This window comes from Staurois parvus, unplaced genomic scaffold, assembly GCF_062004578.1.
Source record: "Staurois parvus isolate SC_StPar_1 unplaced genomic scaffold, SC_StPar_1.0 ptg001062l, whole genome shotgun sequence".
NCBI classification, from domain to species: domain Eukaryota; kingdom Metazoa; phylum Chordata; class Amphibia; order Anura; family Ranidae; genus Staurois; species Staurois parvus.
In genome coordinates, this window is record NW_028318858.1 from 2,475,080 (window position 1) to 2,547,168 (window position 72,089).

General features: G+C 44.4%; 1 protein-coding gene across 1 annotated transcript; it reads right to left on the reverse strand.

The window, feature by feature from the left end:
* Window positions 1-2,676: 2,676 nt before the first annotated feature.
* On the reverse strand, window positions 2,677-49,870 carry LRP12 (LDL receptor related protein 12). Its single transcript, XM_089658349.1, has 6 exons — window positions 49,783-49,870; window positions 28,403-28,538; window positions 21,746-21,948; window positions 19,041-20,133; window positions 13,132-13,264; window positions 2,677-9,624 (listed from the first exon to the last, which is right to left on the reverse strand). Exons 1-6 carry the CDS (start codon window positions 49,868-49,870, stop codon window positions 8,776-8,778), a joined length of 2,502 nt encoding a protein of 833 aa, XP_089514475.1. The 3' UTR covers window positions 2,677-8,775.
* Window positions 49,871-72,089: the final 22,219 nt, after the last annotated feature.

Genomic DNA, 72,089 nt, shown 5'->3' on the forward strand with positions numbered 1-72,089 from the left:
AAAAATGAACACAGCGCTGAGTTTCTTTGTATGTTTTATAGCTGCCTGGAATTCATCTTTTAATGATTATAGATGTAAAGGCTTACACAGTACACATCACCTTATTGACCTATATTTTGCTTGAGTCCAACTCTGCAGCTTCTAGTCTGCTGCCCTTGTAACTGCTTGACCCTGCCATCTGGCCCTGCTTGACCCTATCAGTCACCAGTTCTCTGCTCTGCCCCTCCAGTCCTCACTGGAGCGCAAGGCTGTGGAGGTGGAAGAAGCGGCTGGCTTAGGCTCTCAGTGGTGTACCGAGAGGCTGAGCCAGCTGCTGGTCAGGCATCTGGGTGGATTCCAACATTAAAGCCAGGATCTCTCCAGAGTCTGGACCTGCTAACTGATGTCAGCCAACACAGACTTTAGCCCGCTGTCAGCTGAACACAGGTTACAGGAGTACAGAACTAAGTGATCTACAGGAGAGGTAGGGCCAAAAGAGCTTTGGCCCCACCTCTCCTTTAAGGTACAGTCAAATTCTGACAAAATAAGCAGTGCTATAAAAAAACAACAAAAAAAAAAACCAAAACAAAAACCAAAAAAAAAAAACACAGGAGGTAAGGACACAGTAGACATACATCTCAAATTACAGTAAATACAGTAACCTTTAGCTTCAGCACTTGTTAGACAGCAAGTCTTTCACCCATTGCCCCCACTGGTCCATTAAACAGTCAAAAAAAAAAGACATGGGAGATTGCCTTTGCTGACCTTTCCTTCTAGAACAATTGCTTGGTTGTCATGCTGACCCTCTGGCTTGGATACCTAAAGTCACTGACCCTAAACAAGTATGCAAATACAGACTTGACTTGACTGCCAACTTGTTCCAGGTCAGTAAATAGGAAAGTACTAAAGCATGAGGCTGGGGTAGTTTACAGGAACAAGAGACTGGCTGTGACTACATGGTCAGTGCACCAAGATGGAGTGGTTTGACTGCAGGCTTCGTTTTATGAAATGAAAGTTTTCGGTTCACTAACAAAATTCACAAAAGAACATAATCGGTATCTTTCATAAGAACTGGATATTTATCTCCTGAAAGTCTCCATGTCAGCACTACTCAACCCTGAGCTCATAGGGCCTCACAATTTTTGCTAGACAGAAGCTAGCGATAGTTTAAACAAAATACTCGTGTGGGGCACTTATCAAGCAAATTAGCAACACAATTAGTCACAAATCAGGCTGTATCTCCTTCAGCAAAGTCCCTGTGACAGGTTTAAAGTCCTGTGCTTCTGTGTTCCTAGGCAGCCAAGTGCAACAGTTGAAAAGTTCCAACACAGATTTATTACTGAAGATGAGACAGATTTCCACTTTAAACAGATGCAGAACTAGTAAGTGGTCAGGGTCAGGTTTAATGCAGTCACAAGTGCAAACTTTGAAGCAGCCAAAAGGAGGACTTTTTTTGTGAAGAATTTATGACTCAGGATGTAACCTTGCAATAAATCCATCTCACTGTTCCTGTTTAGCATAATGAGGGATACATTGCTCCCTGCAAAAACTACACTCAGCCATCAGTCTTCTTCCAAGCTGGATGAGAGCTAGCGTCATTCAACCTACCTTCTGGAAGCTCCGGCTGCCATGGACATACCTCCTGGAATTGCTTCACCACTTCAGCTTAGGGACTGAGTACAACAGTACAAAGAGAGGAGCTGACATCTTTGCAGTAGTGGAGTGTCACGGTCTCCCCCTCGCTCTCCTTCATCCTCCCCACTCCCTTCCCCTTACAGGTCCCTATGTCCAGCACAAGCCTACATCAAAGGCTGTGCCAGAAGTCAGAGATCTGCCCCCTGCGGTGCGGTTCACACCTCTCCTTGGCTGGACTGTCCATAATTTTAAAGGTTGCCTTGATTGAAAAGAGGTTGAGAAACAGGGCTTTAAATGTATAAACAAAGATGGCTGCTGACTGACTGGTAAGGGTAATACCACAGTGCTCTTTTTCTTTTTAAAATGTAACTAAAAGGCAAAACTTTTTTAAGTTGTGGATAGAGTGGGATTAGAATACCTGTCAGGTTTTTATTGCTGTCTGTTTGCCTGTTAGGAAGATTTACACTTTCTATTTTTCCTATTTACCATTTATGTTAAACATCAGAACAGTAAGAGGGGAAATCTTCAAATGGGGACACTAGTAATTAGTGGTGCACCGAAAAAAAAAATTCTGGTGCCGAAACCAAAAATACAAAATGCACTTGGCCAAAAACCGAAACGCAGTTTTTAAAAATGAATATATATTTTTTGGAAAAAAATACACTTTGGTTAAAAAAAAATAAACAATATCCCAATTTTTTTGTAAAATATGAAAGAGGATGTTACGGTGAGTAAATAGAAACCCAACATGTCAAGCTTTAAAACTGCGCACGCTTGTGAAATGGCATGAAACTGTGGTACTTAAAAAATCTCCATGGGTGATGCTATAAAAATTACAGAGGAGGTCTAGTGCTTTAATTTAGAATTATTGCTCTTGCTCTGACGTTCATGGCGATACCTCACGTGTGTGGTTTGAACAGCATTTACATATGTGGGCATAGCCTACGTATGCTTTCACCACTACGTGCGAACATGGGGGGACAGGGGGCACGTTAAACTTTTAAAAAAACATTTATTTAATGTTTTTTGTTTTTTTTATGCACAGTCCCGTAAAAAAAAAAAAAAAAAAAAGGTTTTAATCACTTTTATTCTCACCACAAGAAAGCATGCATCCCTTGTGATAGAAATACCTGTAATTAGTGACAGGTCCTCTTTATGGAGAGATATGGGGTCAAGAAGACCCCCACATCTCTCCTCTGCAATGTAAAGCATTGGATCAATAAAAAGCATTGATCTAGTGCTTTAAAAAAAAATTTTTTAAAGAAAGGGCCGGAACCGAAAGTGATATTCCAGTCCTCCAAGGGCATAGAGATGAGTGGATGCCATCTTTCCTTCACACATCTCTATGCCCAACGCCTGGATCGTTCAATGGTTTCTCAGGTAAGGCTGAGAACTACCGAGCGGCAGCGGTAAGCGGGGTTTTTTCGGCACCTGTATTGGTGATTTTTTTTTCATTTCGTCCAACGGCCGAAAGGGGTGTTTTCAGCCGAAACGTTTTGGCCACTGACATTTGGGTATATCCGTACCAATAATGTTGACACCCAGGGATTCTCTCATTTTGAAGGGATTTCTTCTCACCTCCTTTTGGCTACAGGACAGGAAATTAAGGGAAATCTCCCCAATGAGACAATATATGGCAAAACAAAAAAGCAGACAAGGGTTATAACCCCCCCAACTCTATCCAAAATGAAAAAAAAAAAACAAGTTTTGCCTTTAGTTACACTTTACAAGCCATTAAGGGCCTTTGTTTATGGACTACAGAGGATATAAATACCAGACAACATAGGTCTAGACCACGGTAAATGAGAATACCGATGCACTGGAGAGCTGCAGGCTACCACAACCAGCTTTGCAATGTGTCCTGCATGGTTGACATACAGGGGTTGGACAAAAATATGGAAACACTACATGATACTGGGTGTGAAAAATCACAACGTTTTGCATTGAAAGCATAAGTGATGGAACATTCTTTTGCTAGCCAACAGGTGAAAAGCCTCACTTTCGTCATTCACTGCGTACACGGTTAGTAATACGGAGTCATGTCAGAGCTTACTGAGTTTCAAAGAAGGCAAATCATTGCTGCTGCTTAGCTGGTGCCGCTGTGATGAAGTTGCCAATTTATCTGTGCGGTTGAGAGGGACAGGATCAAAGGTTATGGTGGCCTATATAGTTTCGGGGAAAACATCTGATAAGCATAAGTGCGGTCATCATGGTCAACTGACTGAAAGAATCAAAAGGAAATTGCGCAGAATTGTGACCTGGAATAAGAAAATAACTGCTGCACAAGTGACTGCAGAGCTCAATCTCAGTCTTCCACAGTCCGTGTTCACAAAAACTGTCCAGAGGGAACTCCATAAGCAAAACATTCACAGGCGAGCTGCAACTGCAAAATCACTAGTGACTGATATTAATGCTCAGAAGAGGAGAGAGTTGTCCAACACCCATAAATCGTGGACTATCGATCAATGGAAGACTGTAATATGGTCAGATGAATAGAGCTTCACACTGTTTCCAACCACCAGACCTGTTTATGTGTAGAAAACACCGTCCCAATCCTCCGACCAGGACAGTCTTGTGCCAACGGAAAAGCATGGTGGCAATGCAATCATGGTTTTGGCAGCCATGTCTTGGTATTCTGCAGGCCCCATCATCACCTTGAAAAGTAGAGCCAGTGCCAGTTACGATGTACAAATTTTGGCCGACCATGTGCACCCCATTGTGCGATCATTGTTTCCTGAAGATAGCGCCATTTACCAAGACGATGATGCTCCGATTCACACAGCTGGTGTCAAATCGTGGTTTGGTGAGCATGCAAAGTCTTGCATCTTCCCTCGTGCCGCAGTTGCCAGACCTCAATATCATAGAGCCACTATGGTCAATTTTGGAGGAGAACAAGGTTCGGGCTTGTTTTCTGCCTTCGGCATCTCTACGAGAACTGGAATGAGTTTTGCATGAAGAGTGCTATCAGATTCCATTACCTATCATCCAAGACTTATATTTGACAACTCCCAGGGGAATTCAGCCCGTCTTTGGTCCAACACCATATTAGGTAACAATTCTTTTACCTGGTGTCTCCATAGTTTTGTCCTACCCCTGTAACTCCTACATATGGGGTTTGCAAGCTAATGAAGAGAAATATGTAAAACCACTGTAAAGCAAGCCATAGATGAGGCAATTTTCTTTTCTGCAACCACGGGTTACTTCATTTCCCCTCAACACAGTCAGTGTTGATGGGGGAATCCCTCCTGCAGTGCTACTGTGTTCTGCCCTGTAGGGAGCATTCCCTGCCAGCAGAACACAATAATCACTGCAAGCGGCTATAGCCGCCAGCAGTAATGACATACAAAAAAAATCAACATGCTGGTTGTACTGAAGTCAATGGACGGATCAGCTTCAGTACAACCTGCCTGTCCATAGATGGATCGAATCTCAGTCAGTCCCTGCTGAACCAGCCGAGATTTGATCCATCTATGGCGGGCTTAAGGCTCTTCACAAGTAAGCTTTATCGCTTATCCAATCTCTTCCTGACAAATTGCATGGTGTTGCCAGATTTAACCTCCTTTATTTAAAAGCAGGAATAAACACCAATACCAATGCTGCTTGTGATGCAAGTTTAACCCCTTTAGTTCCACTTTAACATAAACAGCCCTACAGGAAGTCCATGTAGTACCAGGACCCATGGAGCAGTCCATTTGGGATTGAACTATGCTATTCAAATATTTCAATACAAACTAATTAATGACTAAGCCAAATGTCCCATCTGCACAACATCTACCATAATGAAGTAAAGCCATAGTGGCCCTTTACACAATAGAGAAATGGTACTAAAACACCAACTCAGGGAAACTGGCAGGTTAGCGAATGATATCAGCATGATGATCTGCTGCTGATGAAATGACATGATATTCTTTTCCTAACAGACCCGTTCATGCTAAGCTGATGCGTTTGGATCGCTGCAAAAACAATTCGTCATCTGAAGCAGATCTTTCATGATTTTCTTCTTGCCCGAAGAGAAGGCTGGTATGAACGTGAATGTTTGAACTCATGGTGATATGAAAAATGATCAAAGAGTAATTACATTTTCAGCTTATCTAATTTTTTTGGTATCCCAAGTTTACAGATGATTTTTACCCTGCTGAAAATACTAGCTGCCTGGCAGTCATCATCTAACTGACCTGAACAAGTTTGCAGCTACTGAGATCCAAACTCTTTACCTGCATAATTATTTACGGACACACCTGACATCATTAGATGAACATGAAAAGCCAGGCAATTTGCATTTTCAGAAGGCAATCAGCAAAGATAGTATTTCTCCCATGTCAGGCTTTCTACATCACCAATTTAAAACTGTGCAGCATAAAGTCTGCAATTCTCTGTCACAGCTTGAATAGTACACCTCTATACTTTAAAGCCATCACCCAAATGTGATTCAGAGGGTGGAAGCTGTGTGTAAATGATACGTACCTCTACAGGGCCCACGTGAAGAAACAGCAATGTAACTCCTAAAGTCTGTTCATGGCACATACTACTTCCCTTCTTGGTACCAGAGGAAGAGGCCCACACCAAACTGTACAAAACAGCAAGTGGAGGAGATTGCCAGAAGAACACAACGGCGCGGGAACTTCACATTGAGACCGCAGAAGCAGGCCTAATTTACACAAACTGCCCCATTACTCTCCACAATAAATTTCCACATCTTAGGTCGAGGTCTTCTATAAACAGACACGAGCCCACCAGGACATGTGGCCTCTCCCAGTTAAAGGGTAAGTCAATGCAGAAAAAAAAATACAAATTGTAATTAAAGGCTAAAGAATAAAAATAAAGAAATTTACATAAATGTTACATCCTCATACAAAAAATATAACATAATACTCAGCAAATGGAATAAGAATAAAACACGGGGTCCCATACATAAATGTTTGAGGCAAGGAATGTTCTTGTTGCTCCTCCCGATTATTAAGCCAGGGCAGTATGGGTAAGACTGATACGTTGATATGAGAAACAAGTACATTTCTTCCTGAAGACACTTTTAGAAGACCCGTCGTTTTATCCTAGGGTTTTCCTGAATCGGATTCAAGAGAACTCTTGTACTGACCAATGGTTTTGGAAAGGAACTTGCTCATGGAGCCACTAATGTGCACTGGCAGAAATTGTGTGTTTATTGGATACAAGTGCAGTCTGCTCATTCCCTGGGAACCAGCAACTTTGCTATCCTGTCTATGTCTTCTTAGAGGGTTTTCTGAAATATACTGGGCCTGAGAATGAGTTCTACATCTTCTGAAAAGTGTGCAGTTTTAATGTACCCACCTAATAAAATATAGAATTAACGTTCACAATAAGTGCCAATACAGTGGCTCAAGTGAACCACACACCTCCTAATCTGCCCACATATACTTAGAAGATTCATTGTTAAAGTGAACTGCTCCAGTACACAAGGACTCATACACACAGGCGTACAATTTACTGTGTGCAGATCTGTCATTTCTACAGATTTGAACACCGCAGTATTATATGCTCTGTTTTGTCCATAGCCTTTAACTGCGTCAACCAAAACTAGAAAAATCTGCATTCACAGCCCTGCGCTTGGACCGTATTTTGCTCTGTATGCACGAAACACGCTTCTGCTAATGTTCACATGCATACAGCGTACTGGACCCTGTCAGGACCCATTGCCACGGGCAGACATGTAAACAGCAGGCGCCACCGACTACACACCAATTACATGTCATCCCTGCAGTGGCAGAGCATGCATACAATGCTCAGAATCACTGAGGTCATTCTACACATGTACCAACATACAAATAACTCATTCAGAACCAGTTCACACTATAACATGGTGCGGGAAACTCTCATTCTGTGCGTGTTTCCCGTGCTGCGCTCAAAACGCACTGCAGTTGCGATCTGCAATAGTTGTGATCTGTCAATAATAAGTTAGCGAAACTCCAAAATGCAGGTCGCAAACGCAGTGCATTTGCCCACACCGGATTGCATGGTACAGAAGTACCATGTGATGCGGTTGCGGTGAGTTTCCAAAAGTAATGCATGCACTACTTTTGGTGTGTTATGATTTCAGCCCATTCAAAATGAATGGTCTGAATTGCACCGCACAGAACTGCATGTGAATCACACACAACTCACAGCACATTCTGGTGTGAACCAGCCCTTAGCAGCGACATTAGAATAGTGTGTAATCAGGGGTGCTGCTGCTGCTGAATCTATGCTATTGTTTACATATTAGCCCTGAATGCATCATTCATGCAATGGCACCGCATGTGCAGCATGTACACATGTCAGCTTATACAGACATATATATGGTGTATGTCCGTATCAGTTCAGAAAGCTTTTAAAGCCCTAAGTAATCCCTGCAGCAGTTTCCCTGGATCCTGGGCCACTGTCACAAGACATTCTCAGCGCTCAGTTGGTGTTGAGAACTGGCTATTGCTCTATAACTAAAACAGGTGACTTTATTGGTTGGAACGCACAAGAAGGTGCAGGCCCTTGATACCATGATGAAGTGCCCAAGCTGGCATGTTACTGTGGCCTTAGGTCAAGCCAATATTGACACGAAAGGTGCACGCTGGCACTGCCAGGTGCCCATAATGCACTGATGCAGCCCATTTAATACCTTATTGTACTGACAAGTTTAGGTTAATGTTGCAAATCATGTTTTGGTAACTGGGTTTCAAATACTATGCTATCCTCCGCAGATTGGCAAATTCAGCAAGTGCATATTTGGGAGAAGTGTCTGTCCGGAAATAATAAAATCAAACTGAATATGAATCAATTCCTTCATCTCCAGTAATGATATCATTACAGCACAAGGTGCTGAGGTTACCAGCTCCCAGGAAATAGATGAAAATGAGAAAATGTTTGCCTGCACTGTTTGCAGATGATGAGCCCACTTAACACAACCAATCATTTTGTAGCATACACTATATACGAATTGTACACCGTGCCAAGAACTCACGGACCATCCACCTATATTTCTGCGGACAAAACATTTCACTGTAATAACCAGAAGTGCCATGAAGCAGAACTCGTGCCTGTGGTAGCTCACTGCCGCCTGAACTTACCAGGCCCTCATTTGTTTCTGTGAAGTACAAAACAGTGACTAGATATTGCTCCGAACATACATCGACCGATGCTTTGTGCGCACGCTGCCTAGCAGAGAAGCAATGCCTCATCATCGCTTGCTTCGTTCTTGAGCACGGCTTCCAAGCAGGTGTCTGGAATCTGAGCAGTGTGCACAATTCCACAGCACTCACAAGGGCCGTCGCGGCCGCATGGCCTGGCCCCTTGAGGTGGTGGGCTGTGCTGTGCAAGTCCTTGCCCCTGCTCAGAAGCAAGATCGAGTAAAGGTCTAGTGCAGTCATTAAGATCAAAGTCTAAGGAAGGGATTAACATCTCTACATCATCGTCATCATCCCGCCCTACGCTGCTGCTGTCGAGCTGCCTCAGGGGGCTTTGGTTCTGGCCTGCAGAGCTTGACCTCCCAAGAGTAATTCGTACCCAACGTAAACCTTGAGTCATTCGGCTAAGTGCACTGCTGAGCTGCTGGCGAGCTGGACTGACAACCGCTGGTTCTGGCACACGTGTGTTCTGTCGGCTATCTGCTGAGCTGCTGCTGCTGGAGGTTGGGGTCGTGGAGCTTCCACCTCCGTTCACTGAAGCCTCTACGGCGGAGGCAGGAGGAGTTTTCTGTGGCAATGGAGCAGCAACACCACCGACTGCTCCTTGTGAATCCCTTCTGTCATGGTCTCCATCGTTGTCATCAGACTCCACAGAGAAGAGTCCTCTGTGTGTGCCACCCCGATCATCTCTGCTGCTGCCACGGCTTGAAGAACTGTCCCCATCAGCTGAAGCCAAGGCAAGGGATCTGGAGCTGCGTGACCGCATGAAGTTGTAAATTCTGTTCCAGATGCTGCTGGATCGCCTGGTGATTGGGAGTCTGATTGATGTGAAGCCTAGCTGAGATCGGACTGCTAGTCTTAAATTTTCCAAAACAGAGGCCTGTGAAACAAGAAAGGGAAAATGGTAAAGTTTTTTTGTTAAAAAATCAACAATACAATATAGCCAATATAAAAATCACCATTTAAAGCTGAGCTCCAAACAAACGGCTAAACACACAGATAAAATACAAATACAGATGTTTTGCTTACCAATCATTTGTAATTTCTGTCAATCCAATGCTTAAGATTTACACAGCTCTGTCTAGCAGGACAGGAGACCCGATTTTTTGCTGCTGAAGTAAAACTTACAGGTCTTTTCCCTCCCCCCAAACTGCAACTGGACAGTGAAGGGAAAGGCAGGGGACCACTGAGATCATCTCTGTCATTCTGCTCTCCTATTGCCATGTAACTTGTTAGCTCTACAGAGACTACAGGAGGCTGGTACCAGATCACATTGAAGAATAAGTACATTTAAAATTTTATTCTCACTGCACAAATACGGCAATGCTGAAGCTGATGGAAATGCGGCGCATACACAGTAGTGACATTTATTTATTTTATTTCAGGTACTTATATTGCGCTGTCAATTTACGCAGTGCTTTACATACATATATTGTACATTCACATCAGTCCCTAACCCTCAAGGAGCGTATAATCTAAAGTCCCTAACTCACATTCATACATACATATACTAGGGCCAATTTAGACAGGAGCCAATTAACTTACCAGCATTTCTTTGGAGTGTGGGAGGAAACCCACACAGTCACAGAGAGAACATGCAAACTCCAGGCAGGTGGTGCTGGGGTTGGGATTCGAACCAGAGACCCTAGTACTGCCAGGCGGAAGCGCTAACCATTTAGCCACTGTGCTGCCCATAAACTCGGCCCAGCCAGTGACAGTGGCTGGCGATCAAGACACGGAAACCAGCTGCCTGAAGAGGTCAACGGCCAGAGAAGAGAGCTGGGGATGTCGTATTGCTGAATTCAAGGTGACTATTTCCACTTTAACTGATAAAAGCCTAATAAGCCCACAGGCCATCTGAACACATCTACAAATAAATCCAGCTCTCACTATTCCCAATGCTAGGAGTGATGAGACACTGAACTTGAAGTTCTTAGTATTGAGCACTTTTTAGCTTCTATTCCAGTGGGGGAAAACATCTGTTGAAAACACTGATTCTAACCGATCATCAAGGATCTGCTATACTGTAAATCAGAGTTGATATGCGATAAGCGGTATGTGGATACAGAGGTTTTAAAGCCTAATATAATGCAGAGGTCACAGTAACCACCCATGTGCCACCCTACCTCTCACACTGAAGCTTAAGCAGATCCAGCTGTAGTCTTTTTCACATGTTTAGCTATTTCAGTGTTAACCAGTTGCCGACTGTTCGCAGTTCATACTACTGAAGGCAGCCGGTAGCTACATTCTATGCAATGTACCTGTATGTTGCTTAGCACATGCACACTTGCGCGCAGCATGCCCGCTCCCATGACCTCTGTGTCCCCAGGACACAGCAGATTGCGGTTGCTGGTACCTTTGATCGGATCATGTGATCACAATGCAATCACAATGTCAACAAAGCCGTTGTGAATTAATTCCATTCCTATAGTGAGTTGCGATTGGCACACAGCTGTCACATGGTACACGGGCCAATCACAGTACCATGTGATAGCTGTGGGCCATTCACAGATCACAACAGTAAAATCACAGCAGTCATGAATGTAACCCATGCATGACAGTTCAAAACAATGAGGTTACAGTGAACTTCGCTGACAGCAATAAAAAAAAATTAAGCTATCAGTACATCAGGACTGATCAGTTTTCAAATATATATACCATAGTTTGCAGACACTATAACTTTCGCACAAACCGGTTAACATACACCTTTTGGGATTTTTTTTTTTTTTACCAAAGACATAAAGCGGAATACATTTTGGCCTACATTTATGAAGAATTTAGATTTTTTTGTTTTTTTTTCATTGGATATGTTTTATAACAAAGAAAATAAGTTTTTGTTTTTTTTTTCAAAATTTTGTCTTTTTTCGTTTATACAATAAAAATAAAATAACCCAGTGGTGATCAAATACCACCAGCATAGCACTACTATCCAAACGTTGTGAGTGAAACCTAAAAAATAAACACTTGGCTCTCTCCCTGCTCTTAACCTGAGGGTGGAGTTGGATTGAACCTCAAACAATAAATTATCACTTGAATTATGGAGACAGTACTTACCTTATGATACACCTGTGCACAGATTATGCACAATAATATTTACATACTCTAAACAAACAGCAAAGACACCTTAGCTATTCATTCACCTCTGTAGCTATAGGCATTGTGGAAAATTCACAACAAAGGCACTGAAATCACAGCTTTATTTTTTATGGCAACATAAACTTGCCAGGCCACTTATGTAAAATACAGCAGGTGCTGTTATGTCAGTCTAAGCACTGCTTTCTTAAAGCATACAATTTGTAGCAGGTAAACAACTGCTCTGCTTTTAGAAAGCACGTTGGTTTGGGAATATTAGGCAGTCTGTTCTTGGTGTGTGGCAGACAAAGGGTTAAAGTCTCTGCCACCACCCAGACTGGAATGAATGGATCCTGTACTATTAACCACTTTCTATCCGGCCCAAGTATATAAACAGCCGGACGGGAGCAGTGCAGGGGCGGGTGGCTGTTTACAAACGTCCTCCCTGCTTGTGCGTGCAATCTGGGAGCGTGCAGCACCGCGATCACAGCGGAACACTGATTGTTGTAATGGACCTCTGTGCGAGGTCCCGATCATGTGATCACTGATTGGCCAATCAGTTATCACATGAAGAGTAGTAAGCAAGATGTCACTTCTGACATCATTGCTTACTACCTGTGAAATCTGTGAATGATCACAGAGGTCACCTGGTACAAGGCTATTCACAACAGCCTTGTACCATGTGACAATTTGTGACTAATCACAGCTCACACAGTATTTCTCAATGGCTGCAAGAATGCAGCCAGAGAGGGAAAATGATTGCTTTTACAGCCTTTATGGGTGTAAAAGCAATCAGTGTTAAAAAAAAAAAAAAAATCTTCATCACCCCCCACAAGTAGTACAGTGTCTCACTATGGTGACACTGTACTGCTAGGGTAACAGTATGTGCAAAAAACAAAACAAAACAAATAATAAGATAAAAAAAATACAATAAAAATGTAAAAAACATTTTTTAGAAAAATTATAATTTTTGGTTATAAACTAATTTGGGCTATTTTTTTTTTACTAAAAAGATAATTGAATAAATTTTGGCCAAGATTTATGAAGAAAGATTATTTAAATTTTTGGACTTTTTCATTTATATAGCAAAATAAAAAAAATAAAAAATCCCAGTGGTGAATAAATTCCACCAAAACAACGTTTTATCTTTCTCAAAAAAATGCTAAAAAATTCACATGGGTACAGTGTTGCATGACCGCGCAATTGTCATTCAAAATGTGAGAGCGCTGAAAGCTGAAAATTGGCCTGGACTGGAAGGGGGTAAAACTGTCTGGACGTGAAGTGGTTAAAAAAAGAGTTTTCAGAAGACATTTACCTGGTTTGGAGAACATACAGGGAAGTCCTCTACAGGTGGAATTAAACCCTGAGCAATCAATTGTCCATAAGAAGGAGGAGCTTCTCGTCTCAGCAAATCAGCTTCTACCCGGGACAGTTGTGTCTCAAAGGACCTTAAAAGAAGAAAAAAAAAAAAAAAGAAGGATTTAGGCATTGACAAGGTCAGAATACAGTCTAACCTATAAACAGAACTACATTGCACAATGCCTCCTAGACTGATCTTCAGCATGGGCTACACAACATCACTTTAACCGCTTCCCCTCTGCCCTACAGAAAAAGTACTGCTACAGGGCGGAACAGGTGTGCAAAATCACGTGATTCACATTTCCGGGTAGGGGGCGCATGTGCTGCCCTAGCCGCACCACCATTGGTGGCTACAGATGTCAATCACCGGGTCCCGTCCAGGGATTCCCCGCTGGCACCTGACGATCGTGAGTAACACTGACAGGGGAGAGACCTGTGTGTAAACACAGGTCTCTCTCCTGCCAGCAATAACATGCTGCTGTGTATTTCTATGCACAGCAGATAAATACACAGCAGCACCTTTCCCTAATTAAACACATACAGCACATGACCTAAAACAGCACAGTTAACCCTTTGATCACCCCAGATGTTAACTCCTTCCTGCCCAGTGTCATTAGTACAGTGTCAGTGCTTTTTATTAGCATTGATCACTGTATTACTGTCACTGGGGATGTCAGTGGCAGTTAGTCAGTTCCCCTCCAGTGTCAGAATGCCCATCACAGTCCTGCTATAAGTCGCTGATCGCTGCCATTACTAGTATAAGAAATTAAACATTCTAGTATCTATACCGCCATTTTTAGACGCTATAAGTTTCACGTAAACCAATTAATTTACATGTATTGTTTTTTTTTTTTTTTTCTTTTAGCAAAGACGTAGCAGAATAAATATTGGCCTAAATTTGATTTTTTAATTTTTTTTCCTGGATAGGTTTTATAGCACAGTCAAAAATAGTGTTTTTTTTTCTCAAAATTGTCGGTCTTTTTATGATTATAGCGCAAAAAATAAAACCGCACAGGTGATCAAATACCACCAAAAGAAAACTAATTTATTTGGGGGGGGGGGGTGGGGGGAGGGGAGGAGGATATAAGTTTAGTTTAATTTAAGAAATCAGTTAAAGTAATGCAGCACCGTATCGCAAAAAATGGCTTGTTCAGGAAGGGGGGTAAAATCCTCTGGAAGACAAGTGGTTAATGCAGAATTGGCTGCTCATATACCTCCATCATGATCACAGAAGTATCACACCACAGCCTGTGCTACTGAGGTTGGCAGCTCTGCCCACCGCCTACATTGCCTTCACTGTAACACATGGTCTTGTAAAGAAATTTGCCTTCAAACGTTTATCAACTTCCAATGGAATTCCACACAACATCTCTCCTGTTTCCATCTCAGAAACGTCATACCCTTCACTTTATGAGGGGACCTAATCTGTGCCGTCTCACCACCCTTGTTTTTATGTATGGGCAATAAGCAACATATATACAGAAAGAACCTCCATAACAGAGATGCTGACAGCAATAAAACCTGAACAAGGGTCTAACCTCTGGTTACTTTTATCCAAAACCTACCAGCCTTGAAAGTCACAACAAAAAGCTTCCTTTGCATTCCCCGAGTCACATCCTCCTACATTTGTGTCTCACCTGCTCCCCCTCCACAAGCACTGCAGCTCACAGTGGGAGGCTTTCAGTAGCAGAAGCAGTGCCGCCAATCCAGAAAGTAGTGGGCAAGACTAGGTGTGGTCAAATGCTGACTGACAAGCTGTAGGCCTGCCAATCTGTAGTAACATTTACAACCATGTTCCCCGCAAGATTTTTCATCCCACTGTAGTGCCAGCAAGCACAGCCAACATGAATGCCAGCTCTGAATTCAGGAGCATCATCACAGGACATTGTCTGGAGGTGGACATCACATATAAACAAAGGATCGGCCCTGGCTAACAGTTTGCGTTAAAAACAGAGTGATGTTTGCACACATTTGCAAATACATGCGTAAGCCACAGTCCCGCGTCAAGGGTCCTCTGTACACTGTGGACCTAACATTTTTACATTGTCTAATTTGGATGATGGGACACACTGGATGCCCTTGATTTCATTTTGGTATAGCTGGGTATCACATGCATCCCTGTACCTTTAAGGAGGGATGGGCTCCTCCAGGCACACCTGCCCATAACCTATCCATTTATACATGTGCTCCTACTATGGAGGCTTTGGAAATTTTAGTTAGGTCCACAATATACAGAGGACCCTTAACACGGGACTGTGGCTTGCGCATGTATTTTCAAATGTGTGCAAACAAAACCCTCTGTTTTTAACACAAACTGTTAGATAGGGCCAAATTGGTTGTTTTGCAGGCTGGCTGGTAAGTGTTGCTGGGAAATCCTTTGTTTGTTTGCACTGTTCATTGCCCTTCCATGTGTACCTTACTGCTAAGGCTGGTTAGCCCTCATGCACACTTGACGTTTTTACAGCTGCTGTTTTTGGCTTTTATTATTACTATTATACAGGATTTATATAGCGCCAAGTTTGCTCAGCGCTTTACAATATAAAGGGAGACAATACAGCAACAATACAGTGCAATATAATATGGTTAGAAGGGCCCTGCTCCTTGGAGCTTACACGATCTAAGAGGGCTTTTGACGTTTTTTTCCTACAGCCAGTAAACCCCCCAGCATGTTATCCTATGTGTCCATGCACACAGACTGTAATCAACGGTTTTTGGCTGGAAAAAAACCCAGGACTAGTGGGTTTCTACAGGAGTCTTTTAGCTGTAAAAACGATTTAGAAAAACGCGGTAAAACGCCGCAAAACAATGCTGACTGCTAAAAAAAACTCACCTTTTTTAACGTGACTTTACACAGCTAATGTTACCAGCATTATCAAAACGTCCCGTGTGCATGAGGACTTATAGGTTGGGACGGTTGCCATTTTTTGTATGGAGGTGGACATCACTAGCAGGATCAAAAGGCATCTGTGTGACCTTGAATATGTGGGTAAAGCGCAGGATTGCTGAAGTGAAGTTTTCTTCTAAAGTACAACTATGGGCAAAATAACAAAAATGGTGCGGTGGGCAGGTATGCAAAACACCTACAAGACGTTATTTCTTTTAAAGGGGCCATACTAGTTTCTGAGTCCTAGGGAGTGCATTGTCCACAGTACACCATTATATCTATTGATATTTTAGTTGAATAGCTTAATGAAAAGGCAGAAATTTCCCTGTGTTTTTATTCAAGTTATATCACCTTTATTTAAAGAGATATTAAAGCTTTTTTTTTTTCAATTAAAGTAAATATGTTATACTTACCTGCTCGTTTTGCACAGATCAGCCTCGATCCTCCTCTTCTTGGGTCCCCCACTGGTCCTCCTGGATCCTACCCCTGCCCAGTACCCCCCATGAAAAACTGCTTTCCATGCTCATGCAGGCTTGGTCTTGAGCCTCCCGGTCTGTGTCTATTGGCATAAAACAGTAGTGCTTAGCTTCGCCCCTTGCTCCCTCGTCACTGGATGTGATTGCCATTGGCTCCTGCTGCTATCAATCAGCTCAGTGAGGAGGGAGAGAGCCGGGAGAGGCACAGCTTTCAAGCACAGTGATGGATCGCCATGGGCTCAGGTAAGTATAAGGGGGGTGAGGAGGTAGCCAATCAGCTGCTAACTTCAGATTGTTCAATTAAGCTTTGACAATAAAACCTGGAAGCGGATTGTGATTGTGTAGTAATTTTGTCACAACGTGGGCAGTGTAGATTTAGATGGGCTGGTAGCTTTACATGGACTTTACAATAGGGAGAACAAATTAAAGTCCTGCTCCAACTGCCATTTTTAAGCAGCTACATTTTTAACCATGCAAATGAATTCTTAAGTGGGGAAAATAATTATTTGGTCCCCTACAGATTTTGTAAGTTTGCCCACTATTTTGCTAACTGAACTGCAACTCAATTTAGAACATTTGTATCGTGTTTTTTCTGGATTTTTGGTTGATATTCTGTCTCTATCATTCAAAATACACCTATGATGAAAATGATAGACCCTTCATTTCTTTCAAAGTTGGCAAACTTACAAAATCTGCAGGGGATCAAATACTTATTTTCCCCACTGTATATACAGGTGAAACTCGAAAAATTTGAATATCGTGCAAAAGTTCATTTATTTCAATAATGCAACTTAAAAGGTGAAACTAATACATGAGATAGACTCATTACATGCAAAGCAAGATAGTTCAAGCCGTGATTTGTCATAATTGTGATGATTATGGCTTACAGCTCATGAAAACCCCAAATCCACAATCTCAGAAAATTAGAATATTGTGAAAAGGTGCAATATTCTCGGCTCAAAGTGTCCCACTCTAATCAGCTAATTAAGCCATAACACCTGCAAAGGGTTCCTGAGCCTTTAAATGGTCTCTCCAAGGTTTCACCTTTTAAACCTTTTAAGTTGCATTACTGAAATAAATGAACTTTTGCACGATATTCTAATTTTTCGAGTTTCACCTGTACGTAGGTGTTATAGGGTTTGTTGCAACCCCTTTAAGGGTTTGTTTACAATGGTGATAGCCCTTACAACCCCTCTGAAAACTGATTTGTGGTGGATCGCCTTTAAGAGGGAGGCAGCTGGGTGGCAATATGTCACCTACTTGCTACCAGTTTACCCTGAATAGCCCACACTACCAAGCTAAAACGCAAAGGCAGTTGCTGCAGTCCCATTCATTTGAACGCGTTGCAATTGGCTGGAGAACACAAAAGAGAGTGTATGATTTTTGCAGAGACTGAAGCAATGCATTGTTTCCAATGGAATGCTTATTACCCTCTACAGCCGCTATGTTAACTTAAGGGGGCATTAAACACACAGTTCAACTGCCCTTTTTTAACCCCCCCAAATATGTATGAATGAGCTCTAAGGCGCCATGTACACTGAACGATGGAAAACGTAGGTTAAAAAACATCTGTTTAGCCATCTTTGCATACCGCGTTTATGAGCGTTTGCATTTCGAAGCATTTTTTTAAAGATAACCTCAGAGAACCTTGCAAAATGCACTGAAAAACAGTAAAAAAGTTAACTATTTCAGACATTTTGAGAGAAAGAGAGCAGAAGCAGAGAGCGGTATTTGTTGAGATTAGCGGTCTTTTTTTTTTTTTCTTGTGGTGTTTGGATGTGTTCCAGCTCATTTCTGTGCAGAAATTATTGCAGCAGTGTCTAACATACTTTTTTTCATGCAAAACCTCAAAGTATGGTGTGCTAGGTCCATTTGAGTACGCTTTGCATGCATTTTTCAGGATGAAAAAAGGCTCTGGACAGTATCTGCAAATGGAAGAGTTTAAAACATTTTTTCAAACGCAAAAACCTATAAATGTGGTTAGTCGCGTTTACAAGCGTTTTTGCATTTAAAATGCTGATAAAATCTACTGCTGAATGCAAGTTTTCTGTGTTCAAAAAAATGACTGTAAACTCAACTGCCTGTAAACGACGATGTATACATGGACACATAGGAAAACATTAGGGTGAGTTCAGAGGCTGCTGAAAAAAAAGAAAATGCAGAACAGCTCCTAAATGTGATTTTATCAGCTGCAGTGCACATGAGCCCTAACTGTCACTTTTGCTGGACAGCTTGGTCTTCATGTAAATGCTCATTTACTGAACACCATCAATACAGGTATTAAGCACATAAAATTAGAAATAGAATACATTATTTTTCACTTTATCGGTCTAAAAGGCAGATATCACCCCACTTCTATTCATGCTCATTAGCCAATTTTTGCATGATGTTCTAATTCTCTGGTGGCTATCAGCATCACCATACAAAAATGAAACAACTGTATTTAAGTGGAAGCGCTCTTTAGTCAATCAGCAATCAGAGGAGATGCAAACTATTTTCACATACCTGCGCTCAAACATTCGCAGAGAGTACAGCTTACAAGTACATCCCAGTGCAATGACTAGCAGTAGCCCACATATAAGACTCCCAATGACTGCTGCAGTTATCACCCGCGTGGGCACAATCACTGGACAATTCTCCTCATCGCTGCCATCCCCACAGTCGTCCTGCGAATCGCACACCCAGCTCTCAAATACGCAGCGGTTATTTTTGCAGTGAAAATTCCCTGGCTGGCAAAAGAAGCAGTTCTTCTCATCAGACCCATTGGGGCAGTGGTTCTGGTAATTGCACCGGTCAGAGCGAGGGTAGCAGACACCATTTCTGGAGCATGGGAATTCATCCTTTTGGCACATGGTGCAGTTCAGTTCATCTCTTCCGTTTGGGCAGTGCCAGTAGCCATCACAGCGCTGCTGTTCAGTATAACAGCCCCAGTTCCCGCCGCAGGGAATTTCCCAGGGCAAGCAGAAGCCATCAACTTGGTAGGTTGCATTAAATCCTCTAGCTGCACTGACCTTATCAGCACAAAAATGCACCCGTATCTGTCCAGAGGAAGAAACCACCGTAAGAGGAGCGTGGGAATCGAAAGCAGTCAAAACTCGCAAAAGTTTACGAGAATTTTCCTCCAGTCCATCGTAGATTTTTACATAGTCCCCATAACCAGTGCCATCCAGTTTAAAGTCTGTAAATCGCAATATAACCTTGCGCCGGTCTCCGGTATCAATGAGCCACGTGCAGTTGCTGCCGGGAGGATAAAAGTCAGGATAGTTGGGGGAGCTAAATGCCCCATAGAAGTATTTCAGTGACTGTCCACAGGTGGGAACATCGCAGTCAATCTCATCCCCCAGATCCAAGCAGTCGATGTTCCCGTCACATTTCAAAGAGTTTGGCAGGCAGGTGTAGGCTTTGGTGACACGAGACATGCACTGGAACTGGCTGGCAGCACAAGGCTGAAAGGATACTTCAGTGGGGTGACTGAACTTGGGGCACAGCTTTTCATCAGAATTGTCACCACAATCGTCCAGGTGGTTGCATTTCAATGATTCCGAAATGCACTTTCCACTGTCGCAGCGGAACCGATTCCGTTCACATTTTTTCTTCCCTTTAAAACAGAAAAAAAACACTATTCCAACACTGTACAGTGATAATGGGACATACATGTTAAAGTCGAACGTAAAGTGATATTAAACTCACAACAGTAAAATCAGTCTGTATATGTAGTAAAGCATGCTTGTTATACTGTGGAATCTAAGGGGTTAATCCTTTGCATTGTGTAAAAAGACTGTGTGATCCTGACTTCTCTGATCCCCCCCTTCTTCCAGTGTCTCTCTCATCTCCTGATAAGACTTTTTATGTGGAGTCAATCTGCACATACCTCAGTTTGGTTGCTAGAGAGGTTTTATTTTCTTAGGAAAGTGCATGTGATCAGCACAGGACCAATCAGCAAGGTCACAGACAGAGGCCAGGAGTCCTGCATCCTCCTAGAGCAGAAAGAAAACTCCTCCTACAAGCTTTAACATGTGCTCTGCTGGACACTGATAGAAGTCACAAGAATGCTCTAACTACTGATGAGAAAAGTTATTTAGCATTTTTTATTTATTAAAATAATTGCACTTCCATGTTCTGTGTACTGTGGGAGACCAGATATAGTGAATGCAGGGTCTGGGGTTTAGTAACATTAAGTCTGCAAATACTTATCTCCACTCCAGCGATAGGATGTCCGTGAGCTCTCCCTGTCTTCTTATAGGTGCAGGGTCTTTGGCTGGCAGGAAAATGATGCAACATCCATGTGCACGCACATGGGAGTTTGTTCATTCCAGCACCCAGTTGTGCATGCACAGTTCAGTGTACATTTTTGAGTGGATTGTTGACATGCAGTTAAAGTTGTTTGAATGAGGCCTAAAAACTGCATGCTGTGTCTTGTCTTCAATAACACAATTATACTAAATTGTACACCCGTGCAAAGGGCTGTGTTCTCCTGCACAGGCGTTCCATGCAGGCAAACATAGCCCATTCAGGTCAATTGAGACAGAGTGGTTGCATGGACACATCTGCTGTAATAATCCGGCACCCATGCGGGTCTCCAAAAGCAGACAGTGAGTTCGGGGTATGAACTCACAGGTATCAAACTGGGATCACCATCTGTGTCTGTGCAACAGCTGCATCCCAACTGACATGAATAGGACTGCCAATATGTGGATGCAAGGCACATCTGTGCATCCTATGCAGGCAATGACTGCCCTTCACATGGGTGTATGCTTTAGCATGCCTGTGTTAGTGACCTTCATTATACTTTAAAGCTGGTCTTAGATGGATCTATCTGATTTATCTATGGGCAGCCTGATTGTACCCAAATCGTTTCATCAACTGACTTTGGATGGTCAGATTTTTAGCATTCGATTACTGCCCGTGGCTATAGCCGCTAGCTGTAATTGTATTCTGCCGGCTGGGAGAGCTCCATGTGCCTGCAGAATACAACAGCGCTGTGGGAGGCATTCCCCCCATCCACAATGACTGTGTTGATGGGGGAATCGAGCAACAGGTGGAAGGAAAGAATATCGATTAATCTATGGCTTGCCTAAGAAATGCAAGAAGCCCAACTGAAAAATGTAAGTATGTGTACTTTACAGGTTTTATCCAACTACAGACTACTGATCATAAAGACTTTCTATAGTCATAGCCACAACTCTCAACTGTCACAATGTTACCTCCACCTGCAATATAGGATAGCCGGAATCCTTTTCTGGAAATGCGTTCATCAGCGTGGAATTTGATCCAAACGTGGTCTTGTACAGATGTGTATGGCGCTGGAATTGTAGAGCCACATGCCCTTGGTCCATCAGAGTTTGCAGACGGCCCTATGGACAACCAGTCAAAGTTGCAAGTGCCTGATCCCTGAAGATCAAATTCCTGAAAACTGGAATATGAAGAACAAAAAACGTAAAGTCGGTAAAGGGGCCAATTCTCAATGTACACATTAAAGGTAACTGTAGACCCCTTGTGCCAAGTTCCCCAGGCTACTTGTACATGTCTTTGAAAAGGTTACACTATAAAAAAAAAAAAAAAAGCATAAATTACCCCCCAAAATTTTTGGCTGGCAAACTTACAGTTCTTTTAAACAAATTACATAATATGTTCCTGTGCCAGGCAGTGGTCTCTACGGGGCAGCAGGGACATGGTTCTCATTGTGCTGTAAATCAGATCCACCTACATAAGCAAGAGTTCTGAGGCAGCTACAAATCTCTCTCCCTGATTGTCATGTGGCCTCCTGCAGTACAAGTCTACTAAGCCAGGGCTTGACAAATCCCAGGCGCCAGGTCATAATGGCGGCCAGAAATGGCATCTTGGTGCCTGGGTTTTTGTCAACCCATTCACTGTTCCTTCCTGGGTGTAGAAAAAGATCCTTGACACAGTCTTGATACTCCCATATGGATGATGTTCCCTGTCGATGATGTTCCCCTATTGAGTGCACCTGCCCGAGGATGGCTTCCAGCCCGCACACGTTATTCAGGACAGCGAGAAGCCGTGTCCCGGAGGCAGGCAGATTAACTCCATGGTGCTCCCTGTGTCCGCGCTGTGACATGCTGAGCCAGCACTCCTTTAAAAAAGTTTACAGTGTGCTGTGAGGTGGATGAGGGGAAACAAGTCCTCCCGGCCAGGTCTGAGCTCTTCTAGCTCCATGTGTGTTATGTCTGTTGGAACAGCAGAATTCGCACTGTGAGCCAGTCTGGCCTAGGAGGACACCCATAATGGAGAAGTCATTATGGGATAAGGCAGATGGATACATTTTAGAAAAGTCCTTTGATAAAGCCCTGTATCCAATTACTGCTATTTATTTACAGCTGGGCTCTAGTATTTCATGGTGACCGGAAACCCACCAGAGGAATGAGTGGAGTCACCATGGAGGATACACATGAATGCAGGAAGTGGCTGCAAAGAAGCAGAAGATCAGCAGCACTGAGATACTTCTTTCATCCTTTTTTGTATTTTATTTAAAGTGTCACTGAGGCTTTATTTAGATGTGAATTTGTGAGTGGTGAAAATGTGCAGTAGAGCCATGTTTTTGCCACCCACCAATGGTCACCCTTTATCTGCAATAGGCAGCAGATGAGGGCGATTTACATGCCACAGTCACAATGAAATCGGCATAATAAGGAGTTTCTCCCATAACAGGTTTTTATTGTCATCCTTTACGACCAGCCTACAACACTGACATAACGTTGGGATTATTGGCTGGCAGCTCTGCTGTAAATTAGGAAGAGCAAATTACTTGCCTTGCCCTGAACACTGACTCCAGTGGCTCCTAACTTTTTTTTAGATTCAAAGCAAAATTTGTCAAGCCCTGTAACAAGTCACTTGTGTGCAGCTACATTGGATAACATAGAAGGCGACTGAAGCCATCAAATCTGTATATTGCTCCAAATGCTGCAAAAAGTCATTTATTCAGAGCCAACATTCTGAAGATGGTTCATTTGTTTAGCTTCCCTTTGACCACTTCAATACCGGGCACTTTCACCCCCTTCCTGCACAGGCCAGTTTTCAGCTTTCAGTGCTGTCGCACTTTGAATGACAATTGCGCGCTCATGCAAGACGTTCATCATTTTTATCAAACAAATAGAGCTTTCTTTTGGTGGGGAGTAATTACCACTGGGGTTTTTTATTTTTTGCTAAATAAATTTTAAAAAAGGAACCACAAATTTTGCCAAAAAATTTCTTCTTTGTGTCTATTTTTGCAAATAAATAATCTTTCTTCGCAAATTTAGGCCAAACTGTAGTCTGCTACATTTCTTTGGTGAAAGCAACCCAAATCAGTGTATTATTTATTCTGTCGAAAAGTTATAGAGTCCACAAACTACGGTATACATATTTGAATTTTGAATGGCCCATCTAATTTTGAGGACTGAAAATTCCAGGACAAATATCCCCCAAATGACCCCTTTTTGGAAAGTAGACAGACCTAGGTATTTAGTAAAAAGCATGGCGAGTTTTTTTAAGTTGTAATATTTTCGTCACAATTTTTTGGAAAATGGAATAAAAAAATATATATATTTTTTTTTTACATACTGTCACCAGTGCAGTACTGCATCATCATAGCCATCAAGTAATTTATTGTGTACAATTGTCATGTGATCTGCTGTGATTGGCAGCAGTCAGTACACTGATTGGTCAGCTATGGTGTTTGGTAAAACATGGGGGCATGTACAAGGTACATTCCAGAAGAATGTCATAGGATGATGTCCACCCAGAACAGTGAATGTAATGCATGGCTGTCATTTGTCTATAGGTCAAACAGGGGCTGGTAAAACATGCCGTTGCTGGGAGTCGCCATCTTTGTTTTTGATGTCAGCAGTCCCAGACAGAACGGTCTCAAATTAGCCTGCTTTTTGCTTTTATCTGAGGCTCACTGAGCAGCTTCTCATTTATCCGATGACAGAGCAGAGAGACGAATAGCAGGAGCTCATATACTGCAGAGCAGTGAATATTGCCAGCAGTGACACTTCCTCTACCGCACATATTACAAACAGCTCCTTCTCTGTTCCAACTGCCACTTCTGTTTAATTACTTTATATGTGCACAGATGCTTCTCTGCCACTGGGAAAGACCTGAATGGTAAAACACAGGACTACACATCCAAAATGCAGCACTTTTCACTGTGTAACACAGGGCAATGTGTTGGTGGGAACGAGCTCGGCAGGAAACAAATATATTTTTCTAAAACCAATTCACTTTCCCTGCTTTACAACCCCAATTCCAAAAAAGGCCTGGACACTGTAAAATCTACATGAATGCAATAATTTGCAAATCTCATAAACCCATATTATATTTACAATAGAGAATAAAAAAAACATAACATATCAGTTTAAACTATAAAAATGTACCATTTTAGGGACAAAAAGGGTAATTTTGAAATTGATGGCAGTAACACGTTTCAAAAAAGTTGGGACAAGGCCAGGTTTACCACGGTGTAGCATCTCCTCTTCTTTTAATAACATTCTGTATATGTCTGGGAACTGAGACCAACTAAGTTTTGAGAGAGGAATGTTGTCCCACTCTTGCCTGATATTGGATTCTAAATTGCTTCTTTGTCGTATTTTTACCTTTCGAGATACGCAAAATATTTTCAATTAGTGAAAGATCTGGACTGCAGGTAGGCCAGTTAAGCACCAAGGCTAATATAATATGAAGCCATGTTGTTGGGAAAATTGCAGTATGTGGTTTAGTGTTGTCTTGCTGAAATATACAAGGTCTTCCCTGAAAAACATTGCCTGGATCAGAGTATATGCTGCTCTAAAATCTGAATATATCTTTCAGCATTGATGGTGCCTTTGTAGATATGCAAGCTGCCCATTTCATATACACCAATGCACCCTATACCATCAGAGATGCAGGCTTTTGAACTGAGCACTGATAACAAGCCGGAAGGTCCCTTTCCTCTTTAGTCCGGAGGATACGGAGCCCGTGGTTGCCAAAAAGAATGTCAAATTTCAATTCGTCTGACCAGAGATCAATTTTCTACTTTGCAACAGACCATTTTAAATGAGCTTTGTCCCAGAGAAGATGGCAATGTTTCTGGATAATGTTCAGATATGGCTTCTTCCTTGCATGATACAGCTTTAGCTTGCATTTTTCATGGCACAGCAAACTGTGTCTGTCTGTCTGAGGGCCCAAAGATCACAGGCATCAAACATTGCATTTCAGCCTTGTCCCTTACGCACAGAGATTACACCAGATTCTGTGAATATTTAATACTGTGTACTGTAGATAACAGGGTGAATTTGATTCAAATCAAGTGGATTTAAATCACGATTTAGATCACTAGTGAAAAGGCTCCACGTAAATTATAATTTTGAAAGAGTAACGGTCATCTATGTCCTGCAGCGGCTCCTCTGACCTGCTGTTGGCTCACTGACAATCCCATTCACTTTAATGGGATGGCTGGTGATGCGGCAGTGACACAACAAAGTGAGGTACGTGGCGGAAGCAGGTGAGTGGATGCCCGCTAACAGGAGCTTCCATGATGGATCTAAAATGACAGGTGCTCTTTAAATGTAAGGAATCCGGCTCATTCTTGCTGGCAGTTACAATCTTTAATAATTGCAAACCAAATGAATAAGCGGTCAGGTTAGTAAACCAGCGATATCAGAACAGATTTTAAGTTAAGCACAAACAGATGGAGAATGACTGAGGCTCTGAGGAAGAGGAAAGTCCTTGAAATGCGTCAGCCTATTGGATGTCTACACTCCCTATTGCGGGCTGTTACACAACGCGGTGTTGACCCAGTTGTTCTTTATGATGTGCCTTGACTTTATTGTCGTTTGTGAGAACAACACCTACTTTATTCCTTATTAAACATTTTTTATGGTAATGCACTAGGCCTGTGCGCCCTCTGTTTGTTTTTTCTTCATTCAGTATATTTGGATTTCCCCGGTCTATTGAGGGCAGCAAGGTGTGCATGTTCCAGGACATTCTTACTGTGGTTGTAGCCTGCATCGAGTCCATCCCCAAGCGCAGGAGCATTTGTGTTTGCTGGTTCAATGTGCCCTGATACTCACAGGGTCGTCATCTTCACAGCCCTTTTGAAGGAATTTGTGTCCTGGAAGCTAAATTCAAAGTCTATATAATAACAGGATCAATGACCACGAGTGTCTGCAGCCAGTTTTGGAGGGACACGTCTCAGTCACTTGTGAGATCTCTGGTATCTGGTCCCTGTGCGCCCTTTTCACACTCCAAGACTACCAAGACCTTGAACATAAATGCTGACCACTAGTTAACCGCTTAAGGACAACCCTATAGCAGATATACTGCTACAGGGCGGCACCTGTGCGCAGAATCGCGTATATATACACGTCATTTTGCATTTTCCGCCCTACCCGCGCCGCCATTCGTGGCCGCGGATGCCAATCACTGGGTCCCGTCCGGTAATTACCTGCCGGCGCCAATGATTACAGAGCATCTCCGACGGGGAGGAAGATTGTTTTGTTTACAATCTTCCTCCCGGTCAGCTCTAGCAAACTGCTCGGGTTGGCTGTGCACAGTACAGCCATCCTGATCAGTGTGCTTACAATGAAGTACCACCCCCTCCTCCCCAATCAAACACTCCCATCACACAGTTAACCCTTTGATCGGCCCTCACATTAACCCCTTCCTGCCCAGTGCCATTAGTACAGTGTCAGTGCTTTTTTTTTTTTTTTAGCACTGATCACTGTATTGGTGTCACTGACATCAAGTTAGTGCCCCCCAGTGTCAGAATGTCTGTCGCAGTCCCGCTAAAAGTTGCTGATTGCCGCCATTACTAGTAGGAAAAAAAAAAAAATCCCATTATCTATACCGTCATTTATAAACGCTATAACTTTCATGTAAACCAATTAATTTACACGTATTGGGATTTTTTTTTTCAGCAAAAGATGTTTTTTTTACTGGACATGTTTAATAGCAAGAAGTCCAAAATATTTTTTTCTCAAAGTTGTCGGTCTTTTTTTTGCTTATAGCACAAAAAATAAAAGAACCGCACAGGTGATCAAATACCACCAAAAGAAAGCTCTATTCCTGGGAAAAAAGGGCGTAAATTTAATTTGGGAGCGGCGTTGCATGACCGTGCAATTGTCAGTTAAAGTAAAGCAGGGCCATAATGCAAAAAATGACCTGGTCAGGAAGGGGGGGAAATGCTCAGGAGGGCAAGTGGTTAAAAGGCAATATAACCTTACAATTTCCTTAAATAAAATGTTTTCTGTAGGTTTGGGTGTTCAGTGGGCAAACCGAAAATTGTATTATTTTATCCTTGTGCACAATTCAGGCATACACTCTGAATTTCTCCATCTTTAATAGTTATTTAATCCCTATCTATTTTGCTAGCAGAATATTCATCCAACCACATCACACATTTGATACTAGGCCAATTTCAACCTGAAAAAATAGTGGAATGGTGTTCACTCCTACAATCTAGAAAGTAAAAAGGGAACAGGGATTTGTAGAATGTAACGTATGCCTCCCATGTGTTAACAGACCAAAGCTGGCCATTAGTTGGATCAAAATTCAGCCTATTCTGCAGGAACCGGCTAAATTTAAATCCATTTATGGCTGTTTCCACTTGACAGAGGTCGATAGAATGGTTAACTTCTGTCCAACAGGACTATTGGGAAACTTTCCTTGAAGCAGAGGCTGCAGCCAATCTCAGCAGGAGCGCTGACAAGTGATCCCCTCTGTCAGACTACAATAGCACAGCGGGGAGGATTCCTTTATCCACCTCACTAGCTTGTGTGGATGGGGGATTTTTTATTTTTTTTTTACTTGCTCCTCCAACTGATTGAAAGAAACAAATTATCAATGGCCAGCCTTAGTCTCTCTGTAGGGTCAGTAAAGGCAATACATACCTAATGGTGATTATTTCTCCAGGGTTGGCATGAATGCACCAACTACAATTGACTCTTGAAGGATATTCTAGAGGCCAGCCAGGACTAGTGATGACTCCGCTTGGTTGTCTGATCTGTTCGGGAATCCCTGCACAAGCTGCAACAATAAAGACAAAAAGTAAATAAATGTCATCTTTAAACTTTATATTAAATAAATAAAAAGGAAAAGTTCTATAAAAACAATACAATCTAGCCTGAGCTTACAAAACGCTAAAAGAATCTCTTCCCATCCCCATGTGACAGCTACTCAGGCAATCAGCGCTGCACTGCGTAACTAAATGGAGGCTCTAGTGAAACAGTGAAGTGGCGAGCGAGTGACCAGATATGATTATTGCACCACATCCCTTAAAATTGCAAATAATCAATAGAGAAGATGGGGCTTTCAGGGTGCATAGACATGAATACCACACATTAAAAAAGTTATATAATTTTTATTTCGTATTTTGGTAAAACAAGAAAGGAAAAGATACAAAAACAAAAAAACAATTCAATCCTAAGAATACCAACTGAGATTCAGACTTGGTTAAGTAAATGTAGTATACTCCCTACATGTTTCGCCCTCACGGGCTTCTTCAGGGGAAATTTGAGTAAATTTCTACCGCCAAGGCAGTCTAAAAGTATATATATATATAAAAAAAAAAAAAAACTGTTCAATTACTAAACAACTTTAATATATCCAATACAGGGTATTTAATCAAATATATATACATATATATGGGATTCAATGGCTCACCCTGGATGTGAAAGCTCAGAGCTAGAAGAAAAAGACCTAAAAAATCTTAATTGGCCTACAAGTCCAAAACAGTTGTAGAGGATATAATGGGCATCAGATATCATCTAGGCACAATGGGATGAACAAAAAAGATTACTTAAATTTAATTTTATTTTTATTTTAAATGGAGGATCTAGACCTGGATGAGGTGACAGTCCCATCCAGACCACCATGGTGGTGCCACTGGTGTCTCTCCCGCTTGGCTGCCCTGTAAATCTCCACGCAGGATTCCTACAGGACCTGAAATGTTGCTACTTTTAAACACTGCTGTGAAGGGGGAGGGGGTTACATGAAGAAGGGGGAGGGGTGGGATGAGAAGTAGGGGTTGAGGACACTGTTGTGAAGGGGGAGGGGGTGACATGAAGGAGGGAGAGGAGTGGGATGAGAAGTAGGGGTTGAGGACACTGCTGTGAAGGGGAAGGGGTGACATGAAGAAGGGGGAGGGGTGGGATGAGAAGCAGGGGTTGAGGACACTGCTGTGAAGGGGGAGGGAGGACATGAAGGAGGGGGAAGGGTGGGATGAGAAGTAGGGGTTGAGGACACTGCTGTGAAGGGGGAGGGAGGACATGAAAGAGGGGGAAGGGTGGGATGAGAAATAGTGGTTGAGGACACTGCTGTGAAGGGGGAGGGGGTGACATGAAGAAGGGAAAGGGGTGGGATGAGAGGGGCTGAAGGTGGGGTTGAAGACGTAGATGTGAAGGGAGGGTGGGCTTTGATGTGAAGAGGACTGTGGACACTGATGTTGCACAGAACAAATGTACATGCACTTTCAGTAGGCAAATGGCTTCTTTATACAATCAACCCCATAAAGTGTACATAAACCCAAGAACAAAAATATACTATATTGCAGCTCACCAGTCCTTGGATGTGGATGCTGCATTAGGTTTCCTTTTTTGTTGACAGGCAAAGCACAGAAAAATACTTGTTAGACATCCAATGTCCTTTTGTTCCACTAAATTGAAAACAGCCTTGGGTGACAACACTGCTGCTCCATAGATACATTATAGAAAGGGGGTTGTCATCCTAGGACAAGAAGTGTATTACTGGCAAGATCACCAGGTAAAAAAGGAAAAATGCCTGAAAAAAAGAAAAGGAATGCAGCCACCACATCTGAGGGCTGGTACGCTTCAGTATATTACATTATTGTTCTTGAGCTTAGATATTCTTTACTCTTCACAGTTCCTAGATATTGTATCTTACTGGGCTGCTGAAAACATTTTCTTTAACTACACGTCAAGCATACTTGTGTCACCATCATTTATTCATGGCTGATTATTTTTTAAATAGCCTGCTGGCATTGATAATGGATTATCTTCGATAAGCAAGGAACAGAGAATACAAATGTGAGAGTCATGGGAACAGATGAAGTACATAAACAGGGGAAAGGAGGTGTGTGATTGAGCCTGGGAGAGTTGGAGCCGATCATCCAGAACCTTGTTATGTGTCGGACGTTCGGCCTGGCTATAGATAATTCAGCATTACTGGTTGAAACCCCCCCCCCCCCCAAACAAAAACAAAAAAAAAAAGCCCAAACATGAACATGTTCCCCCATCCACACAAGTGAGGTGGATGGAGGAATCCTTCCTACTGTATTATTTTAGTCTGACACAGGGGACCTCTCCACAGACATAATACATCCATATCCACATTGATCAGAGGTACAGCTGATTGGCAGCAGCTGCTGATCGACAAAAGCTTTCCAACATTCAGCTTCTGCCGAGTGGGAACAGCCATACGTGGGTTCGGAATTTGGCTTGTCCCCGCTGAACCGCCCAAATCTCAATCCATCTATGATTTCCCTAAATCTTCCGCTGTCCTCTGGGACAACCCCAGAACACATGCAGGCAGCACTCACACCAACCCAGTCTCCCCAGACCTCTGCCCATTCTACCTGTAAAAGTCCTTCCCTTCTCCGTGGGGCAATGGGTCTTAAAGCAGTATGAACCCCAAAAGCAAACATTTATTATATTACAGCTTACCAATTCTATGATGTGATGGCTGTATTAGTTTTCTTTTTTAGGCTTTCTTTCCCCTATTTTCACCTGGTGATCTGACCAGTAAATCTGTTTTTCAAAAGAACAAGCTTTCTTCCAGATATATCATTACAGAGATGAAACACCGACAGGGGTGTTTACAATGATCAGCTTTTATTTATGTAAAACATTTATCCCAAAAAGGAGAAAAAAATGGTTTCTGTAACTGCCTATAAAGTATTAGCTGGAGTTTGGCTTCAGTTTGTTAGTGTATCTAAATATGCTAGAACATCTAACACATCTCACAGCCCATACTGACATTGCTGCTGTCCAAAGATACCCCCTGTGCTCCTTCATCCAGAATGGAGGTACTCCAAATACAGGAGGAGGAGTGTTACTGGCCAGATCACTAGGGGAAAAAGCCTACAAAAAGAAAACTGATGCAGACTCACATCTAAGAATTAGTAAGTTGCAATAATGCTACATTTTTGGTTTTGTGTTTAAATACCACTTTAACCCGTTTTGGGTCAGAGATTCCTTAACCTCAGCGGTATGATTCTTTCCGATTTTTTGTGCTGAAAGCGGTACCATTTTTTTGCATGGAAATATGTAGTTTTTTATTGTAGGCTGTCATTTTTAGGAATAAGTCACTGAAATCTGTCCGAACAAGAGTCTAGTAAACATCCCGGGTGGGATAAAATTTGAACCACGAAATCATAAATTATAATTTAATAAATAATCATAAAAAATATTAATATAATAATAATAAATTTAATTCAATAATATAATCAAACCAAAAACACTGAAATTTGAAATACAGAGGCAAATTCGCACATCGCTGAGCAAAGTCGCAAAATCGTTTTCAGTGTCCGATGACGAATTTCCCCCACGAATCATTATCACTCAATTCTGCAAGTGGTTCTGATTTACTATCGCTGTTCTCTAGCTGATCTAAAACCGATTTTGACGTAAAGGGACGCTTTTTGGACACCATGGACTTTTCTAAGTTTCCAGGCAGAAAGAACAGTCAAAATGCAGGCAGGGCACAGGACAAAGCAGTAGGGACAAAATGTATGTGAAATGGGTTGAAACAGCAATGTTTTACTATGTAATAATCATTTAAAAAAAAAAAAAAAAAAAGACATTTTTAATAAAAATAAAAATTCGCTGCCGGTTCCGGCACCCGTACGTCCCAACGTCACAGGGACCAGAACACGGAAGCCGGATGCCGGCATCGGCCGGAGAAGATGGCCGGGGACACTGCAGGGGATGCATCGCGGGAGCGAAGGACAAGGTAAGTGCTGCAGGGACTCCCTGAGCAACGCCGCATGGTAAGCCCAAGTGTAGCTCGGGGTTACCGCTTTTGGTACTGAAATTTTACCCCGAGCTACACTCAGGAATACAGATAAGGAGGTTAAGGAATCTGATGAAAGTTATGGACCTCCTCCCCAGAAAGATTCACATAAACACCAGTTCGCATGCAATGAATAAACGCACTTTATTTTATTGAAATTTGAATGCCTCATAAGTATATGACATATACAAAAACTTTGAATAAAGTAAACAATCTTAACAAAGAAAGCTCCTTTTCATGGAAAAAGTAATGGCCACAAACAAGAAATGAAATGTAAAAATATTCTAATACTAATTATCTTACAGGAAAAACACCTTTTATCACCAGCAGGTGGCGCCAGGACACCTGAATGTAAACTCGCAAAACCCAAATCAGCAGGCCCATTTATAGTGTCAATCTATACATTAGACCCGCATTTCTCACCCTTGTCTGAGTCAAGGCACCCTTTAAAATTCTGCGCAATCCTGAGGCACCCCATTCTAAAATGTAAAAAACTAAACAAATAGTTTATCATAATGCAGCAACATCTACAAGCTTAAGACACCCAATATTAGAGGTGATTTATTCTTATAAAGCAAAAGCACTCCTTTGCACACTGGTACGGACTAGTATGCCATTGTTTTTCTTCTCCCTCGCTTAGCTAATGTGACCCCAGTGCGGACAGAGAGGAGCAAGCAAGGATGCTGTGCTGGAGCCTGACATTCGCCTTATCAACTGATGATGTTGTTGGTTGTTAGGACGCCGGCGGCTAGAAGGTTGTAATGGCGCACAACGGAAGCCTGTGGCTATATCTATCTAAAAGGTAGGCTTAGTCCAGCTGCTGGCTTGTATACAATTTTTGGGAAATGTTTAGGCATTTTGCCAAGGCACCCCTAAAAGAAACTTGACGGCACCCCAGGGTGCCTGGACACCAAGGATGCACCGAAATTTCAGTTGCCGAATTGTTTCGGCTGAAATAAGCCCTATTGGCATTTTACCGATATAAAACAAATGAACAGATACAGGGGCCAAAAATGTCCTTTGGCCAGTGCAGTAGAGGAGCGGAGATTGAGAGAGTAGGTGCTGCTGCATCTTGGATCCGCCCTGCTCTGTACTGACCGGGGAGAGATGCGAGTTGTGCGGACCCCTCCCTCCTACAGGAGGAAGGTGCGGCTGTGCAGTGATGCTTTGGCACATGCCCAGTGTTAGTGGTCTCGCCTCTTGATGGACCGAGCTGGGCTGCTTCTAAGTTTACTACAAGGTGAGGGGAGCATGCAACTGGTTTCAGGGGCCGCAGGCTATACATAAAATGGGTGTCAGGGGCCGCAGGCTATGCGTAAAATGGGTGTCAGGGGCCGCAGGCTATGCGTAAAATGGGTGTCAGGGGCCGCAGGCTATGCGTAAAATGGGTGTCAGGGGCCGCAGGCTATGCGTAAAATGGGTGTCAGGGGCCGCAGGCTATGCGTAAAATGGGTGTCAGGGGCCGCAGGCTATGCGTAAAATGGGTGTCAGGGGCCGCAGGCTATGCGTAAAATGGGAGTCAGGGGCCGCAGGCTATGCGTAAAATGGGTGTCAGGGGCCGCAGGCTATGCGTAAAATGGGTGTCAGGGGCCGCAGGCTATGCGTAAAATGGGTGTCAGGGGCCGCAGGCTATGCGTAAAATGGGTGTCAGGGGCCGCAGGCTATGCGTAAAATGGGAGTCAGGGGCCGCAGGCTATGCGTAAAATGGGTGTCAGGGGCCGCAGGCTATGCGTAAAATGGGAGTCAGGGGCCGCAGGCTATGCGTAAAATGGGAGTCAGGGGCCGCAGGCTATGCGTAAAATGGGAGTCAGGGGCCACAGGCTATGCGTAAAATGGGTGTCAGGGGGGTCGTGACACTCATCCCATGCACAGCCTGTGCAACTGACACCATTACAGTGTCGGGGGCGCAGGCTGTGCATGGGATGGGCGTCAGGGGGCGCAGGCTGTGCATGGGATGGGCGTCAGGGGGCGCAGGCTGTGCATGGGATGGGCGTCAGGGGGCGCAGGCTGTGCATGGGATGGGCGTCAGGGGGCGCAGGCTGTGCATGGGATGGGCGTCAGGGGGCGCAGGCTGTGCATGGGATGGGCGCCTGGGGGCGCAGGCTGTGCATGGGATGGGCGCCTGGGGGCGCAGGCTGTGCATGGGATGGGCGCCTGGGGGCGCAGGCTGTGCATGGGATGGGCGCCTGGGGGCGCAGGCTGTGCATGGGATGGGCGCCTGGGGGCGCAGGCTGTGCATGGGATGGGCGCCTGGGGGCGCAGGCTGTGCATGGGATGGGCGCCTGGGGGCGCAGGCTGTGCATGGGATGGGCGCCTGGGGGCGCAGGCTGTGCATGGGATGGGCGCCTGGGGGCGCAGGCTGTGCATGGGATGGGCGCCTGGGGGCGCAGGCTGTGCATGGGATGGGCGTCTGGGGGCGCAGGCTGTGCATGGGATGGGCGTCTGGGGGCGCAGGCTGTGCATGGGATGGGCGTCTGGGGGCGCAGGCTGTGCATGGGATGGGCGTGACCTGCGCACCTGACAGTCATCCCATGCACAGACTGCACAACTGACACCCATCCCATGCACAGACTGCACAACTGACACCCATCCCATGCACAGGCTGCGCACCTGACACCCTTTAACTTCTTCCCAATCGGCCTATTGTACAATGATGGCAGAGCGGAAACTCTCCAGTGCGATCTATCACTGGCTGTGTCCACGGGACACGGCCGATGACTGATCACTACACCGGCCCGCTGCCAGTGTCCATGTCCATTTCAGTTTTTGGCCAAGTGCATCCTGAATTTTCATTTTGGGTTTCAGCACCAGAATTGTAATTTCCATGCACCCCTACTGGGCACCCTGTTTGAAAAAGGCTGCATTAGACAAGCAAGTCTGGTTATCTTCTGTGGCTCCCAATCCTAACTTCAGTGTGGATTTTCAACCTAGTATTTTCAATCATAAAGGTGCATGGCCATTCTTAAAGCAGACCTCTGAAACCTGTTAAAGCACATAAGCTGCGGTTGGCCATCTTGATAAATGGACAAGGCAGTACAGACACCTAAACATGTCAGGCATCAGAGAGATCCTATCTTGCACACTATACAAAACCAAAATTAAAAATGTATACACCATTAGGTTTATATAATTTAACCCCTCCTTCACTGCAGCCTATATACAGATCAGCCCTTTACACCAGAGTTCTTTTAAGGACGCTGGTCATGAGATAAATGTATAATCTGCTACTGCTCATCTCTTTCTGAGGATGCCATTTGCCTGTCTCTCTGAATCCCTGATCTGGAACAACCATACAGAGACGTGCCCAGTGCATGGGTTAAAGTGTTACTAAACCCCGGACCCTGCATTCACTATATCTGATCTCCCACAGTACACAGAACATGGAAATGCAATTATTTTAGTAAATATAAACTGCTAAATACCTTTTCTCATCAGCAGTTAGAGCAGTCTTGTGACTTCTATCAGTATTCAGCAGAAGACTGGTTAAAGCTTGTAGGAGGAGTTTTCTTTCTGCTTTAGTAGGATGCAAAACCCCTGACCTCTGTCTGGAGAGTGCCGATTGGCCCTGTGCTGATCACATGCACTCTCCCAAGAAAAATAAACCTCTGTAGCAATACACACTAAACTGTATGTGCATAATGGCTACAGTTAGGTCTGTCTTATCAGGAGATAAGCTGTGGACATTTGAACAAGAGGAGGAGCAGAGAAGTCAGGATCAAACAGCTTTTTTTTTTTACACAATGCAGATGATTAACCCCTTAGGTTCCACAGTGAGTATAACAAGCATGCTTTACTGCATATACAGACTGATTTTCCGGTTGTGGGTTTAGTAACACTTTAACTGCTCGCTTTATCCAGGGGTGCACCAAACGGCTATATTTACCCAATCCTGCAAACCTCCGGAAAACAGCTCTCCTCCACGTCCAGTGGTGGACTGTTCCTTCCGTTCTCAAGTCCACAGCGGTCTATGGAGGTGATAACATCAGGAACAGTCCATTCACAAGACCACTAGCGTGTGGGGGGCAGGAGCGGCAGGGACCGTCTTGTGCTCGGAGGATCAGTGAATTAGTTAGGTATATCTCCGCTCTCCTCACCCCTAGGCAAAAACGAGCAATTAACGTCACGCACAACAAATTCTTTAATTGAAAAAGCTGAAGTTAGAAGCCGATTGGCTACCATGCACAGCAACACCAGATTTCGCAGTCTTCATAATGGGATCAGAAATGGCAGTCCATGTTTCTTTCATGACAGGCTCCCTTTAAGAGGTTAAAAAGCCCAAATCTATGAGTCAGTTAAACCATTTTCCTATGACGGATTGTTTTTTAGCAGTTAGGAGAAAAAAAAAAAAAAAGTTAGTGAGACTTGAATTCGTAAACAAGTAACCATCTTCTTCCCTCCACTTCCATTCCATGGAGGCCGGGAACAATTTTTGTTTCATGGAATCACTGAATGTGAATGCCTTCCCATCAGCCGACTAATGCAAGCTTTACGTAGGAAGGAAATTAGGCAGACGATTTAGCTAAGTGAAATCTGCTCAGAGGCAGGCAGATGTCACTTTAATCTATTCGGAATATTTTCAGAGTTCAGCTGCTTAATTTCCCGCATTGCATGCAGCAGAAAACTCCACAGACAAATGTGTGGCGGCAGCTTACATCATCATCATTTTTTCTGGGGCAGCGGGCTGGCACCGCACTTACAGATCCATCTCTGTCCTTTGCACACAGACTGCATGATGTGGATGCAGTAAGGGATTTGGTATGGAGACAATGGCATTAGTCTGCAACCGATCTTAAAGCTGAACTCCGGGCACAAAAACATTTAAATAGGATATAAATCTATTTTTTTTTTGTGTGTCTGAACCATATGCCTTTAAAATCCCAGATATTACCTTGTAAAAATAGTAGTGACATCATCACTGGGCTCCACATAACCTCTTCAGAAAGCAGAGCAATAGGAGGGACCAATAAGGCCTCACCCACTACAGGCTGCCTGCAGATAACTTTGCACCCGTCATCAGATTTCCGTCTGTTCTTAACCACTTCCTGTCCAGGCGTTGTATATAAACAGTCGTACCGTGGGAGTGCAGGAGTGGGTTGCCGATCATAAACGGCGCTCGCCATTTTGGACTGTGCGCGTTCCCTGGGAGCGCGCAACACCACAATCCGGAGCCCGCTGTGTCCTCCGGACACAGTGCAACACCAATCGCTGTACGGGACCTCTATGTGAGGTCCCGATCATGTGATCACTGATTGGCCAATCAGTGATCACATGAATAGGTGTAAGCAAGATGTCACTTCTGACATCATTGCTTACTACTAGTGAAATCTGTGAATGATCACAGAGGTCACATGGTACAAGGCTATTCACAACAGCCTTGTACCATGTGACAAGCTGTGACCAATCACAGTTCACACAGTATTTCTCAATGGCTGCAAGAATGCAGCCAGAGAGGAGAAATGATTGCTTTTACGGCCTTTATGGGTGTAAAAGCAATCAGTGTAAAAAAAATAAATAAATCTTCATCTATGGTGACACTGTACTGCTAGGGTGACAGTATGTTTAAAAAAAAAAAAATATATATATAAAAAAAATAAAATACAAATATAATTTAAAAAAAAAAAAAATTATACATTTTGGTTATAAACTAATTTGGGTTATTTTTTTTTACTAAAAAGATAACTGAATAAATTTTGGCCAAGATTTATTAAGACAGATTATTTATTTGCAAAATTTTATAAGAAAAACATTTTTTTCAAAATTTTTGGACTTTTTCATTTATATAGCAAAAATAAAAATCCCAGTGGTGAATAAATACCACCAAAATAAAGTTGTATCTGTCTAAAAAAAAATGCTAAAAAATTCATATGGGTACAGTGTTGCATGGCCACGCAATTGTCATTCAAAGTGTGATAGCGCTGAAAGCTGAACATTGGCCTGGACAGGAAGGGGGTAAAAGTGTCCGGACTTGAAGTGGTTAAAGTGTTAGTTCATCTGTTTCTTAGTGTTGACAGAAACTAAAGAGGTGAACACTGTTCAGCCTCCCCACCCCCTTGATCCAGTGGTTTGGGGATCTTCTCTGTGCAGCGCTTCCAGGACAGACCAGAGTGATTCACTGAGTAGATTCTGACCAATCAGAATCGCTCTGGTCCATCCTGGAAGCACTGCATGGAGAAGAATGGGGATTTCAAACCATCAGACTGCTGGACCAGCTGCGGAGGCACTGATATATTTGCATACCAGGAGATAATTACAGCACAGACAGGTGGGGGGGGAGGAGGGGTTGGGTGGAGGCTATATGGTGTTTGTTCACCTTTAGAATTTGTTCTGTAAAGGTGAACACTTTAAAAAGACCATCCTTTAATTGGTCATGTGTATATTTTAAATAAAGACTTACCAACTGGGAGTCCAGAAAGATGAACATTTTCAGAGTGCTCAGCAAAGACGCCATTTTCTAGAAAGAAAAAATTGGATTCCTCAATACAATGCAAAATATCCTCCACAGTCACATAGATCTTTTTTTTTTATATCTTCTTATTGGGTATTCCAATACAAAAATATAACAATCCAATATACAGCACAATCACATCTATGTAAATCCCATTTTACAACATCTTGCCCCCCCCCCCCACCAAGTTACCCCTGTCCAGATCTTGTTTACCAAGTTCTTACTCCTCTTGTAGTTTTCTATCTATATCTATGTCCTTTTCCCTTTCATGACCACTCTCGCTTTCACACTCTCCATCAAGCTCTCTCTAGATCACAAGTGTCAAAATGGTTGCCCTCCTGCTGTTGCCAGACTACATGTCCCATGAGGCATTGCAGGATTGACAGTTACAAGCATGACTCCCAAAGATAGAGGCATGATGGGACTTGTAGTTTCACAACAGCTGGAGAGCCGCCAGTTTGACACTCTTGCTCTAGACTTTTCCCCCTAAGCTCCAAACCAATTCTGTGTATCTTTTAAATTTTTTTTTTAAATCTAGCCAACTACTCCACAATTTCCTAAATTCTTCCATTTTGTCCTCCTCCACATGACTCAGCTCCTCCATCCTAAAAATATTTTCAACTCTATTCAACCAATCATTTATTCCTGGTGGCTCCGAAGCTTGCCAAAACTTGGGAATCAAGCCCTTAGCCGCACTGATTAAATGATATAATACCCTGTTTTTATACAGTTTACCTACGGGCTCGGAATAAAATAAACACATCCATGGGTCCCTTTGTATAATGATCCCACTGATTTCCTGAATACAATGAATTATTTCCTTCCAAAAATCCTGTATTTTCGGGCACTCCCACCAAATATGTGCTATTGTACCCCTTTTCCCCACAACCTCTCCAACATAAAGGAGAAACATCATCATCATCTTGCTGTTTATGTGCCAAACTTGGTTTGATATACCATCTCGCCAAGTATTTGTAATTCATTTCTGTGCTCATATTTGTCACCTCGTGTGTTAATTTAAATATTTTATTCTTTTGTTGATTATTCAGTTCTGTTCCAAGCTTTTTTTTCCCAAGAACCCGGGAGGATCGGTTCCTTCCATATCTATCAGGATCTTATATATCCTGGAGGTGGTTGTTTCGGAACTGTATTTACATTCAATGATTTTTCAATTGGGTACATATCCTCCGAGGTCCTCAGCGGTTGTGGGAGAATTGAAACGAAGTGTCCTAGCTCTCCATACCGCCACTCATCTAATGTGAAAAATAAAGCTTTTTTGTCACATAGATCTAAATCAGCAATAGCAGTTCTTGTACACATGCTTCCATCACTGCTTCACAATATTTCTGTGAGTCCCCCTAAATTCTCCATATTTCAATTACTTTGCAGGTTTTCTTTAAAGTGGTTATAAACCTTTTTTTGTAAATAATAAACATGGTAGCACACAGAGAAGCCCCGATTCTCTTCTTCAGGGGTCCCCCGCCGGTCTTCAACGAGTGTCTTCCTATGGGGGCACTTGTGCAGGCTTCTTCCTGAGCGGCACTGCCTACATCTATAGACACACACTGCGCTGTTCGGCCCCTCATCACATGATTTGACTGACAGCTTTGCCCTGTAAGAAGGGAGAGGCACAGTGCTGGATCGAGATTGGGCTCAGGTAAATAAAAAGTGATGGGCTGGGGGAGATCCAATGGCACAGCAGGTTTTTTTTTTAACCTTCATGCAAACAATGCTTTTAGAGCCACTTTATTTTTTTCACTTTATGAAGGAACGGTCATTGTCACAGAGTGCAATAGTTCATATGGTCCTAAGCACAGATCTCCATGTGGGACATTTGTTAATTCTATTAGAATGCAAGCTCTAAGGACCTGTATTAATTTGTATTGTAATTGTACGGTCTGCCCTTACATTGTAAAGCGCGGAGTAAACCGTTGGCGTGATATAAATCCTGTATTATAATCATAATATTGCACAGAGAGGCAATACTAAACAGGATCAGTAAGGCAGAATTTGGCATAGAAGCTTACACTCATAAATTTCTCCATCAACTGCTCTAATGTAGCTTTTTTTAGTGGTTTTTCATTAGCGTTTTGCTGCATTTGCGTTTTTTTCACCAAAAATTTTTTTGGTCAAAAAAAGTCAGTTTGTGGCGTTTTACCGTGTTTTTCAGTGTTAGAGTGTTTTTCCAGCTAAAAAACTCATCTAGAAACCCAAATAGTCCTGTTTTTTTTTCCAGCGAAAAAACGTCCAAGCCAAAAACACACTGATTACAGTCTATGTGTGCATGGACACATAGGATAACATGCTGGGGGGGTTTACTGGCTGTAGAAAAAAAAACGTCAAAAGCCATAAACAGCCGCTGTAAAAAAGTCCCGTGTGCATGAGGACTAATACTCTGTTGCAGACTGACTACACGCTGCCTTTACTGATCCAAAACTGTAAGAAATGGTGTCAGCCCTGACCAGTTAACTTTTCACAAAACTACAGGATTACCCCCCCCTTCCTCAACAAAGGGTGGTGGTAGTAGTAGGGGGGTGCTGGAAGGAAGATTGGACTCCTTGTCAGAGAACAGGTTGAGAGCACAGGACAACTCTGAATTCCAGAAAAGATCAATGTGTATCCCTCCCTACTTAGAGAACAGATACAACAAACCAAGTTCAGCAGTACAATGCAGACCAAGAGCAGCCACATAAGAGATGTTCATTGTTAGGCCCTTTTCATATGGTTGATCTGATCGGGTCCACCTGTCCGTTTTTAAGATGGATCGGGATTGGAAGGTCCATGCATTCCTATGGACAGGTGGGGAAACAGAATGTTTACACCCGTCTACATCCGGGTCTGTTCCAGGCCGGAAAAAAAAACAAGAGGGGCCATCCTCTTCCATTTAGGGGGATCAGAGGGTCTGCAGGAATTATTATTATACAGGATTTATATAGCGCCAACAGTTTGCGCAGCGCTTTACAATATAACAGGAGACAGTACAATTACAATACATTTCAGTACAGAAGGAATGTGAGGGCCTTGCTCGTGGAGCTTACAATCTAAAGGAATGGCTGTGTCATCTGCCCACTCTGCTCCAAATCAGCCGGGAATCTCTGAATGGATTCCCTGCTGATCGGGAAGAAATCTGCCTCATGTGGAAGGGGCCTTAGAGTATACACAAAGGTAACGGAACCGGACCCAGACCACACTTGGGTATTTCCGTTAGACTCTCGCTTCCCTGTATGAACACCATCCCACAGACCCCCAACGCTGATCATACAGGAAATAGACAGCACCAGACTCTTCTTAAGACAGGAAGTCAACTGCTTTATTTTACCACAAACACAAGATATATACACAGGGTGGGGAAATACAACCAGGGTGGGGAAATACAACCAGGAACAGGAAACACATCAGCAGGCCCTCCCATCAGGGGGAAGGGCTGCCAGAAACACCCCCCACCAAACCAAGACACACAATAGAACAATAGGATACACCAGGTGGCAGTAGACAATAGGGGAACACATGTATCCCATAATAGTTTGCTGGCAAGTAAGACACAATAGAACAATGGGGCAACCACCTGGCAGTGAACAATGGACAACCCCCACACCCCACCTATACATGTCTACACAATGTCTGGACAGAGCACCCTGCGCCCCTAACAGGCACAGGGTGGGCTACACATAAGAGGAATAACAGGGGTCCCCCCACCGCCAAAAGTCACTCCCGTCACACACACATTTAAGGCTTTGTGGACACGGTCATTAAGCGTGCAGTCACCCAAAGGTGCCACAAACAGCCACCCAGAGATAAATTAGAAGTTTCGGCTGAACACTGATGAGCTTGGAGTTCCATAAGACACCCGCAGGGACATGGACACATATTCTGGATGCACACTATTTGTGTTGCAGCATACATCTGCATGCGTGTAGGTACAGCCACGTGCATGTAGCCTCACTGCATATCTATTTAAAATGAATTAAAAATTAGCTAAATCTATCTCGGTTTGCTACTGAGGAGTCCAGACGCAGATTTTACAAAACCCACAGAAAAAAAAAAAAAAGAAAGGATTGCATAGTCTCTGTCAGTTTATACTCAGGCTATACCTCCAATTGGGTTGCTCGTTTTGGTGATAACTGTCCGCCTTGTGTTGTGTGTAGGCCTTTCATTGCTGTAAATATGTAAAGTGCTTGCCTATGGCTAATGTATTCCAGTACTGTACTATTCCGGAGTTCTCCTTTAATAGCAAGGCCTCCACCTTCTGCGATGTGTAGAGAGAAGCAGCCAGCATTTGACACGTTCTGCAGATCTTTATTTATTGATTTCTCGCACAGACGTACACGTGTGAAAGAAGGGCCGTGCTCCAGTTTAATTTGAGGCCGTATAAGGACTGAGGCCAGGAGACCGGGTGCTGAAGAACATTGATGAACAAGTTCTGCACAATTCCAGATACTCTGGAAAGGTAGAAGGGAGCAATGCACAGATCATACACAATGCACAGATTGTACAGCAATTTGTGTAAGCCGCAGATTGTGCAATGTCAGCCAGACAAAAAGGTCACTGCGAGGACACCGGAAAAATGTGGACTGTAATTCACACCAGATGTCTAAATCAAGAGGAAAAAAATAAACAAACATATATACTGACCAGCCCTATAGAGGGCTTTCAAGACACCCAGAGCCAAGTCAAGCCAAATGTTTCCATACACAAGTGCTTAAAGGAGGACCTGAACTCAAAAAGTGAAGATTTGCTGTATTATGGTGAACATCTAAAAGTGTTGTTATTCCTAAAGAATAGCTCCTGAAAGATAGCAGAGAACTTCCTGGTATGTAAGTGTGCCTAGGCACTCCTGTACCTACAACCTCATAGCTGCATATCTGCAGTGTGAGATCACCCAGGGCACTGCTACCTCTGACAGCTAGGCTCAGCAGATTCTGAGTGAATCTTTGTGATGACACTACAGAGCTGCTCACTGTTCTTGTTGGAGAGAACACTGCAGTGCAAGATGTCCACTTCACCCACCCTGTGGATCTGTGCTTCCTCAACCTCTTCTGCTACTTCAGTAATACCCCACCAGTCATCAAAGATCTAGCTCTGACATGAAGAAACAAAATCCTGCTCCTCTACCAAGATGGCCACCTCCACACAGAGACTTGGTACAGGACAAAATGTGGTAAGTAATGTGAAAAAGATCAGCTGCAGGGAGATCACTGCAAATAATGGTGACTAGTCCTGTGCCCTTTGGTTGTCCCTTTGGGTACAGCTTCCACAGTTCAGGTTTTCTTCAGGTCCCTTTGCTTATGGGGTATCTAGCCCCTGTGCACAGGTTCAACATCCAGCTCTACTGCCTGCAGCCTACTAAAGACTATGAGAGACGAATGGACGGGGTTGAACGTCGTATCAGAGTTAAACATGTTTCAGGCCCTAAGCGGATTCTGCATTCTGGGCATTTCTCCCTGAATGCATAAGGCCATAAACTAGATGCTCTGTGTGTAAGGGGCATTAAAAGAAGTCCACCACAAATGGGCTTATAGATGTATAAGAAAGAAAGAAAGAAAGAAAGAAAGAAAGAAAAAAGAGTGGAGAGAAAGAGTGGAGAGAGAGAGAGGGGGGGGGGGAGGAGGGGGGGGGAGAGAGAGGAGGAGGGGGGGGGAGAGGAAGAGAGAGAGAGGGGGGGGGGAGAAAGAGAGAGAAAGAGAGAAAGAAAAAAGAGAGAGAAAGAGAGAGAAAGAGAGAAAGAAAAAAGAGAGAGAAAGAGAGAAAGAAAAAAGAGAGAGAAAGAGAGAAAGAGAGAGAAAGAAAAAAGAGAGAGACAGAGAGAAAGAAAAAAGAGAGAGACAGAGAGAAAGAAAAAAGAGAGAGACAGAGAGAAAGAAAAAAGAGAGAGACAGAGAGAAAGAAAAAAGAGAGAGACAGAGAGAAAGAAAAAAGAGAGAGACAGAGAGAAAGAGAGAAAGAAAGAGAGAAAGAGAGAGAGAAAGAGAGAGAGAAAGAGAGAAAGAGAGAGAGAAAGAGAGAGAGAAAGAGAGAGAGAAAGAGAGAGAGAAAGAAAGAGAGAAAGAAGAGAGAAAGAGAGAAAGAGAGAAGAGAAAGTGAAAGAGAGAGAAAGATAATAGAGAAAGAAAAACAGCCTGAAGGCAAACAGCTTCTGATATTGCTCTGTGTATCCTGTGTTATGGGTGGATAACAGTAAATGTTTATTTGTGAAAGAAACAGAAAAAAAGGTAAAGCAGTTAAAAAATAGGAATTGAACTGAATGAAATCCGCTATAGCTTCCCTTTATTACTTTCTTTAGACGATGTAAGGACAACCTCTATCTCTCATACCCTCCTCCTCCACAACGTTGTTTGCTACTAAATTCCAGGTGTACCTTAAAGGATTACTCCTCTGAACACATATATGGGCGGCACAGTGGCTTAGTGGTTAGCACGTCTGCCTTGCAGTAAATGGGTCATGGGTTCGATTCCCAAGAATGGCACCTCCTGCATGGAGTTTGCATGTTCTCCCTGTGCTTGCGTGGGTTTCCTCCGGGTACTCTGGTTTCCTCCCACACTCCAAAGACATGCTGGTAGGTGAATTGATTCCTGTCCAAATTGGCCCTAGTATGTGTATGTATGAATGTAAGTTAGGGACCTTAGATTGTACACCCCTTGAGGGTTAGGGACTGATGTGAATGTACTATATATATGTAAAGTGCTGCGTAAATTGACGGCGCTATATAAGTACCTTATATAAAGAATAAATAATGCATGTTTATGGGGACCCTTGCAGAGTCACATCTCCCAACAAGCTGTTAATGGTATCCCCAGGAGTGTATCTAACAGTTGACATGACATGGCTCCTGCTCTCACTGCTGCAGGATGGCGGTTGGTAATGGAGGTGAACACAGACCGAGGACTGCCACTTAACAAAACACATATCCTCTCCAATCTTACAAATATACACAAAGAACATTTGTACATTTTTATTGGAGAAATATTATTTCTCCAATTTCTGATTGCGGGGGAAGAGGGCTGTAGTTCTCCTCGGCAGGAAAGTCACCTTTCTAGAGGGAGCCGATGTGGAATGGAATAGGAAGCAGACTGTTTATTACATGTGGGGATCGCTCAGGTGTGAGCTGCTACAACACACTGCTTGTTGGCCTTAGGGATGCTGAATTTTTAAACAGCAAGCTCAAAAAGGATTACTGGAAATAGAATTTATCTTTCTCTCTCTGTATGAAAGGATCTGCATTAACAGGCTGTAAAAGGAGCAGAACAGTTAAACCTGCCTGCACACACCTACCTAATGAACACTGTAAGCAGTCAATGTCTATTAAACATCAAGGTTTATGATGCCGAGTGGAAGGATGTCAGCTCTGCTATTACAACTACCTAAAGAGGATCCCTGGTATCTAAAGCCAGACATCAGGTCCATTTAGGCAGCTCATCCACTCCCTCATCATATCACGACTCGATTACTGCAACTCCCTCCTCACTGGCCTGCCTCGCCGCTGGGTATCCCAGCTTCAGTCTATCCTGAACTCAGCGGCCAGACTCATCCACCTTTCCAACCGCTCCGTTTCCGCCACCCCCCTCTGCCAATCCCTCCACTGGCTTCCGATTGCCCAACGGATCAAATTCAAAATCCTAACACTGACGTACAAAGCTGTCCATAACTCTGCCCCAAACTACATCACCGACCTAATATCCAAATACCACCCAAAACGCACTCTCTCCGCTCCTCACAAGACCTCCTTCTCTCTAGTTCCCTGGTCTCCTCATCCCATGCCCGCCTCCAGCACTTCTCCAGGGCGTCACCCATCCTCTGGAACTCCCTACCTCAATCCATCAGACTATCACCTACTCTCCTCTCCTTTAGGCGCACCCTGAAAACCCACCTCTTCGGGGAAGCCTACCCTACCCTCTGCTAATTGCCGACCTCCTCCACTCTTCCTACCACTCAATCCCCCACAGCTTTTCCTCCTGTACTACTATCCCCTCCCTCCTAGATTGTAAGCTCCAAGGAGCAGGGCCCTCGAACCCCTCATGTATCGCATTGTATTGGTATTGTTCTGTCACATGTTCTGTCCCCCATTGTAATGTACAGCGCTGAGCGAACTGTTGGCGCTTTATAAATACTGTATAATAATAATAATAATTTATATTATGGATTGTATGCATATTCAGTGTAAAGTGTGAATTGATGAAACTCAAATTTTGAGACATCACCAGAACAAAAGAAAGAGAATGTTCCAATGGGGGCTCTGTTCCAGTGACAACTAAGAGAATTCATGCACTTTAAGAAAAAAAAAAATTGACAGCAGTTTTAAACCGTTCCTTACTCTGTCCAAAACTTAAAGCCCAACTCCAGGCAAAAAAAAAACAAACAAAAAAGTTTTCCCATGCATTGGGCTGTACCCACACTGCACGTTTCTAGGGAAGAGGAGAAAAGAGATATACTTGCCTAATCCTCCGATCCTACCTGTATAATAGTCCGGCACCCCTGTGATCCAGGGATCTTGAGTTGTGGATTGTTCTGACGTCATCAAGCTCACAGCAGGCTCCATAGACTAGGAACAGTCCATCGCTGGACTGTGGGGGGGAGAGCCATTTTTCGGTGGAACGAAGGATCAGGTGAGTATGAGCTTTCGCCTCACTCCTAGACAAAACAAGCAGTTGACCTGTGCAGTGCGGGCACAGCCCCACTGCATGGGGAAAATAGCTTTTTTGCCTGGAGATGGGCTTTAAAGGTACATTTAAAGCCTTTAAGTGCTAAAACCCCCCAAAGACAAGCAAATAACAAAATCCTCCTTTTCTGAATTTATGTTTCTCTTGATAGGTAATCAGACATGGTGGCAGTAATGCTTGCTCCTGTACAAGTGGCCAGAGTATTGCTGGCTAGTGTAGCTTCTTACGTAGCAGCCCCCGCTCCTTTAAAGCAGAACTAAAGTCTGCAAATCTTACCTCTGCTTCAATGATCCAACAGCAGCAAGGTCCCCGCTGGCATCTCTTCCCCGGATGCCGGTGTTCAGTCATTTTGATTGACCAGTGAAAGAAGACATCACTCTTGCATATGTACAGGAGCTCAGTCATCCCAACACATGGGCACTTTTCCATAATGTAAACTGAGCTGTGCATGTGCAGCTCAGCATACATTCAAAAGACTATGGCAGGAATACAGGTGGGTAAAATTAAAGGAGAAGAGACATTGCATGCCTAGCTTGCAATGAAGAGCCTGTCTACTACCAGTTATTTTATTTTTGACTTTAGTTCAGCTTAAGGACAAAAAGGTCTATTGGTGCTTGGTTGCCCCAGGACTTCTTACACAATGCTATATTCTCTGGCTGGTTAATACAAAAGGCATAGTGAAGGTAGAATACGAGTTCCTGTGGGTTAGAAAGAGACAGTGGTCCACAGAGGATGACTGGGACTTGGTTGGAGCGTGAACAGAGATGTGGAACGAGGAGACTATGCAGTTAATCCCACACAGGTAAGGAGAACGTCTAATGCAGGCCATACATGGGTCGGATCCCGAATGATTTTTTGTCTGAAAATCGAAAACGTCGCTCAGTAATCCGATGGTGCCATCAATGAATTCAAAAAACGGCCGACCAAGTCATAAAGTTTACCCCATATAACAGGTGAAACTTCTGTTCCTTCCAAGTCATGACTCATGCACATATTCTTTTCGGAAAAACGATTGTACAATTTGACCATCATTGAGTCGAAAATAAGTCGTTTTTCATGAATTTTCCAACATGCCAATCACTGAAAAGGGGAGGAACCACGAAAATCGGCCGGTGCCATTGACCCACTAACAGAGCGATAATCGTCCGATTATTCTTAGGTCCAATTTTCCGACGACAAATCGGTCGAATTACAACCCATGTATGGCCGGCATTAGTCTTTAGGTCCCTGAACACACAGGCTTAGCTCCAGCATAGCGCTCCCTACTTCGGACACCCCACTAATATCACTAAAGTGGTACACTTATGTACAGACAAAACATTTGTTAAAAAAAAAAAAAAAAGAAAAAAAAGAAGGGCTAAAAACCCTGATCCATTTTTTTTTTTAAATGACTTGCCAAGGGGGATTTCTCTTCCTTTCCTGTCTTGGAGACAATGAAACAAGAGAATTTCCAAGGCAGTTGTCATAGCAACAGGTGATCCCAGTAGAAGATTTCCTGTACAGGTGACAACTATAACATTTTGGATTTCCCACTTTCTTTCTTGGAGGCTAGTGGTCATCAGGACAGAGTATGAAACTGACTGTCGGGGACACAGAGCAATACAAATCTGAGGTTCCAAGTCTTCCCCAACAAAACGTACTTAGGCGTCCAATTACTGGTCTGAATAATTATTCTGAAAGCCGCCTGCCACATTGCAAGAGCAGTGGGTGGCTCTCTTCTAATAATATCTTTTGCAGCAGAGTTTACTGAGTGATCAATGCGGGGTTATAATTGGCTGCTAATGCAGACTTGCCATGAGCTGGCATGGAATATTCAGAAATCCTTAGTGCCAGAGATAAGAAAACAGCGGCTTCCTTTGAGGCCTGTACACACAGAGCATTAAGGGCAAATCGAGAGGCATAGTACAAACATTGGGCAGCCACATACATTTGTTCATACTCGTGGCACAGTGATCTGGTGGTCATGGACCTGAAATACCGTATTTTTCACTCCATAAGACGCACTCCCCCCCCCCCCCCCCAAAAAAGGGGGGAAAATGTCAGTGCGTCTTATGGAGCGAATATGGAGCAGCCGGTCCGGTATTTCCACCGCCGCCGTGTCAGAATACCAGGCCGGCCGCTCAGCTCTGCAGCGGGACCTTACCTGTTCCTCTGTCCAGCGCTACACAGTCTTCCCGCGTCGGCTTCTTTAGTACGACACTCGGCTTGACAGCCCGGTGCCCAGTGCGCATGCGCGAGAAGCGCTGCACTTTGTGAATGGTACGGCGTCTTCTGGGACACATGACAGGTCCCAGAAGGAGCCGGACCAATCACAAAGCGCAACGCTTCTCGCGCATGCGCACTGGGCACCCGGTTGTCAGCCGGGTGCCCACACTAAAGGGAGGACAAGTCTGCAGAAGTGGGAGCAGGTACCTGTCAAATTCAGGTACCCGCTCCCCCTCCCTCCCCAGAGGTCAGCAGTCTCTTAGTCATCTCCTGTACTGTCTGCAGTCTCTTGGTCATCCCCTATACTGTCCGCAGTCTCTGGTCATCCCCTGCACTGTCAGCAGTCTTTTGGTCATCCCCTGTACTCTCCGCAGTCTCTTGGTCATCCCCTGTACTCTCCGCAGTCTCTTGGTCATCCCCTGTACTCTCCGCAGTCTCTTGGTCATCCCCTGTACTGTGTCCGCAGTCTCCGGTCACCTCCTGTACTGTGTCCGCAGTCTCCGGTCACCTCCTGTACTGTGTCCGCAGTCTCCGGTCACCTCCTGTACTGTGTCCGCAGTCTCCGGTCACCTCCTGTACTGTGTCCGCAGTCTCCGGTCACCTCCTGTACTGTGTCCGCAGTCTCCGGTCATCCCCTGTACTGTGTCTCCAGTCTCTGGTCATCCCCTGTACTGTGTCCGCAGTCTCCGGTCATCCCCTGTACTGTGTCCGCAGTCTCCGGTCATCCCCTGTACTGTGTCTCCAGTCTCCGGTCATCCCCTGTACTGTGTCCGCAGTCTCCGGTCATTCCCTGTACTGTGTCCGCAGGCTCCGGTCATTCCCTGTACTGTGTCCGCAGGCTCCGGTCATTCCCTGTACTGTGTCCGCAGTCTCCGGTCATTCCCTGTACTGTGTCCGCAGTCTCCGGTCATTCCCTGTACTGTGTCCGCAGTCTCCGGTCATTCCCTGTACTGTGTCCGCAGTCTCCGGTCATTCCCTGTACTGTGTCCGCAGTCTCCGGTCATTCCCTGTACTGTGTCCGCAGTCTCCGGTCATTCCCTGTACTGTGTCCGCAGTCTCCGGTCATTCCCTGTACTGTGTCCGCAGTCTCCGGTCATTCCCTGTACTGTGTCCGCAGTCTCCGGTCATTCCCTGTACTGTGTCCGCAGTCTCCGGTCATTCCCTGTACTGTGTCCGCAGTCTCCGGTCATTCCCTGTACTGTGTCCGCAGTCTCCGGTCATTCCCTGTACTGTGTCCGCAGTCTCCGGTCATTCCCTGTACTGTGTCCGCAGTCTCCGGTCATTCCCTGTACTGTGTCCGCAGTCTCCGGTCATTCCCTGTACTGTGTCCGCAGTCTCCGGTCATTCCCTGTACTGTGTCCGCAGTCTCCGGTCATTCCCTGTACTGTGTCCGCAGTCTCCGGTCATTCCCTGTACTGTGTCCGCAGTCTCCGGTCATTCCCTGTACTGTGGCCGCAGTCTCCGGTCATTCCCTGTACTGTGTCCGCAGTCTCCGGTCATTCCCTGTACTGTGTCCGCAGTCTCCGGTTATCTCCTGTACTGTGTCCGCAGTCTCCGGTCATCTCCTGTACTGTGTCCGCAGTCTCTGGTCATCTCCTGTACTGTGTCCGCAGTCTCTGGTCATCTCCTGTACTGTGTCCGCAGTCTCTGGTCATCTCCTGTACTGTGTCCGAAGTCTTTGGTCATCTCCTGTACTATGTCCGAAGTCTCTGGTCATCTCCTGTACTATGTCTGCAGTCCATTGGTTCAGAATATTTTTTCTCTTGTTTTCTGCCTCTAAAACCTAGGTGCATCTTATGAAGTGAAAAATACGGTATATGTTAAAGTGGTTGTAAAGGTAAAAGGTTTTTCACCTTGATACACGGTCTGCATGAAGATAAAAACCTTTTACATGCAGCTCCCCCAAATACTCAGTTGAGCCCGATCTCGGTCCAGAGCTGTGTATGTCAGCAGCAGTTCTCCTCTCCCGGCTCTCACAGGCTTGGCTGAGAGTATTGGGAGCCATTGGCTCCTGCTGCTGTCAGTCAAAACCAGTGAGCAGACAGCGGGGCCGAGCCAGGCTGTGTGTCTGAATAGACGCACCCATAGGGAGCGGCAAAGGGAAGAGCCAGGAGTGCCGGCGGGGGGACCTGAGAGGAACATCTGGGCTGCTCTGTGCAAAACCTTTACAGAGCAGGAAAGTATAACATGTTTATTACTTGAATTTAAAAAATAAAAAAATACAAAAGCTTTACAGTCATTTTAAATGTTAGGCTGGTTGCACTTGGGATGTCTAGCTGCTGTGCCTCCAATCCCGGTATGTTGGTGTGTCTTGAAGGCACAGCATCCTACCCTGCTGCCTGGAGCCTGTCAAAGGCTAAGGCATACTAAAATGTGCTGCTACTGGACGGGGCAGAATTTTGTGCCGAGGAAATACCTGTGTTATGGGCATTCATCCCTGAATGCATAAGGGCCCTAAACACAAGTGCTCTGTCCAGCCACAGTATATTTCAGTCTGCCATACACTTTGACAGAGTGCAGGCAGCAGGGGTGGGTGCTTGTCTCTTGCGTGTACTAAAACTCCAGGACTGGAGGCACAGCAGCTGGAGGTCCCATGTGCAAGGAGCCTAAAAACATCATTTTTGAAGTTGTACCCACAGGTAAGCCTTTAAGGCGCCTTACCTGTAGGTACAGTGAATATCTCCTAAACTTGCAGTGTTTTGGAAATAATGACACATGATGCAGCCGGTGACGTCACCAGCGCATGCACTCTGAAGGGATGGCATACCCGTGCCGTCCCTTTAGAGCTGTGTGCTCTGAATTGTGACTTTCGTGCGCATGCGTGGGAGTGGCGTCTTCGCATCTCGGCCATTCAAAGGACTGGAGCCAGCAAACCCAGAAGGAAGACCGGAGAAAATGGTAGCTCTGTCAGCGCTGACACCGCACCGCTGGAGAGTTTTGTTCTTAGAGAAGTATTTCTTAATGTGCAAGTATGTGATGTATACTAGCATGTTATGCCATTGCCTTGCAGAGAATTTTACTACCTCTTTAAACTGTCCATACATAAATCGAAATTCAGAAGATTCCTAAGAAACCAGATGAATTTCGATCCATGTATGGACAGACTGGTTGTACACAAGTCAATCTATTGATCAACTACAAGCAGCACAGTGGCTAAGTGGTTAGCACTTCCGCCTGGCAGTACTAGGGTTGTTGGTTCGAATCCCAACCATGGCACCACCTGCCTGGAGTTTGCATCCCTGTGCCTACGGGTGCTCCAGTCTCCTCCCACACTCCAAAAACATGCTGGTAGGTTAATTGGATCCTGTCAAAATTGTCCCTAGTATGTGTATGTATGAATGTAAGTTAGGGACCTTAGATTGTACACCCCTTGAGGGTTAGGGACTGATGTGAATGTACAATATATATGTAAAGCGCTGTGTAAATTGACAGCGTTACATAAGTACCTGTAATAAATAAAAACTTGTGTACAATCCGCCTTTGTCTCAAAATGAACTCTGGCACAGCGACATCCTGTAACCGTGGGGGTCATTCTGTTACCCTGCGATGGACAGCTCATCAGTGGACAAAGAACAACTACAGCCTCTATGCAACAGTAGGAGAAACATTTTGGCAAAATGTGCCGGGAACTAAAAATATCAGCTGCATATGGACAGACAGCTGCCCGGAGTGAAAACTCCATGTCCTTCCACTCTGCAGCTTTGGAAGCAGAATATTAAACATTTAAAAGGCAAGTGAAGCTTGGCACAAACATGAGATCTGTGAATAAATAATAGAGGACAAAAACTGTATGAAAGGAAACTGCACGCAGATTACGGAGTGTCTATGCCTGTGGCCTTGCTCTTGCATGGACCTGAGACAACATCAGTAGTTCTAATTCTGGAGTTTTATGGGAGGTGGTAACCAAAATGTCACTTTCCACCTAAACAGTATATACACCTACCTTCTTCTAGTGTACTCTCATCACCCTGGTCGCTGTGTGCCACTTTACTGAACTTCCTGTTGGTGATAGCGCACACAAATATTACTATAACCCCCCCCCCCCCCTCCATTCATTTAAAGAGACTTCAAGTTCCCACGTCTTGTAGTAATCTCAGGGTACCTGTGTGAGCAAGCAGCATCACCATGTCCCCTGTAGTGTGATCCCGGGAGTGTGCATGAAAGGGGGTCTCCGGAGGACAGAAGAGTGGTGGGCAATTTAAAAAGTAACTCCACTGTTGTTGATAAAAGAAAAAAAAAAAAAAAACAACGAAACATTCCCCTCTGGGTGATCTATGTACATTGCAAGGATTTGAACAAACTTTGCAAATTCTTACCTTTTGTTACTCTGAAGGAATAGCTTTCTTTGTCTGTACATGTGCAGAGTGAATCTGTATGGGAGAGATCTTTTTCATTATCAATCAACTGCTAAATGTGCAGGATTCTAATGAGGAAAGTGGCAAGGTCTGCATCCCTTTCGAAGTATCTCACCAAAAATGATATTTTTTGTTGTATGGGATGCAAAAATCTGACTTGTATCTTAGTGTAGACTTTTGGGGAAAATCAGTCAAGGAAGTGACATTTCTGTGTATGGAAAGGCTCCAAGTAGCCATATTGCATTGAATTTTACAGAAGATTAAAACGCTGCAGATTGAAAAGAGAACGTCATTTTTAACAACTTTTGCCATTTTTTTTCCCCTACTAAAGTGGAGTTACCCTTTAAGGATACCATGTTTTCAGCTTGCGCGCGCCCTCTACCTGGAAATGCGAAATCACGTATATATACACACGTGATTTTGTGTACCCATGCCGCCCTGTAGCAGTATTTCTGCTATAGGGTGGCACGGAAGTAGTTAATGCTGCTTTTTTTCGTGCCAAGACAAAAGGTGTTCATCAGAGCTGGGCAAACACCCAGTGTGCATGAGGCCCAAGTCTCCACCTAACACACTCCTATCAAAACCAACTATATGGACCTCTACATACAAGAGAACATGATGAAATTAGTAAACTGATTAGGGTTTGAAGACGATTCTTTACAAAATAGCGGGACCTACAAGCAGTGACATGCAGTATATCATGAATGCCCCTGCCAGACCCATCTACCTTACCAACCTCACAGTGTCTGCCACTCCTCTATGCCAATCCCTCCACTGGCTTCTGATTACCCAATAAATTAAATTCAAAATTCTAACATAGAAAGCCATCCACAACTCTGCCCCGAGCAAAATCACCAATATGGTCTCCAAATATCACCCAAACTATCTTTTCTCCCCCCAAGATCTCCTGCTCTCTATCTCCCTTGTCTCCTTCTCCCTTGTTCATCTCTAGGACTTCTCCAGGGCCTCTCCTACCCTCTGGAACTCTCTACTCCAATCTGTCCACCTATGTCCTACTCTGTCCACCTTTAGGTGATACCTGAATACTCATCTCTTCAGTGACACCGATTCCTACACCTAATAATTTACATCAACTTAGCCCTCACAGTAACTACCTTTTGTACCATTTGCCCCAACCTACTAGATGTAAGCTCTTATGAGCTGGGCCCTCCTAACCCTCTTGTAATTGTATTGTATTGCAACTGTGCTGTCTCCCTTTAGATTTTGAAACGCTGTGCAAACTGTTGGCGCTATAAAAATCCAGTATAATAATAATGTCTAATTTTTGTGTCCATTTATTAATTTCATCACGTGCTATCATATGTAGAGGTCCATGTAGTTGGTTTTAATGGGGGAAGGGGGTCCAGACTAAGGTGGGTGTTCTGCGGCACATTGTCATTTTCAAGAGGGTGGAGGGTGAGGGGGGCAGTGTTATCAGGCCAGCATCCTACTTTGATGAAGTTGGTGGTTTTGGTCATCAAGGGTACTCCCAAATCTTTAGCTTTTTCCAATTTTGTGGCTCAAGAGAACCCTGCAAGGGAAAGGAGCCATCCTAGAAAAAAAGGTGGGGGAGGGGAAGGGAAGCACTTCTAACGATCTGGGGAAAGATGGAGATACAATACTGTAAGACTGTATATCAGCAGCACACATTGCTTAAAAAGAATGTCTTTAAGGAGGAGCTCCGGTCATTGTGAAACAATTAAAATTCAGCAGCTACTAATACTGTAGCTGCTGACTTTTAATATACAATCACTTACCAGTCCAGGGATCCATTGCTGTCCTCCCCCGAGTTGGTTTTTCCCTGGGTCCCTGGTGCCACCATTTTAGTTGCGGGAAGCCGACTGCGACTTCCTGGCGTTTCACATCCGGCTTCCCACAGAGCATACGCAAAATGTGCGTGAATTTTCTGAATGGTCCTGCAGTCTCCTTGGACATGTGGCATGTCCCAGGACACTTCAGGCAAGGGGGCAGGGAGAACTTCTAGGTGAGCCGTGCGGGAGTGGGTACCTTCCAGTGGGTGCCTGTTCTGGTTGGTATAGGGCCTTGTGAAAGAACTCTACAAGGAGAGGCTTTCCTTCAAACCGGAGAGCTTTCCACTCACTTCCTGTTGTGTCTACAGGGCAGGATGTGAAGGAAAGTCTACCCAATGGGATGCAGATAGGAAAAAACAAAAAAGAGGTTTAACCGTGATCTACTACTGTAAAATGAAAAATGTTCTGCTTTTATATTTATTTTCATACCCGTTTCAGTCAACTAGTAATTATTCCACAAACATTCCATGTGTAGGTCTGTGATTCTTTACATGTCAGGGAAAGCAAAAACGGAGCCTACTGCAATGAATGTGTTTAGATTTGATTTGTGTCTTAGGAATCCCCAATTACTCCCGAGAGATTTATTTCCAGAGGTTCCCAGTCACACACACATGGGGTTGTGAAATGAAAGGCTTGCACTAACCGCAAAGTCTCTTCTCTTTTACTATAAAAGGGAAATAACATTTACGCCAACTGTACAACAATATTTATTCAGATGCTGATATTTACAGCTCCAAAATAACTCTGAAGGTCTTGCTTGATCGCTTTTACTGTAAGCCTTGAACACGTCAAAAAAACTCACATTCAGATGTGACCAAGCCCACTGCCTAACCGCGTCAGCATTACAGTCATTTTCATTTTTTGCAAAAAAAAAAAAAACTGCAATTTTTTGTGTTGCACGAGGTTTTCTGTTTATCAAACGCATATTTTCAAGAAAAATATGCTAAAATGAATTTTGGTACACACAAACACAATAAAATACCCAATTTATTGATAGGGTTGCCCTGAGTAATAGATACCAAACACGTAAGACAAGTCTTACATTTTGTGCGGCCGTGATAGCACAAAAAACAAAAAGGGTACCCAAAAATCTCCATAGATGGCACTTTAAAAGCTTTTACTGGCAATCGGTTTATCATTAACCATGAGCACTGGTCTTAGAATTATTGCTGTCACACTGACATTTGTGGTGATACCTCACGTGTGGCATGACTGCGGTTTACATACATGTGCAGCACCGTGAGTTCGCGTATGCACTAAAACGGGGAGTAGGTTTAATTTTTTTGTACTTTTATTATAATTTGTACGCTTTCATTTTTTTTGCTTTATTGCTATCGCAGTGTGTTAGCAAGCCCCCATATGATGGCTTTGGGCAGGTGACAGGTACTCTTTATGGAGACATTATTATTATTATACAGTATTTATAAAGCGCCAATAGTTCGCTCAGCGCTGTACATTACAGAGGGGAACAGAACATGTGACAGAACAATACCAATACAATGCAAAACATGAGGGGATCGAGGGCCCTGCTCTTTCGAGCTTACAATCTAGGAGGGAGGGGATAGTGGTACAGGAGGAGATAGCTGTGGGGGATGGAGTGGTAAGAAGAGTGGAGGAGGTCGGCAAGTTAGCAGGGGGCGGGGTAGGCTTCCCTGAAGAGATGGGTTTTCAGGGTGCGCCTAAAGGAGAGGAGAGTAGGTGATAATTTGATGGGTTGGGGCAGGGAGTTCCAGAGGATGGGTGACACCCTGGAGAAGTCCTGGAGGCAGGCATGGGAGGAGGAGACCAGGGAACTAGAGAGAAGGAGGTCTTGTGAGGAGCAGAGTGTGCGTGCTGGGTGGTACTTGGATATTAGGTCAGTGATGTAGTTCGGGGCAGTATGGTGGACAGCTTTGTACGTCAGTGTTAGGATTTTGAATTTGATCCGTTGCGCAATCGGAAGCCAGTGGAGGGATTGGCAGAGGGGGGTGGCGGAAACGGAGCGGTTGGAAAGGTGAATGAGTCTGGCAGCCGTATTCAGGATGGACTGAAGCGGGGATAGCCAGCGGCGAGGCAGGCCAGTGAGGAGGGAGTTGCAGTAGTCGAGTCGTGATATGATGAGGGAGTGGATGAGCTGTTTAGTGGTTTCTGGAGTTAGGAACGTGCGGATTTTGGCGATGTTGCGGAGGTGGAGTCTGCACGAGTTTGTTAAAGAGTGGACTTGGGGCTGGAAGGATAGGTTGGAGTCCAAAATGACACCAAGTACTCTGGCCTGCGGGGCGGGTTTGATGGTGGCGTTGTTGGACATGATGGAGAAGTCAAAGGGGGGTGGTGTCCGGGCTGGAGGGAAGACAAGAAACTCGGTTTTGGAGAGGTTCAGTTTAAGGAAGTGGAGCGACATCCAGTCTGATATGTCGCTCAACAGGTGTGTGATTCGGGCGCAGACCGAGGGGGTGAGGTGGGGGGTTGAGAGATAGATTTGTGTGTCGTCGGCATAGAGGTGGTAGTTGAAGCCGTGAGATTGTATGAGTTGGCCAAGGGAGGAGGTGTAGATGGAGAAGAGAAGGGGCCCGAGGACAGAGCCTTGAGGGACCCCAACAGAGAGGGGGAGTGAGAGGGAGGTGGTGGCATTATAGGTAACGCTGAAAGAGCGTTGTGACAGGTAGGATGAGAGCCAGGCGAGAGCAGAATCTCTGAGGCCAAGGGAGTGTAGTTTTTTGAGGAGGAGGGGGTGGTCGACTGTGTCAAAGGCCGCAGAGAGGTCAAGGAGTAGGAGCACTGAATAGTGGCCATTAGCTTTGGCGGTTAGCAGGTCGTTGGAGAGTTTGAGTAAGGCAGTTTCGGTGGAGTGTAGGGGACGGAAGCCGGACTGTAGGGGATCGAGGAGGTTGTTGTCGTTGAGGTGAGAGCATAGGCGGGCGTAGACTAGGCGCTCGAGGAGTTTAGATGTAAATGGGAGCAGGGAGAGCTTTTTAAGTATGGGGGTGATGTGTGCATGTTTCAGAGGGGAAGGGAAAGTGCCGGAGGAGAGGGAGAGATTGAAGATGTGGGTGAGGGAGCGTAGGATGGAGGGGGAGGGAGGTTGTAGGAGTTGTGAGGGGATAGGGTCGAGGGGGCAGGTGGTGAGGCGGGCATCAGAGAGGATCTTGGAGACTTCTTCAATGGTAGTAAGGTCAAAGGTGCGGAGTGTTGGGGGAGCTTCAGTATGAGGAATGTAGGGTGGGGTGGGAGAGGAGGTCAGAGCAGTGGTGGGGCCGTGGGAGAGGGGTGTAGAGGGGGTAGCTGAGTGAGGGGGAAGGGGGTTGGAGGGAGTTTGAGCAGCGACGAAGTCCCTGTGGGTTATGTCGAGGGGGAGGGGGGATGAGGGGGTAGCTGTGTGAGAGGGGACGGGTTGAGAAGGCGTGTGAGTTGCGGCAATGTCCTTGCGAATTGTGTCAATCTTGTTTTTGAAGTGATTGGCAATCTCAAGGGCAGTGAGTGAGGTGCTGGGTGGAGGTGGGGGTGGCGAGAGTAGAGAGTTGAAGGTGGAGAAGAGTCGGCGAGGATTGGAGGAGAGGGCCTTGATGAGGGTCAGGAAGTAGGCTTGTTTGGCAGTGTGGAGGGAGGAGGTGTAGGTGTGGAAGGCAGATTTGTATCAGGTGAAGGCTTGTTGGGATTTGGTTTTGCGCCATAGTCGCTCCAGGGCACGACTGTGTCGTTTGAGGGTTTTGGTGTGATCAGTCTGCCAGGGCTGGAGCGGTCGGGGTCTGATGTTGCGTGTGGTTAAAGGCGCTAGTGAGTCAAGGGCTGTTGACAGCGCATTGTTGTAGGCGGTCATAGCCAAGTTGGGGCAGGACAGGGGGAGGATGCGGTCATGGAGTTGATCAGCTGCGGAGTGGATGGAGGCAGGGTTAAGGTTGTGGAGGTTACGGCTGGTAGAAGTGTGACATTTGGAGGGGTAGGCGTTGGAGGATGAGGAGATAGAGAAGGTAATCAGGTTGTGGTCAGAGAGAGGGAAGGGGGTGTTAGTGAGGTTGTGGGGAGCGCAGCGGTTGGAGAAGACAAAATCAAGGATATTACCGTCGGAGTGGGTGGTGGATTGTATGCACTGTGCAAGTGCAAAGGAGGAGGTTAAGTGGAGGAGATGGGCTGTGTCCGGGTTGTCGAGGTTGACAGGGATGTTGAAATCCCCAAGGATGATAGTGGGTAGCTCAGAGGAGAGGAAGAAGGGTAGCCAGGAGGAGAAGTCTTCCAGGAAGCGGGGTATGGATCCAGGAGGCCGGTATATCACAGCAATCTTCAGGGGTCAGATGCAGTGGGCCTCGAAGGAGGAGAAGGATAGGGAGGGGGGGTTTGGGAGGACTCGGAAGGTGCTCAGCGGTGACAGGAGCAGGCCAACCCCACCACCTTTACGACCGTTGGGCCTGGGTGAGTGGGTCCAGGTGAGACCTCCGTAGGAGAGTGCAGCAGGGGAGGTAGAGTCAGTGGGCTGGATCCAGGTTTCCGTAATCGCCAGGAGGTTGAGGGAGCGGGAAACAAAGAAGTCGTGGATGGCAGTAAGCTTGTTGCACACCGATAGGGCGTTCAGGAGTGCACATGAAAACGGGGGGGAGATTTTAGGGAGCAGGGGGACAGATACTAAGTTGCGGGGGTTGCGGCAGGACGTGGAGGCGGGAGGGTTTTGTGCGGGTGAGGGAGGTGGTGGAGGGCCAGGATTCGGGGAGATGTCCCCCGCGGTTATGAGGAGGAGAAGGGTGAGAAAGGTGGCATGGGAGCGGGATGTGCAGGAGCGTGAGAAACTACTAGTGGAGGTGTTTGGGTCAGTGGGAGAGTGGAGTAATAGGAGGAGGTGGTGGGTGCCATAGAGGGGTGAGGGAAGCAGTGAGGGCACAATATACAAATGTTTGGGAGGAGCAGAGGGATATAGTGAATGGATTTTGGGAACAGAGGAGAGGAAAATGAGAAGGAGGAGTGGAAGAGGCATTTTGGGGAGGTGATGAAAGCAATAGTAGGGAGATGATAGCAATGAGGGGTAGATTTACAAGTTTTGGGGTGGAGCAGAGGGGTAAAGAAATGAGATTTGGAAACAGAGGATAGTAATATGAAGAGGAGAAGAGGGGTGTATTATATAAAAGGTACACGGAGTGGGACTCAGGTATGTAAAAGATGTTTCCTTGCAGTCTGTCCAGCATGCAGTAGAGTTTCTTGCTGTTGTTGTGTCTTCCTGCTGCTTAAGTTCTCCTGCTTTAGTTCAACTGCTGTGTTTAACTGCTCTGCACTCATTCAAAGCCGCACTCCATCATAAGCAGCACCCCCATCAGAGACTGTGCCCCCCATCAGAGATCTCCCCCATGAGCTGAACTAAATTTATAGGGAGATGCTCAAATGAGCATTCAACTCCGCCCCAATTAGAAGCTGATAAGGCTCACATGAATAGGGGGGGATGTTTCTTAGGAACCAGGCTACAGTCATAAACCTGAGTGCGCCTAGAGGTGAGGACAAGTCAACAGATACACAGATATAATTACAACATTTGTTCAGAATTTAGCAGGAGTCAATGCGTTTGTCTGGTTAAGAGTGGAGGTAGCAGATAAATGCAGTTACCTGTGAAAGTAGAGAAGGCATAATTAGGGGGTCTAATACATCCCAATGTCTCCCCTATCCTCCAGACCATCCAACCAAGCACAGATCTGCTCAGTTAGATGCTTACCTGGCTGTACTGGCCAGGGAATGGAAGCTCTGAAACTGGAGGTGATGAAATCCGCTCCTGGTTTTTCGTTTAGTATCGCTGACAAAATCATGTAGACTTCACCTCCGTAACATCTCCAAGATACGGCCGTTCCTAACCACGGAAACCACTAAGCAACTTATTCACTCCGTTGTTATACCTCGCCTTGACTATTGTAACTCCCTCCTCATTGGCCTACCTCACCGCAGGCTATCTGCTGCTGCCAGACTCATCCACCTTACCAACCGTTCTGTATCTGCCACCCCTCTCTGCCAATCCCTCCACTGGCTTCCAATTCCCTAACGGATAAAATTCAAAACACTAACATATAAAGCCATCCACAACACTGCCCCAAATTACATAACCGATCTTGTCTCTAAATATCACCCAAACCATTCTCTCTGCTCCTCGCAAGACCTCCTCTCTAGCTCTCTTGTCTCCTCCTCCCATGCTAGTCTCCAGGACTTCTCCAGAGCCTCCCCCATCCTCTGGAACTCCCTACCCTAATCTATCAGACTATTGCCTACTCTACTTACTTTTAGGCGATCACTGAAAACCTCTCTCTTCAGGGAAGCCTACCCTGCCCTCTGCTAATACTGGAATCCTCTAATCTTCCAACCACTCCATCCCCCACAGTTATGACCTATTGTACCATTAACCCCTCCCTCCTAGATTGTAAGCTCCAAGGAGCAGGGACCTCAACTCCCTCTTGTATTGAACTGTATTGTCTCCCACTATAATGTAAAGTGCTGAGCAAACCATTGGCGCTATATAAATCCTGTATAATAATAATAATAATAATAATAAAGAGGAAATGGAGGCATGGATATACTTTTGGTGGCCTCCTGCTTGCCATCCTGAAGTCAGTGGATGTGGTTCCCAGGCTCTCGTAAGAGAGCAAAATAAAATGATCAGATACAAAGTGTAACCTTGAAGATGGCAATGAAAATTATTTTCACAAACACAAAAGAATTATACAGGATAATAAAAGATTGTTTTTAAAGTGATATAAAGAAAAATGTTTGTGATAATGATAAGTAAATATAATATACAGTTTACAGTATACAGACTACTTCTTGGACTATAAATAAAGGGTTATGATTAATAGTTATTGTTGTATTATTTTTTATTTTATCTACTACTACTACGATTAGACGGGTCACATGCACATTACATCACTTCTATGCTGGAACTTAGCTATGGATTTAAGAGGTTTTAGGGTCGGTTCACACCAGATGCAGTCCAGTTTTTTTTCCTGTATCAAAAATGCATAGATAGTAGGTTATATGACTTCCAATTACCTAGTTCACACCAGTGTAGAAAAAAAAAAAAAAAGGAAGTAGAACATGTTGCATTTTTTCTGCACTAAACTGTACCGGATTGCAGCAAAACACATCAAAATGCACATGTGAGGATCCATGCACACTATTTTTTTAAGCTCAAAAAAATGGTGGGAAAAACGCTGGACAAAAAAAAAAAAATGCTGATAATAGAATTTTTTAGCGTTTAGGAGCGTTCGTATTTTATTAGTGTTTTTACAGTACATGAAGAGGAACAAGAAAATAAAAGCTAGAAAAAAAGCTGTTAGGAGCATTTCAGGTTTTTTTTCTGCTGGAAAATCACTCCAAAAAACTTCTGCTCCTAGACGCTGAAGCTCAAAAAAAATGCTAATAGCTTAAAGTAGTGTGCATGAACACATAGGATAACACGATTCAACTTCTAGGAGCAGAAAAAAAAAAAAAATGGTAATAGCTTCTATGAGATTAAAAAAAAAAATTGCTAGTGTGCTCGGAGCCTTATGTTGGCCATAGACTGTTTGAAAATCGGGCGATTTTTCAGCCAAAAATCGGCCGATTTTCGCACTGTTAGTGGGTTAACTGGTCAGCCGTTTTTCGGGTTTTTTGCACTTTGAGATTTTCGGTCATGTTGGAAAATTCGCGGCTGATTTGGACGATCGGCCGATTTTTCCGGCAATGATGGCCAAATCGGCCGATCGTTGTAACGATAATAAATCTGCGCATCAGCCGTGTCCTGCAAGGGACAGAAGTTATAGGGTGAACTTTATGATTTAGTCCGCCGATTTTTTTTAATCGTTGGTGGTAACCCCGGCCAAACGAACGACCGATTTTTCGTTCGAAAAATCAGCTGATGTTCGACCCGTCTATGGCCTGCATTAAGAGGAAGAAAAAAAAACGCATCAAAAAAGTGCATGCAGAAATGCATCTGGACTGTTTCTGTGGTGTGAACTGGCCTGGAGTGAGAGGTTTGAGAATTTTTGTACCATTAATGGCATTCTTCTTTACAACATGGTGCGAACATTTGAAAACAAGAAAAAAAAAAAAAAAAAAATGATTGTTGTATTTTCTAATAATGTTTACTACAATTAAAAAGGAACAGTAGTGAGCCAATCATACAAATAATCCAGACTTTTTTTTAGAACATAATGGCTGAAATGTAATTTTTAGGACTAAATTGCACATAAGACTTGCACAGAATCTTGATTTTTTTTTACTTTTTTCAGAGTTGTCCTTTATACATCTGTTTTAGAGGTTACAGTGTTAAAAGGATAAACAAAGCTGCACTAAACCTCCAACAAAGACATGTTTAGCATCAAACAATGCAGGCAGCAGGTGGCAGCTATAAATAGAACAACTCAGGTTCAGAATACTTGTTTTTAAAGGCAATCTTCCATAAACATGCAATATGCCTTTAAATGGCCACTCCTGCTAATCTGCTCTCACGCCAAGGAAGACCTAGAAAATGTCCAAATATTGTGCTGGTACTTCAATCAGTATTCTGCATTTTTAATGTCTGAACAGAGGCATTTAGGGTCATGAAGATTCCTTTTCTTCCCCAATGAGCAGAACAATCAGTGAGGTCAATAGACCATACATCTGTGGGAGAAGAACTGGTGTAGTTACTCCCCGCCTCATCCTCATTCATGAGATATCCTGGAGATCGCCAGAAAGAGGATACTTAACCCCTTGACGCCGACGGCACACAAATATTCGGCCTCACAGAACTGGGCTTTTTTCCGTAGGGCCGCATATTTGTGTACCTGCCTTTGTGCTGGGAGCGCACCACTCGGCGCACTCCCAGCACAGAGACCGCGGTGTCTCTGAGAGCCCCAGGTCCCGATTCCAAACGATCGGGACCCGGGACTCCCGATTCCAAACGATCGGGACCCGGGACTCCCGATTCCAAACGATCGGGACCCGGGACTCCCGATTCCAAACGATCGGGACCCGGGACTCCCGATTCCAAACGATCGGGACCCGGGACTCCCGATTCCAAACGATCGGGACCCGGGACTCCCGATTCCAAACGATCGGGACCCGGGACTCCCGATTCCAAACGATCGGGACCCGGGACTCCCGATTCCGGGTCACATGATCGCTGTGCAGCCTCTGATAGGCTATCACGGTGATCAGTCATTGTGCAGCCCCGCCCCCTTGTTTTTTCTCTCTATGAAGATACATTGTATCTCTCTAACTTCTGACAGAAAAAAAAAACCCCCCAAAAAACAAAAAAAGATAAACAAATATTAAAAAATAAAATAAAAAATAAAGAAATATACCTACATCAAGGTTTGATCTAGTTCAGTATCACGGATAGCGTTTGGGTCAAGGTCAGGGTCAAAGGTCAGGATAAAAAAAAAAATTGGTGTCAGTTAGCGTTCATGTCAGTGTGTTTTAGGTTAAAAAAAAAAAAAAAAAAAAAAAAAAAAAAGACCAAAACAAAATGCGCACTATTGTTTCTGGGCTGTACTACAGGTACAAACAACAAATAACATACACATATATGGTATCGCTACGATCGTCAAGAGCTGGAGAATTTATTTTGGGTTGTTCTATGGAGGTAGGTTATGGTCGTAACAAGAAACACACAGCTAAATAAAAAAAAAAAATATATATTTTTTTTTTACCATTTTGGGCCAGCTTTCCTTTGATAATAAAAACAAATTAGGAGCTATCCATTACCATTTACCACCAAATGAAAGCCCAATTTATCCTGAAACAAACGCGGTATAATCCACCTGATGTACAAAGTAGTTGTGATGATGTGTATGGTTTTTACTGTCAACGTTGCAGGATTGTGCTTAGACATTTAGATTTGTTTTACCCTTAGGCATGAAGGGGTTAATAATAATAAAAAAAAAAAAAAAAAAAATCAAGTAATGCCGGCCATAGCACTGTTCGTGGGTTAATTGGTCAGCCGTTTTTCTGGTTTTATGCACAGTTTTTTTTTTTTTATCGGTCATGTTGGAAAATTCGATTTTCCCGGCAATGATGGGCAAATCGGCCGATCGTTTTACCGATAAAAAATCCGCGCATGAGCCGTGACCTGCAAGGGGCAGAAGTTATGGGGTGAACTTTATGATTTAGTCGGCTAATTTTTTTTTTATCGTTGGTGGTAACATCGGCTGAAGGAACGACTTTTTTTTTTCGACCCGTCTATGGCCTGCATTAATTTGCCTATTCAGAGCTAAGTAACAGGTTCTCTTGATAGTTCACCTGCTACCGTGGCAAGTAAAGTATGTGACCCCTTGGAATTAACTGGTTTTCTACAGTAATTTGACATTAAGGCTCCATGCACACTAGCGGTTTTTTAGCTCAAAAAAAACTGGGAAAAACCGCTTGTAATATCAGTTTTTGGTAGCGTTCAGAAGAGTTTGCAGTTTATTAGCATTTTTACAGTACATGTAGAGGGGGAAAAAAAAAAAAAAAAAGCTGTTTGGCGCGTTTTAGCAGCAATTAGCGTTTTTCTGCTGGAAAATGGCTCCAAAATACTCTACAAAAAACATTTTTTTTTTCTGCTCCTAGAAACTGAAGCTCAAAAAATGCTAATAGTCTAAAGTAGTGTGCATGGACATACAGGAGAACACAATTTACCTTCTAGGAGCAGAAAAAAATGCTAACAGCAGCTTTTGGAGCTAAAAAAAAAACCACTAGTGTGCATGGAGCCTTAATCTGATCTCCATCCAAGTCACTGGTTTACATATCTGGGCTGGCCACAGCGCAATTTTCAAAAGGGTCAGGCTCGATTTTCAGCCTGGTTCAGGTGCGATTTCCAATGTTATACACTTTAAGAGTTCATACTGGAATCGCACCTGAACCACTCAACAAAGTCGCACTGGACGGGGCTGAAATCACTCTGTCAAAACTGGTCCACACTGGAGAAGGAAAAAGTAAGTGAACCCATAGACCAGCGGTTCTCAACCTGGGGGTCGCGACCCCTTTGGGGGTCGAACGACCATTTCCCAGGGGTCGCCTAAGACCATCGGAAAACACATATTTCCGATGGTCTTAGGAACCGAGACACCTCTGCTGTCTCCGGCGATGTGTGGGCGGGATGATACGCTGCTGTCACCTGGCCACACCTCCGGGATCGCTCAGCAGCTCCGCCTCCTCGCCGCTGATTGGCCACCGGAACTGTAGCTCAGGAGAGGCACACAGGCGGCCAATCACCGGCGAGGAGGTGGAGCTTGGAGAGGAGGAGCCGAGCGGCAGCGCGCGTACATCAAAGAAGACCGAGGGAGCTGCCGGAGCGAGTGAAGAGGAGAGCGGCCAGAGAAGGAAGACAGCTGACAGGTAAGTGAGAGAGCGAGCCCAGGCTGGAGCAGGGGTCAGCAAAGTAAGTATCATTGGTGTCAGTGGGAGGAATAGTGCCCCATCATTTGTGTCACTAATACCAACGATGGGGCACTATTTCTCCCACCACTGACACCAACGATGGGGCACTATTCCTCCCCCCACTGACACCAACGATGGGGCACTATTCCTCCCCCCACTGACACCAACGATGGGGCACTATTCCTCCCCCCACTGACACCAACGATGGGGCACTATTCCTCCCCCCACTGACACCAACGATGGGGCACTATTCCTCCCCCCACTGACACCAACGATGGGGCACTATTCCTCCCCCAACTGACACCAACGATGGGGCACTATTCCTCCCCCAACTGACACCAACGATGGGGCACTATTCCTCCCCCCACTGACACCAACGATGGGGCACTATTCCTCCCCCCACTGACACCAACGATGGGGCACTATTCCTCCCCCCACTGACACCAACGATGGGGCACTATTCCCCCCCCCCCCCTGACCCCAATGATGGGGCACTATTCTCCCCTCCACCACACTGACATCAATGATGGGGCACTATTCCTCCCACTGACACCAGTGATGGAGCACTACTCCTCCCACTGACACCAATGATGGGGCACTACTCCTCCCACTGACACCAATGATGGGGCACTACTCCTCCCACTGACACCAATGATGGGGCACTACTCCTCCCACTGACACCAGTGATGGAGCACTACTCCTCCCACTGACACCAGTGATGGGGCACTACTCCTCCCACTGACACCAGTGATGGGGCACTACTCCCCCCACTGACACCAGTGATGGAGCATTACTCCCCCCACTGACACCAATGATGGGGCACTACTCCCCCCACTGACACCAATGATGGGGCACTATTCCTCCCACTGACACCAACGATGGGGCACTATTCCTCCCACTGATACCAACGATGGGGCACTATTCCTCCCACTGACACCAACGATGGGGCACTATTCCTCCCACTGACACCAACGATGGGGCACTATTCCTCCCACTGACACCAACGATGGGGCACTATTCCTCCCACTGACACCAGTGATGGGGCACTATTCCTCCCACTGACACCAGTGATGGGGCACTATGCATCCCACTGACATCAGTGATGGGGCACTATTCATCCCACTGACACCAATGATGGGGCACTATTCCTCCCACTGATACCAATGATGGGGCACTATTCATCCCACTGACACCAATGATGGGGCACTATTCCTCCCACTGATACCAACGATGGGGCACTATTCCTCCCACTGATACCAACAATGGGGCACTATGCATCCCACTGACACCAATGACATGGCACTACTCCTCCCACTGCAAAATTACAGTTATGAAGTAGCAATGAAAATAATTTTATGGTTGGGGGTCACCACAACATGAGGAACTGTATTAAGGGGTCGCGGCATTAGAAAGGTTGAGAACCACTGCCATAGACTAATTACTTCAACCAAAGCTAATTGGAGTCAGTAGTTTGCACACCTGGAATCCAATTAACCACTTGCCCTCCAGAGGATTTACTCTCCTTCCTGACAGGCCATTATTTGCGATACGGCACTGCATTACTTTAACTGGCAACTGCGTGGTCATGCAACGCTGTACATAAAAGACATTTATGTCCATTCTTTCCCCCACCAATAGAGCTTTCTTTCGGTGGTATTTGATCACCTCTGCGGTTTTTATTTTTTGCGCTATAAAAAAAACAAAAACAAAAAAAAACAAAACACATTTTTTACTTTTTGCTGTAAAACATGTCCAGTAATTTTTTTTTAAAAAAATCAAATTTTGTTATAAATTTCAGCCAAAATGTATTCTGCTACATGTCTTTGCTAAAACAAAATCCCAATACATGTAAATTAACTGGTTTCCATGAAAGTTATAGCATCTACAAATGGCGTTATATATACTGGAATTTTAAACGGCTTATAGCAGGACTGCGGCGGACATGCTGACACTGGGTGGGAACTGAATAACTGCCACTGACATCCCAATGACACTAATACAGTGATCAGTGCTAATAAAAAGCACTGACACTGTATTAATGACACTGGGCAGGAAGGGGTTAACATGTGCTGCGATCAAAGGGTTAACTGTGTACTGTTTAACATCATGTACTGTGTGTGTTTTATTTGGGAAACATGTTGCTGTGCAGAGATATACACAGCAGCATGTTGTTAATGTTGGCAGGAGAAAGAACTGTGTTGTTTACAAAACAGGTCTCTCCCCTATTATGGTTTCTCAGCAATCACAGGGTGCCAGCGGGGAATCTCTAGCCGGGACCATGTGACCCACATCTGTAGCTGCCAATGGCGGAGTGGGTGGGGCGGAGTGCGCGCGCCGCCTAACCCGGGAAATGCAAATATATACAGTTGTGTTCAAAATAATAGCAGTTTGTTGAAAAAAGTGAATAAAGCTCAAAATCCTTCTAATAGCTTTTATTTCCATACACACAAATGCATTGGGAACACTACACATTCTATTCCAAATCAAAACATGAAGAAAAATATATCAAATTTGTGTTCCTCTAAAAAAATTGAAGAAAAGTGAATATTAGACTGTTCAAAAAAATAGCAGTGTTTGTATTCTTCTTTACAAACTCAAACATTCACTATATAAACTGAAAACTGTTTGAAGATTTTGCTTTCCTTTGAATCACTTAATGAATATTTGGTTGTATAAGCACTGTTTCTGAGAACTGCTGTACATCTGTGTTGCATGGAGGCAACCAACTTCTGGCACCTGTGAACAGGTATTCCAGCCCAGGATGATTGGACTACATTCCACAGTTCTTCTCTATTTCTTGGTTTTGCCTCAGAAACTGCATTTTTGATGTCACCCCACAAGTTTTCTATTGGATTAAGATCCGGGGATTGGGCTGGCCACTCCATAACGTCAATCTTGTTGGTCTGGAACCAAGATGTTGCAGGTTTACTGGTATGTTTGGGGTCGTTGTCTTGTTGGAACACCCATTTCAAGGGCATTTCCTCTTCAGCATAAGGCAGCATGACCTCTTCAAGTATTCTGATGTATTCAAACTGATCCATGATCCCTGGTATGCGATAAATAGGCCCAACACCATAGTATGAGAAACATCCCCATATCATGATGCTTGCACCACCATGCTTCACTGTCTTCACAGTGTACTGTGGCTTGAATTCAGTGTTTGGGGGTCGTCTGACAAACTGTCTCCGGCCACTAGACCCAAAAAGAACAATCTTACTTTCATCAGTCCACAAAATGTTGCACCATTTCTCTTTAGGCCAGTCAATGTGCTCTTTGGCAAATTGTAACCTCTTCAGCACGTCTTTTTTTCAACAGTGAGACTTTGCGGGGGCTTCTTGCAGATAGCTTGGCTTCACATAGGCGTCTTCTAATTGTAACAGTACTCACAGGTAACATTAGACCTTCTTTGATCTTCCTGGAGCTGATTGTTGGCTGAGTCCTTGCCATTTTGGCTATTCTTCTATCCATTCGAATGGTAGTTTTTCGCTTTCTTCCACGTCTTTCAGGTTTTGGTTGCCATTTTAAAGCATTTGCAATCATTTTAGCTGAGCAGCCTATCATTTTCTGCACTTCTTTATATGTTTTCCCCTCCCAAGAGAGAGAAATGCACTGTAACCAGCATGTACAACATTTGCTGCCTTCCTTCCTTAAATAAGGGCAATAATTGCCACCTGCTTTTCAAAGAATGAATGACCTCACTAATAGAACTCCACACTGCTATTATTTTGAACATGCCCCTTTCAATTAGTGATTCAATTCCACAGAATCAGCAGCATGCATGTCATGACTGTTGGGTCTGTTGGATTTCTATTACTCTACTACACCTGCTAGTAAATTATTTGCCATGTAGAAATATCATTTCTATCAAAAACAGTGATTGATCAGGTTAGTGATGTCTGACTGCTATTATTTTGAACACAACTGTATATACATATATACACACACAGGTAATTTTGCACATTCCTGCTGCCCTGTAATAGTATTTCTGCTACAGGCAGCAGGGAAGCGGTTAAAGAAAGGAGTTTTGAGGTGTGGTTTAGAGCAGGGGTCAGCAACCAGTACATTGTGATTTATCAGTAGATCTCAGCCAGGTGACTGGCAGATTAGGGTCAGAGCTTGCCCACTTGCCATCATAGAGCATCAGTGTGCAATACAGAGGAACTACTTGTAAAGTTGGAGCTGAAGTGGGGAGCAAGAGCCGCATACACCGGTGTCTCCTCTGCAGTGCTGCTCCTACACCCTGTCATGGTTAGTGGGTGTAGCACTTCCCAAGCATGACCCATTCAAGTGAATGGTGACGCTCTGCAAGTGCCCTGCAACCTTGTGCAGTACAGCAAACAAGGGGTTAAACAGGCAGCGGTGTGTTGCTTTCTCACCCCCTGCTTTAACCCCTTGGATCCCGCAGCAGCATGCAGCTGCGGGGCACTTGCAGAGTGGTCCCATTTACTTAAATGGGTCTCGACTGACAGGCAGTAGCACCCACCAAAAGCAACAGGGGACATAATTCCTGCTGCGACGTGCACACTTTTGGCTGCATCTTCAGCAGATAAAAGGGGGTAGGGATTGGGGGCAGTAAAACTGACGATCACAGGGTTTTACTAGCCCCCAACTTTACATGTGAATGAGCCCTAAGAGTGAAGCTGCCGGATGCCACTAAGAGCTCATTCACAAGTGCAGCAGGTGCAGCAGGAACTGCTGCTCCTCTGAAAAGCGATCCAAGTGTGTTTGACAGGCAGTGAGAAATCCAAGTTACCTCCTCA

Coding starts and splice junctions, on each gene's coding strand:
- LRP12 (XM_089658349.1), bottom strand. CDS start 49,870: ATGCGCACTGGGCACCGGGCTGTCAAGCCGAGTGTCGTACTAAAGAAG. Junction 21,949..28,402: donor GGAGAAATAATCACCATTAG/GTATGTATTGCC, acceptor TTCATATTCCAG/TTTTCAGGAATTTGATCTTC. Junction 20,134..21,745: donor CCGGCTATCCTATATTGCAG/GTGGAGGTAACA, acceptor TCTGTTTTAAAG/GGAAGAAAAAATGTGAACGG.